The sequence below is a fragment of the Amblyomma maculatum genome, chromosome 5 (genome assembly GCF_055883805.1).
Source record: "Amblyomma maculatum isolate TAMU_Amacu chromosome 5, ASM5588380v1, whole genome shotgun sequence".
NCBI lineage: Eukaryota > Metazoa > Arthropoda > Arachnida > Ixodida > Ixodidae > Amblyomma > Amblyomma maculatum.
The window spans coordinates 69,552,988-69,625,076 of NC_139348.1; the positions used below are offsets into that span (position 1 = coordinate 69,552,988).

The 72,089-nt window shown below is 45.1% G+C and overlaps 1 protein-coding gene and 1 long non-coding RNA gene across 4 annotated transcripts; both read left to right on the top strand.

Moving 5' to 3' along the window:
- The first annotated feature begins 13,442 nt into the window (after positions 1-13,442).
- On the top strand, positions 13,443-20,806 carry LOC146188471 (uncharacterized). Its single transcript, XR_014707538.1, has 3 exons — positions 13,443-13,550; positions 15,135-15,338; positions 20,305-20,806. It is a non-coding gene; the product is annotated as an uncharacterized LOC146188471 (long non-coding RNA).
- Positions 20,807-35,148: 14,342 nt separating this feature from the next.
- Positions 35,149-54,448, top strand: LOC146188472 (uncharacterized). 3 transcript variants are annotated; one of them, XM_084603788.1, is made up of 9 exons: positions 35,149-35,268; positions 35,746-36,085; positions 38,255-38,354; positions 39,489-39,643; positions 41,566-41,628; positions 50,535-50,651; positions 50,741-50,852; positions 51,699-51,817; positions 54,080-54,448. In XM_084603788.1, exons 2-9 carry the CDS (start codon positions 35,756-35,758, stop codon positions 54,098-54,100), a joined length of 1,017 nt encoding a protein of 338 aa, XP_084459914.1. In that variant the 5' UTR covers positions 35,149-35,268; positions 35,746-35,755; the 3' UTR covers positions 54,101-54,448. The 3 variants fall into 3 exon arrangements, with proteins under 3 accessions (XP_084459914.1, XP_084459913.1, XP_084459916.1); XM_084603787.1 differs by lacking the exon at positions 54,080-54,448 and having other exon boundaries at positions 51,699-51,977; XM_084603790.1 differs by lacking the exons at positions 35,149-35,268; positions 35,746-36,085; positions 54,080-54,448 and adding an exon at positions 36,691-36,819 and having other exon boundaries at positions 51,699-51,983.
- Positions 54,449-72,089: the final 17,641 nt, after the last annotated feature.

Consider the following 72,089-nt stretch of genomic DNA (forward strand, 5'->3'; position numbering starts at 1 on the left):
TAAACCACCGTGATCTCTTTGTAACTGGCTCTCAAATTGTGGTCAGCATCATGCCGTTATCTTGCGGAAAAGATTGCATTAGACAGTGGAAGATCCTTATGAACGGCTGCTCGAGGTCCATTCAGATGGGGAAAAGGCTGCCATCAATTCCATTTTGTTGCGCGATGTAAACCATAGGAAGATGGGTCGCCAAGGCTTTGGAAAGCACGTGTCATTAAAAAAGAAAACGTGTAATTCAGCCGAGAGATGACAGAAGCCTTTCTAATCAAAAAGCTTATGAAACTATGTAAGCGCCCATTGTACTTCACTAAGAAAATACGTGCCAACCTGTCTGAATGTGTGGCATCATTTATTCAGTATTTATTCACATTGTTGCTTGTTTCAGGTGCTGTTACAGGAATGGGAAATCTGAACTCAAAATAAACATAAAGCAAAGAGGCCATCAACACTAACATTCAGTGGTATCATACATTTAAATAAAAAATGCATTCGTTTATAACTGGACTCACTTTTCTCTCAGTGGTATACTGTTATTGGGGGGGGGGGGGGGAGGGGGTCAAAAACGTTACACTGAAATAGTTCATGGAAATTTCAAACAGTCTAGGAGCACTCACAAACAGCCTGCTAGGGTTTGGTCGACACGCAGTCGAGAAGAACCGTAAAAGAAACATTGCTTTTGCACAAAATATCAAAATATATGATGATGTTCGCCATTATAAAACTTGCCAAACCAAAGTACATACAGATAATTGCGACGTCATTTTTGAAAGACAGCAACACTGCGTGGTGCACAGTAAGATATCATTTTCTATATTTACATTTATTCTGTTAGCGCAAATCATTCTATTTTTCGGTTCTTGAAATGAGATTCGCATATTGTTTCATTTTAGATACAATATGTGGTTTGCAGCGGGTTTATTTATTAGGCTATTTATACGCTAGACGGTTTAAATGATTGAGCCAGAGTCAATGGCCGCGAAATACCAGACTGCTATGTATATATACATATATCAGGTTTTGCATACATCTTTAAGCTGCTTTTAATCTGCATCGCAGCTTTCAACAAAAATATTTCTTCCATGTTTGATGACTCTTTGAAGGTCTAGTTTATTGCTAAATCTTCGTAAAATATTGAGTAATTTGCTCTTTTAAACGAAAACATGTAGTGTGCATCAAATCATTAGAAAAACCTTGTGGAGGGTACTTAAGAATGCTTATTTTCTGCGATGGCGAAAGCATGAATATGCGATCGTGAGTTCTTGCGTCGCCAACATAGAAGATGCCATACCGAAGTACGTATAGGGTATTGCCAGCTCCTTTTTGATGGACAGCAACACTGAGCGGTGCACAGTTAGATGTCATTCTTTACATTTAGTTTTATCAAGTTGGTGCGCCAATCATTCTATTTATATGTTCTGGTAATAAGATTGAAGTATTGTGGAAATTTAGATACAGTTTATAGGATGCAGTGGTTTTTATTAATTATTTATCGAATGTTTATTCGCCAAACGGTTTAAAAGATTGAGCCAGAGTCAATGGCCGCGAAATACCAGACTGCTATGAATATATACAGATATGAGGTTTTTCATCAATTATTAAGCTGCTTTTAATCTGCATTGCATCATCCAATAAAAATATTCTTTCCTGTTTGGCGACTGCTTGAAGGTCTTCTTTATAACTAAATGGTCGTAAAATATTGAGTAAATTGCACTTTTAAAAGCAAATATGCAGTTTGCATCAAACCATAAGAAACACCTTGCGGATGGTACTTAAGACTACTTATTTTTTTTCAAGGCGAAAGTATGAATATTCAATCATGAGTTCTTGCGTCGCCGGTGTAAATTGCTTTCGTTACCCAGCCTCGAACTTGGCTATCACTACAATCCTGTGAGCTCAGAGAAAACGAATGACACCACCTTACAGCCACTATACAAAAAACTCTAACATCACAGCTGTTCAATAGAAATGAAGGAAAGCTCTAGTCTTAATTAAAGGCTGATTTGTGCTCAGTTGGAATCCGTTTCGCGAACTAAACCTACAACTTCACCTAAAAGACGTTTGCTACGGGGAAATGAAATCCCATGATATCACTCGAAACGCTGTACAACGAATGGCGGCGTCACCAAATTGATACGAAAGTCCTTTTACGTGAAATTCTGACGTTGCAACTCAAGGTACAAATGCACAGATTCTGATCCGTATTCCAATAAGGACTTCAGCTTGCCCCGTAGGTGGATGCGAAATGGGAAGTGAATTGGTATGACACACCTTGAAGGCTGCAGAAAAGCCAGTTGCGTCACGTTCGATACGAAATCATGTGATAATTGTCAGTCACTTCACACTCCCACTTCTTGCATATGCCATTCATATCACACATTTCTCACTCATAAGGTGGTCCGGACTCCACATGGAAGTCATAGCCAACACTACACAATTAAAACTGAAACCGAACAAGGTGAGAATAGACGATCGATTGTAAATTATTTGCGGTCATCGGTGAAAACTGGTGGTGGTGTGTGTATACTAATGTCCTACACACCATCATCAGAAAAAGTATTCAACTAAGAATTATGCATCTATAAAAATTTAGAAGAAACGACTCTATTGTCTAAATCTTTCGACCGTCAGCAAAGCTCAAAATAACAATCTCATTAGAGGTTTAGCGGGTAACATTTGTGTAAAGAGCGCACGACTGTGCGCTGAAGTCCCGTCATGCACTTGTACTGTGCTGGAAAAGCTGATTTCTTGCTCATGCTCTTTGTTTTGTGTTACTGCAAAGCAATTCGCAGTGCTGCATTGCGCACATTTGTGTCTAAGGAGCGAATGCTCAGGTCTTGCGTTCATAGGACTTCAGGTGATGACGCCGATGACGAGAGAGTAGGTTTTATGGCGGCTCTCAGGTGTGCATTTTCAGGCAGGAAATAAACAAAGAACAGCTGTTAACGCGTCCCACTATATCAGCAGAGAGTATTAGAGCTTTATTGAGCAAGCCAGATATGATTCATTTTATCAAGTGAATCACCGAATTTCATCGTTAAGTATAATTGTTTTGTGACAATGAGAGGTACAGTATTGCATGCTGCCTTGAGTAGAGATAAAACCTCCAACATCGGTTGTGTGCTAAACTACATATACGAGTTCTTTTCTAGCACTGTTGTCACCGTCTGAGACACAAGAATACAAGGTTTTTTTTAAGTACGCGTGGAGCAAATAAGGTGGTGCGAAACTGTACAGTCTTCCAGATCTTTAATAATTACGCGGGAGCACCGTTATCGCTTCGAACAGGCGCCAAGGCGACCCAGAATGAAAATATGAGGAGGCAACGCGCGCACGCACCTCTCGTGCTATTTTAGTGACTATATTCTCCAATCGCAGCACACTTTATTGCCGAATTGTCAGAGCATTTTTCTTGTTCTCTGGCTGCGGTGTCATGCTTGTGGCTTTGGACTGAGCAAACACCCAACGTTCCAAAGACGAGGGTGTAGGTTCTGAATTCCTTTACGGTTGAACTCCAGCCTCGTGGAGTCCTCTAAACAACCGACCAAATCAGTTCCCAAATCTATTTTCGATCAATTTATTCTCGCCCCAATACACAAGTGCTACCATTTCTGAATGGCGTCACTTCGCGCAGGGGCGCTTTGTCTTGGATTCCAAATACGCACCATGATAATGTTTTTAATTACACAGTTTACGTAAAACCTATGCAGATTGCTTTGCAACTGTAAATTGTATTTCTTTCGACGCTAAACAGTAATTGCTCCCATTAATCTAAAGATAATTAGTCACTAATGAAAGTCCCCCTATATTAAGTGTTGTAACTACCAACTGAGATTTCTTTCTTGGCCGTCTAGGCTGTTCATCGCAACTGTGCACTCCTTTCGGCATTGCTAGTGCTACATGGTTTGCGGTAAAAACAGTTAGACATAGTCATTTTTTGCACACATTAATAATAACCGACGATGATTGGCGGAGACCACTTTGCCGTAACCTGGACAGCTTATTCTGGGTGACTCTAGCTCTAGTACCAGAAACTGTGGGCGTGCCCTTGCCTGCACAGCCCTTCTCCTCGTCCGCATCTTACAGTTCTCAGGCTAAAATTAGACACCTGTCAGTCAGATTTAAAGTCTCACGCAGCAACTCTCCGCTCCATGGAATCCCTACAGTGATCACCTTGCCACGATGCCTCTGTCATAAATATTGTTTTTTGTTCTCTAAATGAAAGTAGAGTCAGTAATGGAAATGCTTTTCTACGAAATATATCGCTTGCCTTAATCCCAAGCCCCGTGTTGACATGAATCACGCGTTCTTGTTGAGTTTAAATTGCCTATCAGCCAGGACTTTCTCCTTCAAATAACCAGTCTTCTCTGTTTTCCTACTCATGTTCTCCAAAAAAATGCTATTTTCGTATTGCATTCGACGGAAATAATTTCGGTGATGTGTTTCGTGTAAAAAATAAACGTTTTTGCACGTGATCTCTGTTTCTTGCTCCTGAGAAAAAAAGACACACACACACACACACACACACACACACACACACACACACACACACACACACACACACACACACATATATATATATATATATATATATATATATATATATATATATATATATATATATATATATATATATATATATATATATATATATATATATATATGTATAGTTTTGAAGGGAAATCTGAAAGGCAGCGCCAGCGGAAAAACTAGGTACCAGGTTGTATGAAACTTTTTAAACTATTTATAAATAGGAAAATCGTGTAACAGAACGAAAAGCATCCAGCCTTTAGCGAGCTTCATTGATTGTCGATTGAACTTTTTGAGTCCTCGGGCGAATAAATTCTTCCGGACAACTTGAATGCTGCCTTCTCCACGTGCACATTGTAGAGAAATGGTGTCAACTTGCAAATGTCCCGCTATATTGTAGAGATCAAGAGAGCAACAGTATAAAAGAGTAAACCTGATAACAATTAATAAACTTGATCAACTACCTTTGACCTTGTTCTCTTTCATTAATGTTGAAATTTACTACTCTTTATGGTAACTACACTAGAGCAGTTGCATTTTTTAAATGGACGCACTGGTTAAAAGAGAATTCGTAGCTTCATTATAGTTTCATCTCTTTTGTTTTGATATCCCAAAAGCCGATTCATGCATTCAAGTTCACTCCCTATCAAGATATAGATAAGGAGGTGTAATTATAGATCAATGTTTTTTTTTCGTTTTGCTTAGGACTGCAGCGGCAGACTGACATGAGTAGATTCGAATAGAACATACACAGTGAAACTACAATACCACAATTTTTATGATTATATATATTATGGAATAATGATTTGTACACTGCAGATATCGATCCCTTATAAAAACTGATACAATAGGAAAGGGGCAGTAGTGGTTTACAGTGAGGAGCAGTTGCACTCAGTTTCTCCGATCATAATGAAATAAAACAGCGCGAGGAACGGGACGAAACACGAAGGAAAGGAATCAAAGACACAGGCGCTGACTAACAACTGAAATTTTATTCCGAAGCGGGACACATATATAAGGTACAAAGAAGGGGGGGGGGGGTTGTGGCCAAATGCGATCCTGCACAATCACCGAAACAGTGTAGTCACCTCCAAGAGTCAAAACGATACAAAGGTGATAGGTGCAAGAGGCCGGGACGGAAAGTAAAACCGGTAAAAACAGATATACACATAGGCAAAAAGGCAAGTAAAAGCATTAAACTATAACGGTAGAAAAAAACACGGGACTAAAATCGTGGCACAAAGTGAATAACAAAAGTAGCGGAGAGGGGCATTCATGAAAAATATTAAACATTTACCCTCCCTCTGAGAAATTCCAATTCTTTTCGCGACGAATCAATGCCCCACTCCGCTACTTTCTTCTTTCTTTACACTTATTTCTTTAAACATCCTCTCGGTGCTCATGCAAAAACGACCAAGACTATCAACACAACGACAAAAACCCCAGAAGTAGACAGACATCTCCTACATTTATGGAAAGCCCGGAAAAGTCTATTAAAACGGTGCAAATTGCAAAAATTAAATAGAAAACTTAAAATGAAGATAGCACAGGTTACGGCTGAAGCACAATAGTATGCTATAAAGCTCGCCAAGCAAAACTGGGCAGATTTCTGCAATTCACTGAAAGGTACCCTAAGCACGGCTAAAGCATGGTCAATATTAAGAAGCATGATAGACACATCAAAAACCAAAACGGCCACAAGAAGAACCCTCCACACCATAGCCCATAAATACCCGGGCACAGATGCAGAGTTGATCACCGCCATGCACAAGAAATACATAGGAGACCCTACTCCGGCTTGCCAAACTTCATATGCGGGTCAACCAAACCCCTCCCTTGACTCCCCCATAACACTGGTGGAGGTCTACTTAGCCGCCCGTACATTTACAAGAAACACTGCCCCTGGAGGAGACAAAGTCACCTACGCTATGATTGGGAACTTAAGCACCGAACATCTGCAAGACCTAACGAAGTACATCAACGAAGAACTGTGGGAGAAGGGACAGGTTCCATCAGCTTGGAGACACGCGGATATCATCACCATACCAAAGGCTGGAAAGCCACCGGCTGTGGAGAGTCTCCGTCCTATCTCCTTTACTTCTTGCCTGGGAAAACTATGAAAATGTAGTCCACCTAAGGCTCCAAAATTACATCGACGAAAACAACATCTTTCCTTCCTGCATGCTGGGCTTCCGCAAGGGACTCTGCACGCAAGATGCTTTCCTCCGGATTAGGGAAGAGGTAATCAACACCATACCCCGAAAAGGCGAAAATTTCATTCTGGCACTAGATCTCAAAGGAGCATTCGACAACATTGGCCACCAAACCATATTGCAAGAATTAAACAATATCAACTGCGGAGAGAAAATTTTCAAATACGTGAAGGCTTTCCTCTCAGATCGCGCAGCCACCATAGGAATTGGAGAGATCCGATCACCAAAAGTACCCATGCCGAACAAAGGTACACCGCAGGGTTCAATAATCTCTCCAATGCTATTTAACATAGCAATGATAAATTTAGCAAAAAAACTGTTGCCCCGCACTGATATTGGCTTCACTTTATACGCGGACGACATCACCATCTGGGATACTCAGGGATCCTTGGCGCAAAAAGAAGCTCTGCAAGCCGCTATAGACCTAGTCGAGGAATTTGCCGGGGAGAGTGGTCTTCAATGCTCCCCAGAAAAATCCGAACTTATCAGGCTACACAGAAGAAATTACAAGTCCCCAGGAGAAATTCAGCTCTCTCTAGGAGACCAGATAATTCAAGAGAAGGACAAGATCACAGTTTTGGGGCTGTGGTTGCAAAGCAATTTGAGAGTGGATTATACAATCAAAACACTCAAAACCACAGTCAACCAAATTTCCAGAATGATTAGAAGGGTGACCTGCCACCGGAAAGGGATGAGGGAGGAGGACACCCTACGCCTTGTACAGGCCCTAGTCGTTAGCAGAATTACCTACGGGCTCCCATATCACGAAATTAGATTCACTGATAAAAGGGCCATTGAGACTATCATAAGAGGAGCCTATAAAACGGCCCTAAACCTCCCGCCAACAACATCAACGGAACGTCTTTGGGCACTCGGAGTGCACAACAACTTCGAGGAGCTCAAGGAGGCGGTTCTAGAGAGTCAGAAACAACGCCTAACAACAACGCAGGCGGGTAGGGAAATCCTGTCAAAACTAGGGCTATGGCAGGCACTAAGAACTTCTGAGATCAAATCACAAATTCCGACAACATCTATGTGAACCCGATACCCAGGCACATGCACCATGAGTTACAGAAGGGTCGAAGGAAAGGCAGAGTCAAATCATTGGAAAAACAATTGTCTAAAGACGCGGAAGTTGTCTACGTGGACATAGGGGCTTACGGCGAACCTGGCAAGTTCACAATAGCTGCAGTTGACCACAAGAAGAGGCCAATTATTCAGGCTTCGATCTATGCCAAGGATCCTGCGGAAGCGGAATCACTGGCGATAGCCATCACCATAAAAACACAAGACAACCAAAATAAGTCATCACACGTAGTGACGGACTCCCAACCAGCCTGCAGGGACTGCCTGGCCGGAAAACCTCACAGAAGAGCATGTGCAATATTACGTTCCATCTCGCAGACGCACACAATTACATGGACACCTGGACACGAAGGCCTAGAAGGAAATGAGGTAGCGAATGATCTAGCCCGAGCTCTTACAAACCGGGCGGATCCCAATTCCTACCTCACCCCTCTCCTAGGACCCTACGGCGACAGGCTGAAACACCTACGGTTAGAAAGAAGAATTTTCTGACCACCACACAAACACCTTCCATCCTCGGACGCTATAGACTGGAGAAAAATACAAACAAACACATTCCCTAATCTTCAAATATTAAATAAGATAAGCCCAACAAAATACACGAGTTGCTGTCCTTGGTGCGGTGCAAGCCCCACACTCTTTCACATCTCTTGGGAATGCCAGGACAAACCTGACCCAACGTTAATAGTACCATGCCCGACACACGAGCAGTGGGAGGCGGCCCTGACCAGCGACAACCTGGACCAGCAAGCCTGGATTATCCAGCTAGTCCGCAAGTCAGCTGCTGCCAGCGGAGCCCTGGAGTAGGGGCACCGACCACCCAGCTCCTGCGAATATTTACTGATTATATGCTCATTAAAAGTTTTCTCTCTCTCTCTCTCTCTCTCTCTCTCGGTGCTGCATTGGCGACGGTGGAAGAAGAAGGTTTAGAGCGGCAGTATTATAGCAGGTAAGAAAACAATAAAAAATAAATGCGCTGCATAAACTTCGAGAAAACATGCAAACATAAATACGGCCCCGGTGGCTGCAACTCCCGAGGCCTGGCCATAGGCGAAAATGCATCTTAATTTGTACAATGCAATATTGCGCATTGAAGTATATTTTCCGCAAACAGCTCGAAATCGATCACAAATAACTCGAGACATGTCTTAGCCGCGCTTAATACCAAAGCACTTTTGCCTGGGATTTATCCTAAAACTGTTGAAAAATAGTCTAGTTCAAGCTGAGTTCCAATGTACCATCAGCTATAATAAATAGCTACTAAAAAACACATCGAAATAATATTACTGCTTTTCACACTACGCCTCCCTACCCCCCTTCGGGTATAGCAACTCATTGATTCCACCCTAACAATCAGTACTTCTCGCCGCATAGACACAAGGTAGGGCCCAATACTCTTGATCACCGTCTCTACGTTGATCACTGTGGCATTTTTTGCGTGGCGTTTTTTTTACCTCTTAAAGTTCCTCAGCTATCGCTGTCCGCACGACGCCTTATCAATTTGCTTACGCTGCCCAAGATGGACCAGAGCGTTCTTGAAAAGTCTAGTCACCAGCTGCAGTTTCCGCAATGTTTGTAATTTTCAGCCGGCAATTTTGGCTCATTCCTCGAGATAACAGTTCACTTTTTTACTGTCTCTAAATTCTCCTGTTCGCATCATGGCGCAAGTAGTGGCCCAGGCAGCACAACAGCCCGGGCCAATATTGTCAGTGAGTTGGCAGAGATCAGCCCTATGTAGGCCCAGCGCTGCCATCTTATGGCTGGTATTGGTTGTGCCATTCTATAACACGTCCAACACTGGCCCTGAGGATTCCATTGGTAACCAATATTGTTCGTACCTATTTATAATGATAACAACATTGGCCCGTCATATCCGACGCCCCCACAATATCGGTGGTACCATTATACAAGGATGGCAACGATGGGCCTGGATATCCGGCGTATCACCGGTGTTGGCGCTGCCATGAGATAAGGATGGCTATAACGGACAGCATTAGCCGGCAGTCCACTGATGTTGGCCAATATTCGACATATGCTGGACAATAATGTCAGCTCTGTTACAATGTCCCGCCAATGTCAGATATACACTGGCATACCTTACATATCAACGGTATTGGCATTTCCCTTTCATAAGGATGGCTATATCGAACAGCGTTAGCCATTACTCCACTGACGTTGGCTATTATATGGCATATCCTGGACAATACTGTTAGTTCTGTTACCATGTCCCACCAGATGCATTGGCATACACTTTAGTCAACATTGTCTTGTCTATTTCACCTACTGGTCAATATTAGATGCAAATTAGCATGTGGCTGGAAATATTCCGTGGGAAACCGCATTAGCGTGCTTTTGCGGTTGGCAGGCTCATTTAATACTTGGAGTCGTCAACTGTGCTGTTATAATCGATGTTTTCAAGTTACCTTTGCAATTTTTAATGCTTCGGAAATCTTGTGTTTAAATAGTTATAGTTCCGCGGTGCTGGTTTCCGTCGTGTTTGCTTTAATTCCACCTAGCTGTTGTTGATGTTGCTTGGGATTACACCATGTTCTTTTACACTAGATCTTCATTGACTTAAGCTGGCACTGTAATCAATCCACATGTATACTGTGACAAATTTGGATGAGACCGACGATCGGTCAGCGGCATCAAATAAGTTCACCACCGTTTGCTGGTCCGGGCGGCGGCGGCGATAAATAGCTCCACGCCGACCGAAAGATCAGAAAGAATCAAAACGACATGTCATATATCGTGCATAGGCAATGGTTGCTATTTTTTGTATTCTATTCGGCAATGGTCTAGGTTCTCCCATGGCTGCTCCCGTGGCGATTCCTGCTGCTCTGGGTGAAGAGAATTCCAAAAGTTTTAGCAAATTTCTTTGCCCCCGAGTGTATCAGTTTTAACAACAGTGGCTTCAAACAGACGATTACCGCAGGACAGGCATGCAGTGCGATGCAATTAATGAGCGATAAGCGTCGGCCTATTAAGGCTCGTACGTGACTCAGATCGAGTATGGCGAGCGCGCTTCCATCGAAATACACTTTAACAATACACTTGGCCGTTCAAGCTATACGAATACGAAGCATCGCAGCACATACTTTCGCTTAAACGATTCAACAATGGTGATCTAAATTAAAGCTGGGTTATTGAGCGGTAAATTAAACGTCGGTCCGCATATGCATGAACGTTCCCACATATGGCAAATCGTATCGACGCTTCCTGCTTCGTTGTCGCTCTAAGAAGTGAAGTATTAGAAAAAAATGGAGAGAAAACACTGCACGTACAATCTCAGTATGAATAATATTAAGGTTATGCTGAAACAAATAACTGGGTTACAGTTTCACTTTTCTTCATCGCACTCGTTCGCACATTTGTTTTTTCTCAAGCGTCCGCTGTTGTTGACGACACACCGCGCACTTCTGTTCCAGTCCACTGAGGGCACTCACTCGCGCCGAAATATGGACGCTCTGTTCGCTGCTTGCTAGGGTGCATTGAAAACATCACAAACAAAGGAAGAAAAACATTGAGGCACGGCGCCAGCAACAGCGGCGCCGACTTGCCCGAGTGGATGCGCTCTGCAGGTGGGGTTGTCGGGTTACACGCTGCGCGATGCAATCCAAGACGCAGGCCCTGACGCTCCACGTGTGGTTCAAGGTGCACACGGCCGCCGCCCGGGCGGGAATTTACGACGCAGTGCGTCAGCCGCTATACTTTAAGGCTCTATTTCTTTCATATACCTATTTGACATACGTGCAGCTAGCGTAACTGACGTCTTGGGGTTTGCAAGAGTAGACCATTCCATACGTGTAAAATCAAAAATACGACTACAATGACCATGGCGCATTAATCACTGATGGAATATCGCACACATACGGTACTGGTAAATGCTCTATGATTATCTTGAAACACTCATTCGGCAAACGAGTACGCCAGCTATTTGCTAAACAAGCCGCGAATATTCAAATCACTGCAGTGGCAAAAATGATCGCAGAGCCAGCTATAGAGTCGCCCGCGGCATGGCGGCGGGCCGGCTTCCACATTTCACAAGAACTTGAAACGCGAAATATATCCGCGGGGGGCTTTACCACACTGAATTTCATAGGAACACAAAATAGCTTCGCGTAGCGGCCAGTATACAAGAGCGGCAGCTAAGCAGAACAGCTTTGATTCGACGCCATGCCAAGTGCATGGATAGCATAATTTTAGAATTTCTCGTTTGTTCTTTTTTTCGCACAAGTGCAAAAAAAAAGAAGTCTAACGTTTCTCCGCTTTTATTCACACCCCCAATTTCGCGATTCCGTCGTCGTTCACTGCAATACAATGCTTGCGCTACATATGGCAACAAGGAATAACTGTAGAGTTCAAAAACTAAATAAAGCAGTCGTTGTTTTACAATTAAGCTTAATTCGGTACCAAAGCTTATTTATTCTCTAACTACCTCCGTGGTGGAACAGTTACAGGCGTGCGCGGGGAAGGTAGTTTTTTTTTTTTTTACAAATATTGTGTATGGAGAGAAGATACCCACATGTAAACTGACTTGTTAGCATTTGAACGAAAAAAAAATGTGAAAGAAAAGACTGGAAACACAAATAAAATACGAAAAGGTACAATGGGTATATTAACAACTGGATTACAATGACACATCTTTGTTTCGCACACGCTCGTTCGCACAGTTTTCCAACGCCTGCTCTCCGTGCTGACGCACCGCTCAATCCCGTCCTCGCGCACTTCGCACTCCTGTCGTTCCCCGATCGCTCTCTCTCACCGCATGCGATGCGAGCAAGGTCCGAGGTTGTATGCGCGCGTCGAAATCCACGCAGGTGCGCCAAAGCGGTGGACGGGTCGACGCACCACTCAGGGTCCAAGGGGCGGACGGCCGCCGCCCAGGAGAAGGAATTGCGCAGTTATAAAAAGACAAACACTAACAGACTCGAGACTTCTTTCAAACATTTCCGGGCTCTCACAACAGGTTGCATAGAGAAATGTGCTTTTACCGCATTTTCTTGGCCAATAAAATATACGCAAGAAACTAAACTGAGAAAGAAACAAGCGCCTAATGAATCGGGCCAACAAACGACTAATCTAGCAGATAGAATGATGCTGACGGTGCGGATATATGAGAAAAAATGTAAGCATCGTATGCAACTACCTTATAAAGAGGTGGCAAGTCGTGGTACTGAGATGCTTAGCTCAATAATTTTCAACAAACTTGCTTCAAATCCTCATTTCAGGGTGATTGAAATATTCCACTCGATTGAGCACTATTGTATGAAAGCATTTTCGTTGGTATGCTAAAAGTGAGCAAACTATTCGTAGTAGAACACAGCATTCACAAAATACAACTTGAACAGGTTTGGGTGTTGTAAACAAAACAGCTAGGCGCCTCTCCAGGACGACGACGCGCTTCGCTGCTGGCACAGAGCCCTACATAGATGAGCAGCAACAGCAGCGCATCGTTCAAGGCTGATTCAAGTCCTGTCATCTAGGAAACGCTTGCTAAACGGAGGGTACAAAACCGAGACCATCGATCTGCTGAAAAAGCGATTACTAAAAAGCTCGAAGGATGACGCGACAATCGCTTAGCCGGCATGACGGCGGCAGTTGTATTTTGTTTCAAAGAGGGCGCTCTGTTCTTTCGTCCATCCAACGGCCGCTCGTTCGCTCGGCTCGACGTTCGGTGGCACCGCGCACGGAAAATGCTTCTTTCTTCAAGAAATATTCCATGTAAGTTCTCAAATTTTTTCATTCAGGTTTTATAAAGCGTTTGTGTATATTGGAGCAAACTATTAGCCTCTTAGATTGAGCATTTTTTAAATTACAAGCGTTGTCTTACATTTCATTGTTGCTGCAGGCTGCGTAAGCCATGTGCTAGGGAGATTTGTCTTCTTTTAGCATATTTCTTACGTTGTTAACTTTTCAAAAGTGGTTCTCAAGTATGCGCGACTTGATTCCGATCATTTTGCAGCTTATTTCAAGTTAAACCGTTGCTGTTTTACAGAGTACTGATTTCCTAAAGCAAACAACTGCGTCGCATCGTAGCCCTAAAAGCCAACTTCGGATATTCACGGCGTTACAGTGGCTGGAACGGCGTATAGCCGTCACTTGGCTCGGCCGCTCGGGTTCCCTCGAGTGACCTCGGGCGGAGTCGGTGGAGTCCGGGCAAAAGCATATATTTTCGTGTCTGGTGCGATAAAACGCTAACCGCATGAGTCGCGCGGCAGCACTATGCGCAGTGAGCTGAGGACCGCTAAAGCTTTGCCGCTCGGCGCTGTCGCCCAGGTTCTGGGTTTTTAGAAATCGCTCATGATGCTGGAACCAGCTCGCGAGGCAGCCAATCGCAAAAGGCTTTGGGGTACTCACCTTCGTTGTTTTTTTGTTTTTTTGCATGCAAAGTTTGTTTCCCTTGTCCGGTATGAGCGAAAATCCTGCAGACGCTCATTTCGTCTGATCCGTGCATATATGAGCGCATCGAGACGGTTTAGTAAAAGCTTGGTAGGGTAGTATTGCAAAAAAAAAGGCTAGTGTGGCTAGATATTGCTAATTTTCGAAAGTTGCAGAAAAACGCCACTGCTTTCAATCATGTCTGCATCGCAGTATAGTAGCACGCCGCTGCGCTGGGACCATTTTTTAGGGGTGGCGGGGGGGTGACAGTGCTCCCCCCTTTATTCCAGTGTTAAGAATGCCTGAAAACCTTTCTCTGACAATGACCTGTGCGTGGGGAACTGCATCCCAAGCAGCGTGGACTGTGGTAGATGCATGTACTGCACCTAACTATTATCCCTGAATCAGGTTCTGTCGCCACTGTGCATGAATTCTTGCCTCATAGGGAAGCCGACTTGTAGGTTTTGCAACTGGTCTGTTATAGCAGGTCCAGCAGGGCGGGAGCCTTCAGTGTGAGCGCTGGGTGGGCTCAGACAATTTCAGTTCCAGGCCGGGTTCGGGTTTGTAGCATGAGGCCCGGGTCGGGCTCAAAATTACTGCCCGTGCACACCTCTAGTCGCGTCGGTTGTGTAGCACACGTTTGGCGCCCGTGCATGCTTTTAATTTTGTTCGCACCATGACACTTTGCTCCAGCATCAAGACTGCATGAAACATCAATATGCATTTTCCGGTCGTTATGCTAACTGATCGCCCCACCGCCCTGGCACAGCTATGTTATACCATGTGTAACATAGGGTTGCAATTAGTACTTTTTTTGAGACAGCTTTCAATTGAAAATATAGATTAAGAAAACAGAGAAGAGCCATGGTATGCTTTTATCATGATTTAGAGGCATCGATTTAATGGACTTTCTTTCCTTGCATTTAGGGCTCTTTGCTCTATAACGCCCGCAGTCCAGCTGCTCCACTTGTATCATCGCACTGCTTTTGCACAAGCAATCATCTGCCATCAAAGGAGTGCTGCGTGAATGTGAGGGAGACAACATCATCATCATTTTGGTGCTGCATAACCTGTCAACAACTGTGGGAGCCTTGCCATGAAACATGCTGTGTGTAAGGAAGCATTGCCTCGGTAGGTATGACTCATTGCCTTTGTTTTGCTTTATATAAAGGCTTTAAAAAAGGCTCTGCTGGCTTTTCGCTATATGATTGCATGCTATATGACTTTTTCTAGCTTTTTAGCTCAAGACTTACTTGTTCAGAAGTCTTGCCCACAGTATGCAGAAAATAATATCCTTCATGTCCCTGGCAGTGCTTTAATAGCTGGTGCTATATTTCGTTGCTTTATTTCAACAGTATGTGACTATTTCAAGTTGAGGCATGATTGAGTGAACCTGTGGTGTAATAGCACAATAACAGACATAGCTTGTTGAACTGACGAAGTAGTTGTCATTTGCGTAACACGGGAGAGCAGGTGCTTTAAGTGATGGAATATTTAGCATACTCGATTATGCTTGCATTACAAGAATTCGCAGGAAGCCTGTATTGAGGTTTCAGAGAAGAAAGCCATTACGTATTCCTCAGGTTATTTGCCTTCCACTCTACCTTCATTACTGCTGCCTGCACTGTATGTATTTGTTCATACAGACATGCAGTTACTGACTGCTTGTACATTTCTGGTTGCCTACACTGGCTTCAGTCATGTAGATGTAATATTACTTTGATCTAAACCAGGCTATTTACTTTGCTCAAAGTGACAATTATAATTAATTCTCTCCCCAAGCCATTGAGATTTGCCATTAGCTCCCAACTCGCCTTATTCGCAGCTGCAATGAATTTATTCTGTAACCCTAGAGCAAGACATTTGCAGAAAGGAGATCATCATGCAATACTCGTGCAAATTTTGTAAATTTTAGAGGACATTCTGTTTGTTTTTGCATATGCTTCGGTGTTCGGAAAACAGAGCAGACTAGCTTACAGTGCAGGAGGGGTGGTCTGCAAGACAAAAGGAAATTATTAGTGCAGCTGCTCATTCAGGCGTGCATTCCTTGTGCATTTATTGCTCTTATATATGTGCACCTTTGCCTGCATGCTTGCCAGGGCTTTCCCCATAATGGGTGGCAGTGATCTTGCCGCCCACCTCTCAGGGGGACTGCCCTTTACCAACTACTTGCCCACAACCAACTCACCTCCTGGGCTTCAAATTTGTCATACTCAAGGACGATTTTCTGTGTTTGATGTTACCAGTGACGTCACTTAAGATACGCAGTGTGCATCATTGGTCCATTAGTTTCATTTCGGGATGTTGTCACCCCTTATATTCCCTACTCATATTTCTTCTTCTACATCCCCTTGCAACTGCCAAACGAAGTAAGACGTATAAAACTGCCAAACTCCCGCAGTCTCTAAATGCTAAGTCAACAACCAAAAAGCTTTTACATGTCTAAATAAAAGTAGAAATGATCCGCCGATTATTTTTTTGATTGTCATGTCTAGTCAGACGGTTTAGTGAACTGCCACATGACCAAGCAAATTGCAACTGTAAGTGCACTGAGGAGTCATGCGTTAGAGCAAGCATATGGATCTTGTGTTGCTTAGCTGCTTAACTCCAAATATCCTCCTTTGTCAGACAAGATATTTTTTTTAGAAAACTGGATGGGGAGCCAGAAGAAAGCAGATTGGATTCTTAGCAGCATTGCTACTTGTTACACGTGCGTTCCACCCCTGTATACATGAACTCGGCAGTATTGGGTCGAGTACATCTGTCGAGTGAAAAATCAGTTCTGGGGTTCATGTATACACAGTCGGGTCGAGTAAAATAGGCGGCGGAGCAGGTTGCGTTAACTCGCTTGCAGGGGGTAGGTTAATTCGCTTGACCCGCTTATCTAAAGGCATGTAGACGCTGTCCAGTCAGGGAGTCTAGTTATGGGGAACTCTGGGCTATGAAAAATCCTCTGGAGCGGCGACGAGCGTCACTCGAAATGAATGCTTTTTAGCGATAAAATGCTTTTTTTAGATAAAAAATAATCGAAGCTCTCGATAGTAAAAGGCAATGGGATCAAATACGAGTAAGAACTTGCACAATAACTTCGAATCTCGATGCAACGCTCTGCTACGATACTTACTCACTAGAAAGCGAGTTCATGCAGACATCAGCCGGGTCGAGAATGATGACCTTGCTTACTCAACGCTGATTCAACCCGGTGCTGTCGAGTCCATGTAAACAGGGCTATTGTACTTGTAATTTTAGGTGAACTCTCATTTCGTGTATTGCACATTAAATTTGAGCGATATTGGTGCTTTCTTGCGTATGTGCTGTTTTGTTCTGCAAATAGTACTATTTCTCCAGACACAATCTTATTTTTAATTTGAGTACAAAATATTGTCCATTTTTGAAAAAAAAAAAACAATTTGTGAGTCTGTTAAGAAATTTTGATTTTGAAATATATTCACAAAACAGCAACATTTTATAGATACTAAAATGTAAAATGTGTGCGAAACAACTTTTCAGCTCAGGATTAAACTGGGTTTTCAAGGAACTTATTGTGATAGGGTGAAAGTGAAAAATCACTGTCATGCTAGATGTATCGTTTTTTTATGATCCCATAGTCACATCAAGCATTGTATTTTATGGTGTGCTTAAGCAATGAAAATAATATTTGGCCTCAGATATTCAGGCAGATTACTATTCTCTATACCAACAACTACTATGAATTGGTTTTAAGAAATCAGATGCCCGAGCACCACACCTGTTACCTGGACATAAAATCACCCATGTATGCCTAACTGAATATAATCTTGCACGTGGAAGGTTGCCGATGGTATGGCCATATGATTAGCTGTGATGAAGGAAAATGCATACCTGGTAGGCTGCTAGCTGATAAGGAAGTACAATATCATTGTACTCAGATCTAGCATAACATTTTCCTGCCTATGCAAAGTAAATTTCTAGTACTTGCTCAATTGCTCATTGCAGGCTGCCTGTAATAATTTTAGCTGAACAAGCATGCACTGTATGATTACTAGAACTTCTTGTCGGGCTTGTTCGTGTTTATTTATTATAAACTGAAGGCGCCAAAACAATGCACGCACACAAGAAAAAAACGGGACAGAGTTCCACTCACAACTGATTTATTGTGCAGAACAGAGTACATATATATCTCACTGCAGGCACATGCCCAAGGAACACATTCAGCTACATCACATTCAGCATCATGTAGTTTAACATAAGCTATGTTCAAGAAATGCTTTCTCAGAGAAAGAGGCTGTGGTATGAGGCATGGGCTTCTTGAACATATCTTATCTTAAACTACATGATGCTGAATGGGTTCTTTGCGCATATGCCGGCAGTGAGATATATATGTACTTTATTCTGCACAATAAATCAGTTGTGAATGGCGCTCTCTCCCGTTCTTTTTTTCTTGTTTGTGTGCATGTTGTTCTGGTATCTTTAATTTATAATGAGCACTGTATGAAAACTATTCCTTGGTACATTACAATTAAGGCAATTGTTTATAGTAGAATGCAGCAAGCAATAAAGCTGTGAAAACTAAAAAGCTGGAACTTGAAATGGTACGGTTATCTTGAGAATATTATATGCGTACACAGCCTTGAGAATATCTGCAATCTACACATCTCCTTCAGTTAGCCGATTGAAGATAGCTTGATTGACTCTGTCAGGGCAATTATTTCTTTATTCTGGCCGCAGTAATGTATGCGTGCCTGTAACTGGTGTACTGCAGAAAGATATTCTTTAATGTGTTCTTTAATATCATCCAGTCTTGCATGCTTAGTAATCCATATTGTCTATTGCAGGAATGTTTAAGAATTTTTTAAAAATTGAAAGTTCTGGAGCCTGAACCGTCAGATTTTCAGGAACTGTAATTCTATATGAACACTAAGCATCTACCTGAAGTTATCGGTTTGCCAGAAGCAGGTTTTTACTTCCAAATATCTTTCTTTTGTATCTGGAATGGATATTATTTTGCATATAGGTTTATCATCCCTACGTTATAAGATGCTGCATGCCTTTGCAGGCCCAGAAACCTGTCGCAAAGTGCTCTAAAAGAAGAATGTGTGGCAATAGGCCTTCAATATATACAGTAAAACCCCTTTATAGTACAGCCACTGAGGCCAGCGAAAATATTTACTATATCATGGTCTTTACTGTATCAGTGGTCTGTGATGACATGGTCCTGAAAGTGCTGTCTAGTAGTTAAATAGGCACTTACTGAACACGTCTTGTTGCTTAATGAAAAAAACCTAAATACCTTCCATCTCGCTTTTATCATCTCTTTGTGTAATTTTTTCATTATAAAATTTCTCTACATCTTGTGGAAGTACCTTTGAAGCATGAAGACGTGATTACGAATGCAACCAAGTTCGATTTCATGTAAAAACTACAGCCTTGCATGAACATGGTGTCCCTTTTTGCTCTTTCTGTCTTTTAAAAGGCAATAAGTAATAAATTCGCATGGCACTCAAGTGCTGTAAGACCTTACTCGCTGCACCTCCACTTTCTGCCACCACTGCCTCATGATTTGTACTGCACATTGCAGTGTATGTTGACCCATTTCTTTCCCTTCCCTATTTCTTGCTGCACGTTTACTCCTTTACTTCCTGAATGGAACACGCTGCCTCCTCGCTATGTTTGTAGACAGCTTTACTTTTTTCTTCTTCGCGCTGCGCGCTTTCCCTCACGGCTCCAAGGCTTCTGTAAAGTAGGCTTCATCTGACTGCTGCTACGGCTAGTAGTAAAGCCACCTAAACGAACACTCGGGGTTATTGTTCTGTTTTCAAATCCAAAAGTCTTGGCTTCGCGACTCTAGGTAGCGCGCGGGAGTCGTCGCCAGGGTCAGAAGCACTTTAACCGATTTTTACCAAAAACATCTTTACTATAAAGGGGGAAAATGTACAGTTGCCTATGGAAGATGAACTGGGACTTCAGTTTCACTTTACTATATCAGAGGTTTTACTAAGCGGGGTTCTGTATTTTGTACTCGATCGTATAGAGCACCCAGACTTCAAATATGTGTTTGGATAAGTGTTGAGAAGGTGAGGTTAGATCTTATTGTGATATATGCTTGTCTTCTGTGCAGATGTGATTTGTAAGACCCACGGACCAATCTCCTCAACAAACTGTTCCTGAACGGTTGTTTCCTGCGGGGTGCCCAGCTTACTACCTGGGCCATGTGCTTACCCCGCCCCCTCAACCTCATCACTTGATCCATTGACCCTTCACTGCCAACTATCATGCTCAACACAGTCCACTGCCATTTTCCATCCATGGTGGACACTGCCCTGAAATGCACCCATGCTCAGCCTCCTATTCCTGCAACACCTCTCGCACTACAAGGCTATAGTGCATCAACCCTGCTCAACATGTCCAGCCCCTTCCATCATGACCAATGCACACTGCACCCAATCACCTCTACCTGCACTACCTGGTCATGTGCTGCTTAGTGCCCTGTTTCCAATTACACCTACTAGCCTCTCCCATATTAACCCTGTATCCAATGCCTCCTGCACTGCATTTTGGCCCTCTGATGTCCTTGTGGCATTTACATGTATATGAGCTCTCAATAAAATGTTTTCGGAAAATATTTTGCTTGCCTCATTTAATTGCATGCTTTTTATGGCTCCTTAGGGAGATGACATGCAAGGTGGTATTGGGAAATGACTGCATAAGAAAACCACAATTATCAGAGTGACAGTTGAACAAATGGCAGCAGTAAGGGCAAGGGTGAAATAACTGCATGGCTAAAGGTGGCTTAACAGTGGCAGGCCACGTGTGCCGATGAATACTTGTCGCATGCCAATAAATACCAATATATGATACTAGCGGCACGGCCGGTTCATTGCCAATGTCAGTTGGGCCAATGAATACTAGTGGCATGCCAATACGTGACACTAGGGGCACGGCCAGCTGATAGCCTATGTTGGCAGTGCCAAGACAGGTACAATGTTGGCATATAAGCCGGACCAATATATAAAAATGTAGTAATTTCTCAAAAAGCCAGTGTTACGCCAATGTTGGTACCAATTTTTGTCGACGTTGGGCCGGGATTGGTGCGATGTTGGTGTGCTGCCTGGGGGGGTGGCGAAGGCTGGGCCAGAAAGCGCTTAACGCTACCACAGCATAGCCACATAATGGGGGGCAAAAATCACAAATTAAGAAATTATAATACCACAGATTAAAAAGTATGAATCAACATAAGAAGAATAGATATTTTGATAACTGCATGTGAATGAAGTAAGGTATTTTAATAAAACATTCCTAAATTAAAAACAAAATGCAACACTCGTATTGCGCCTTTCTTGATGTTGCATAAGTCTTGGTGAACTTTGCAGGCCTTGTTACGTACTTGCGAACTTGCAAAGTAGGCAATCATGGTGGTAAGCAAGGCAACGAAGCTGACGAAGCAACGGAGCGGTTTCTTATCGCTGCCTCTGTGGTGTGGTGCCTTTGTGTGCTGCATAGCCGTTCTGAAAGTCGCTCAGTTATCATACATATATCTGGAATGGTGACGCAAAGGTGCAGAGGGTCATATGGATCATCAAGAGACGCTTGTTTGGGTAGGTTCCCTGGTGGGCACATGGGGACTGAAGACATTTGAAAGGCACAAATCCCATAGCAGAGTTTATTCAAGTTGAGACAGAAATGCGTGCACGTGTAGTTTAAGTGAGAACCAGGCATATAATAAAAAGCTGGTTATCAAACTTAAAAAACGAAGAGAAGCGGTTGCAAAATTATATCATTAGGAGTTCATGCACAGGCAACATCACTTGATTGTGATAATTGTGCATAGACACCAACTAGCCCAACTTGATACCTGATTGTGACATTGGAAACAGCGGACGGGGGGAAGGCCTTTGGCACATATTAATGGCTGTTAGTGTTCCTTGAGGTAAAAAGGTTAATAGTTTGAGAGCGCCTGGTCTAAAACTTGGCGACAAGAGGTTAGACTTTAAGCTATTTAGTGACTTAGTGATACTTTTGCAGCCTTTGTGGAAGTCTAAAGCTAGGGAGGAAGAGGACCAGAGTTCCTTTATGCTTCAAAATATTTGTACTGTACCTAGTCAGATGAGCCACAAGGCTTGCGTTGTCATCTGTGTCAGCGACGGAAAGCAAGTTTTTTTTTTATCCTGTGTTCAGCTTTGTGTCATTTGTTATTAAAGCACTCGTAAGATATACCGGGTAGAAAACCATCACGGTTTTCTGTACTGATGGCAGCTTTTTGTGAATTGCTGTGCTTGCAGGTAGACAATGGAAACGGACGTATTGTGGACAGGACACTCCTGGAGTGCCTGGAGGGCAGCTCTGGCCACACCAGTGCTGGCAAATTTTCCAGGGCGCTCTTGCGCCAGGTGTTCGCACCTGATGAACTCAAAGGAAAGTCGCTGTACGAGATTCGCAACAATGTACAAAAAGACCACCCGTGTAAAGAGCCCTGAACCCAGTGTGTCTGGAAGCTGTCATATGTAAGTTACTGTATGATTATGCCTCATACACAAATATGGTAAAAACGTGAATAAAGAGGGGGGGGGGGGTAATGCTGGCAACTAACTGTTGAAATATATTTGTAGATCTGCCTGTGCACCTAATTTGCAAAGTAGCCAATTAACTTGCATAAATGAGTGCTCTTTGGCATTGTTATGACCGACATCCTTGGCAATGTTGTGGTGGAGACCGCTGTGTTCATAGCTCAGTGTGTGGCTGCGGAACATTGAAGGAACACTGCGGTGGTTTTAAAATGTGCTAGTACTCTATATTTTTGAAGTAGGTTATTTGTTGATCATGTCTGTGAAATTTTGTTTTCGATTACACAAAAACACCTGCGCAATCGCCGACTGAAAACGCGCAATTCAGATCTCTCGCAACTGGTACAGAGAAAAGCTGAGAGAGAAGCCTCGCTCCTCTGTCAGTTGTGATGTCACTTTGCAGATTCGGAGCCATTCAGAGCCACCCGAGGGAGCTTCGGCGTGCGCTGTTGTCTTGCAGGCGTTTTGGGCGTACAAAACATGTCAACTTAGTGTTGTGTGCCTGATGCAACACTTCTCTGCATGAGTTCGGATGCACGAGCAGCTGAGGCTGCGACGAGGTTGTCTTTCTTCATTTCTTGCTATGTCAAACGCTTGCTGTGCTATGGGATGCTGCTGAGAAGAGATAAATTCACGTCGACTAAAGAAAACATTCTACTCGAAGCATTTTCCTGACTGTGACTACATACAGTTTGTTCCTAATGCAATGTCTATAGGGTTTTGTCAAAAAGGCACGGCTGAACCATGACGTAGTTCCTTCCATTTCCTCACACAATAGAGTTGTGCCAGTCACCATTTCCTAGAACCCCGTTTATTGAAGGAAGAAAGGGGAGACAAGGCATGCAATTCTGACTGTAGTTCCACTACTTTCTGAATATTCAGGTGTCATTCGTGTGTGAACCGTCATGTTTACGGTTGATTGCGATCTGTTCACAGAGTGCAATCGCGTGGTGGGATGGGCAAACAGCACTTGCATGTGGTTGCGATTACGTGTTTTGTTTGCTCAAAGGTGTGCGTAGCGGCTTCTTTGCTAAACATGGGACAATAAATAGCCGCACGCGCTTTTTGCTAAACATCAGATAAATCATCAGCCACACGTGCTGATGATCCTTTGCAAGCGAGAAGATGATTAAGAGCCCACTGTTGTGTCGCAGCTAGGTAGTGACAGCTTTACGAGATCGTTTCCAGCATGGCACGTGCTTGATATGTTTGTGGGACACCTACGGGAATGTTATTAGAAGATAAGGTCTGCACCACTGAGCTGAGTATGGGTGCATTTAGTCTGGAGCGCACTGAGCGACGTTTCCTTCAATGCGTCCAAGCTGCAATATATGAAGTTGTTCATATATTGCCTCGTGATTTTGCACCCGTTGCTTCCTCATTTTACGTAGTTCTGTCTTGTTTGGGAACGCAAATAAAATTAGAAAGGAAACCGATGAGGCTCTTGTAAGAAAACATTCAAGAACATGGTCTCCAGCACAAAAGCTCCGTCAATGCCTCGCGTGCATCGCAGAGCTCTGAAACAGCAGTCAGCTTAAAGTTTACTTGTCTGGTGGCAGCTGTGTACTGCTTCACCCTTTTTTCCCTTCACCAGTTTTTCACATCAATGACTTCTGGCGGGGCGGGAGGCCTGAGACGGAAATAGTCGCCTACTGCATTGTTTGCTTCCCTTCCTTCTCAGAAATAGGCGCGCCTAGGTTTTCTTGAGGGCCATGTAGATTCTGATAATAATTACACACTTCTTTTCAAAATGCCTTATTCTATACCACAGCAAGATTTCTTGCAAAGCCTGTGCTCCTCACAATCGAAGTGCTGCATCGTTTATGGGCTCATCTGGTACGGATACATGTGGTGAAAAAGCCGATCGTCATTCAAAGCTACTGCTGCGGCCCGCTGACAGATGTCCGTGGTGCCATGTAAAACCAACGCTATATCACATCATGTGGGCCTGTCAAAACGTTGATGTGGTCCCCAAAATTCGAAACCAGAGTGCGGAGCAATGGGAGACTCTGCAGTCCAGCGACAGCTGCGAAGACCAGCAAGGTCTGGTACAGCGAGCTCAACGGGCGGCAGTAGCCAGCGGAGCCATGGACTGAGGGCGACCGACCATTGTGCAAAAGTGGACGAAGTCGACCGAGACGATTTGTGATTCAACAAGCAGACATCTCTGAAGACGTTCCAAAAACCGCCAAGTAATATAGGGCTAAATGAAGTTTTCCTCCTTGGGTCATATGATTAGCGGAAACGCCGGAAAATGATGTTGCCCCCTTTTCTTGTGCCATAGTGGCAACACCCTGTTCCGGCGTTTCGGCCAATCTGATGACTCGAGGTCATGTGAGATAGCGACACTTCGATAAAGACGCAAACTCGGAATACGGGTCCAGGTGGTTTCCTGGCAGAACCGGCCTCGAGACATCCATGGCATTCCAAGATGGAGGCGGTCAAGGTATCCCACGTCATTAGAGCGCCTCATTTCTGAGGAATAGTGATACCTATATTCGTAAGAGATATAAATGTGTATTAAAGCATTTGATTTCGTCAAAACCTAAGCAGTCAGGTAGGTATTGCGAGGTGAGGCACATGTAAAAATACTGGAAGATATATATCGTGGCTGCACAGCAACCATAGTTCTGCATAAAGAAAATGATAAAATTGCAATTAAGTAGGCGTTAGGCAGGGAAGCACGATCTCCCCAGTGCCCTCTAAACTGAGCTAGACGTGTGTGAACCGTCAGCTGTAAAATTTGTTACCAAGCACTCTCCATGATTCTCGAATATGTCTATTTAGGACAGGTAGTAACAGCCGGTTCGGTCTATGACAGGGAAATAACAAGGAGAATAAGACTACGATGGAATGCATTAGCAGCTTACCGGTATCCCTCAAGAGGAAAGTATACAAGAGTTGCTCACCTATGGGGCTGAGCTTGGAAGTTAACGATAGAGTTCTACTTAAGTTGAGGACAACTCAGAGGGCTATGGAGCGCAATATGGTCGGTGTTACGTCAAGAGATAGGAAGCGTGCACAGTGGGTCAGAGAAATAACTCAGGTTGCTAACATTCGAAATTAAAAAGGAGAAATGGGCATAGGAATAACATGTAGTGGATAATAATAATAGTGATAATAATAATAATATTAATGTTTATTTTTTCAGCCCAAAAATAAAGGGGGCCGTGGGTAACAGCTGGAAAACAGCTTGAAAAGAGCGTACGGTCCCCTCTACAAGGCGATACAAAGGCACTCGTGAACACAAATAATGCAAATGTATTATTCATGGCTGGAAAAAATAATGAAAAAGCTTAAAGGTGTTAGCATTCATAACAAATAAAGTGACGTAGATCGCGAAAGGTAGTGCGACGTAACTCAATTCCATAATTATTTACCTTGTTCAGGATTAGGCAGAATATGGGAGAGTTTTTTCAAGCAATATTTGGCACGAGGAGTGACCACCTTCCAGTATTCAGAGTAATGCACAGTATAGGAACCTGATTTTATTTCCAGCTCGGCTAAGTTGTGGAAAAGAAAGCGATTTTCTTTCAATTCTCGCCTAAATGCTACACTTAGCCTATAACGATATAATTTCCAGACAGGTATTACGTCTGTTTGAAGGAACAGATCGTTAGTATGAGCATTATATGGGGCACCAAAATTTAGCCTGAGTATCATAATTTGGAGGACGAACACCTTTTAACGCAATACCTGAGGTGACAGAGAAAAAAAGAGAATCATAGGTAAGTTTTTTTACGCCAAACGATTGCAGTGTTTTACATCTCGAGAGCACCACAACAACACTTGACAATTTAGCGCAAACGGAATGGGCTGAATATCCTACAAAATATATTTTGAGAAATAGTGACCCCAAAAATTTTAGTACTGGCTACGATTTCAATTTTTTGCTGCCGTTCATATGATCTGCGCTTAGATCCACATGTTTTGATTTCGGTCTGAAAAGCATGGCTTTACTTTTATTGGTATTGACTCCTAACTGGTTCGCATGAGACCATTGCCGATGGATTTTAAGAGCAGAGTTTTCTACGCGGGCAAGGCACCCACAGCTGAGGCAGAAAAACATATGCTAGCAATATCGGCGTATAGTAGGCATTAGGCTTCAGTGCACGTAATTACAAGATAATTGATATATATACACACACACAAATATATATATATATATATATATATATATATATATATATATATATATATATATATATATATATATATATATATTCACGAAGACTGGGAGTTATGGGAATCGGCAACAAGGGCAGATACACACAGTCGAGACAGAGGTTTCCGGGAAACGGTACCACGAAGACACAAGCTCGAGTCCACAGTCCTAGCTAGCCGAAGCGCGCGAGTCTTCAACTTCTTCGTCTTTCAAGCGCTACCTCGAACCGTCAGGTGCCATTATCCCTCCCCCCCCCCCCCCTCGAAAAAAAACCCGCAAGCTCACAGAAAAAAAAACTGATCCGTATAGCAAATACGACTTTCAGCGGGTAAAATACGGCTTCATGCGAAGCACATGCACCAGGTCAGACGAGCCATGACGACTAGAACTCGGCACAGTTCCGTCTGGAATAACCTCGTACGTAACTTCTGAGAGGCGACGCGGCACTCTGTAGGGTCCGAAGTAACGATTGAGAAGTTTTTCTGACAGGCCTGGGCGCCGGACACGTGTCCACACCCAGACTTTGTCACCAGGCTGGAACGCGACATAGCGATGGCGGTCGTTATATCGGCGTGCATCTGTTGCTTGCTGTTTTGTAATGTGATTACGGGCGAGTTAGCGAGCTTCCTCAGCGTAGTTGGTGAACTCTTCTGCGTCAGCGGTAAGCAGCTGGTCGTCAGCCGCACATGGCATCATAGCGTCAAGCACGGTCTGTACATCGCGTCCGTATACTAGGCGAAACGGAGTGAATCGAGTTGTTTCTTGGACGGCCGTGTTGTATGCAAATGTGACATAAGGCAATATCTCGTCCCATGTTTTGTGCCGGACATCCACATAAATGGCGCGCATGTCCGCTATTGTTTTGTTTAGTCGCTAAGTAAGGCCATTACACTGAGGATGGTAAGCAGTAGTGTTTCGGTGATATGTCTCGCTTAGTTGGAAAACTTCTTCAAAAAGACGCCCTGTAAATGTTTTGCCACGATCAGTGATGACGTATGAAGGGGCGCCATGGCGGAGGACAATCTGCGTCATGAAAAATTGTGCCACTTCGGAGGATGTTGCACGTGGCACCGCCATAGTTTCCACGTAACGTGTCAGATAATCTGTAGCCACGATAATCCACTTATTGCCAGCTGACGATAGAGGAAAAGGGCCAAGAAAGTCCATACCAATTTGGTCGAATGGTACTAGCGGTGGGGGAATAGGCTGCAGGAAACCCGCTGGCTTCAATGGCGGTGTCTTGCGTCGCTGGCACTGCAACCTCTAACATATCGATGAACGGTGGCGGTAAGTTTGGGCCAGTAGTAAGCCTGGCGCACTCTGGTAAGAGTGCGTGCAAAGCCCAAGTGTCCAGCGGTGGGTTCATCATGGCAAGCATGAAGGATTTCATTGCGGAGATCTGCAAAGATGACTAGAAGATAGGCTCGGTCACTGTTGCCGGCGCTTTTCTTGTAGAGGATTCCGTCGCGCGTACAGAAGGATGACAAGTTCTTAGCAAACAGTCGAGATACTGTAGAATCGAAACCCTCCAGATGATCGATCACAGTTTCGAGGTCTGGATCAGCCCGTTTCCGGGACTTTAAATCAGAGGAACTGATAATGCCAAGAAAATGGGCGTCTTCATCCGTATTGTCATGGGCCAACTCCACGGGTGATCGAGACAGTGTGTCAGCATCTTCATATTTACGTCCGGATTTACAAACGATAGAGTAATCAAATTCCTGCATACGAAGGCTCCACCGTGCAAGACGTCCTGATGGATCTCGAAGACTAGCCAGCCAACACAAAACATGATGGTCTGTCACAACTTTAAATTTACGGCCGTAGAGGTAAGGTCGGAATTTCATTGTGGCCCAAACGACGGCTAAACACTCCTTTTCAGAAGTTGAATAGTTTGATTCTGCCCGAGAAAGGCTGCGGCTGGCATAAGCGATCACTTTTTCCTCGCCTTGCTGGTGCTGGACCAGAACAGCATCCAGACCGACGTTGCTGGCGTCGGTGTGAATATCGGTGGCAGCGTCCTCATCGAAGTGTGCAAGAACGGTAGGGTTGTGCAGCCGTTGGCGCAGCTCGGTGAATGCCTCCTGCTGCTCGGAAGACCAGACATACGGGACGTCATCACGTGTCAGGCGCGCCAAAGGTTCTGCAATCTTGGCAAAATCGGCAATGAAACGGCGATAGTACGCGCACAAGCCCAAGAAACGTCGGACTGCTTTCTTCGTGGTAGGGACGGCAAAATTGGCTACAGCGGCTGTTTTATCAAGATCAGGCCGGAGACCGTCAGCGCTAACCATATGACCGAGAAATTTCAGCTCCTGATATTCAAAGTGACATTTTTCCGGTTTGAGTGTCAAATCGACCGAGCGAAGAGCGTCCAATACCGTTCACAGCCGCTTAAGACGGTGGTCAAACGTTTCTGAAAACACGATGACGTCGTCCAAATAAACCAAACAGGTTTGCCATTTAAGACCAGCAAGTACGGTGTCGATATATATATTGAAAAGAAAAGGTCCGATAATGCTGCATTGAGGAACACCTTTACCGATGGTCGCTAATCGAAACCAAGCGGATTCGAAAGGAAGGAACGCGTTACAGGGGGCATCAGAAAAGCAGATGGGTGGATGATGTTAAGTAGTACACTGGGGTTAAGTAGACGCAGCTAGCTCAAGAAAGGGTTATTTGGAGGAAAAGGGGAGAATCCTTCGCCCTGCAGTTGATGCAGTCTGACTGATAATGATGATGATGATGAAAGAAAATTAAATTCCCCTCGAAACATACGTCGCGATGACATGTAGTATTTTGCGACACGAGTTAACGCTATTTGCTGTGACCTATGTTCACCACAGTTTACTTCGGGCGCCATGAAATTGTAGTCTCTAGAGTGCCTCGATATCAGCGGCGCTGCATCAAGAAAACCTACTAGCCTCACTCTGTCTTCTCACCGGCGTCTATATTTTACTTACGCACGCCAATAATAACATCACCGTTGCTTTGAAACTATTCCCAATTTGTTTATTAAAACGCCACACTCTAAGCAGGCGAAGATTCAATGCCGCTAATTGTCTAAATCCTATACTTTAAGGCGAATTTGAAAACTTATTACCTTTGAGTAAATAAATCATCTCCTGATATTTAACTTTATCAAGATGCATGAGCATTTCTGTCATATTTCAATATTTTCTAAAACAGCATTCTTCTATCTGCCATTGCACAAAAGGTAGAGCCAAATATATAACTCTGTGCATTTCTTAAAACCTTAACTAACAGTTTCGGTATATAAAATGTGGCATAGCCTATATAGTAACTTTAACGTCGACCATCCCCGCTTGCCATATGCCAACAGTGCCAAAGATCAAGTGACGCAACGAGCGTGCGTCATCGCTGCCCAATAGAGCTACTGACCTTCAAACCGGCACCGAAGAAGCCACTCTCCTGGCCTGTGCACCCGTTATAAAAATGAGGTTTAAATGTCAGTTGACGAATCGTTGAGGACTTGTTGAGATCACAGAAATTCAATGGAAATTCAATCACTGAATGGAATTTGTGTGCACAAAAGTCAACATAATTTTTGTTGATCACTTTTGTTGAATTTTCATTGTTTTCAGAGTGCGCAGTCGAAAGGGGAAATGTTCAAGTGTAACTTTTTTGCAATGATGTGTGCCACTTTTGTGACTGAATTATTCAGACAGAAGAAAACAATGTTATGTTACAAATGGTCTACTACTTTCACATAGTCTGCACGTTATTATTCAACCCCATATCAGTTCAGTTCAGGCGTTCAGTCGTGTCCGACTCTTCGTGACCCTATGGACCATGTCACGCCACGCTTTCCGGTCTCTCACTATCTTCTTAACATCACATAGCTTCATCTGCAATGCCTCGAGAATGCCATCTAACCATCGCGTTCGCTGCCTACCCCTTCTCCGGCGACCCTCAACCTTTCCCAACATCAAATCTTTCTCCAGCGACTCCTCTCTTCTCATCAGATGACCAAAGTAGCTGAGCTTTAACTTTAGAATTTGACCCTCCAATGAGCAGTCAGGGTTTATGGTCGACAATATCGACTGATTTGATCTTCTGGCAGTCCAAGGAACTCTTAAGAGTCTTTGCCAGCACCACAATTCAAACGCGTCAATTCTTCGGCGGTCAGCCTTTTTCACCCCATATGCACCTACCCAAAATTTTTATTGCAGAGACTATAAAATGCAGGTAGTTACTATTTTAACAGCTGTAACAATACAGAAAAGAATGGTAAAAGGACAATCTTGTATTAACACGATGCTTCCATGATTGCATTATAACAGCTATCAGAGGCTAGAGTTGGTTCAGGAAACATATAATTAGTGAGTAGTATATGACGTTTAACTTTTGTGCGCAAATTAAATGTATTGACATTGTGACAAAGCCTTCATTTTTTGTCATTCAATAATGTTTGTTGTATAGACATTTGCATTGGGTGAGAGATTGCGGGTGCACCTTCTTTCCAGACTCAGAAATAGGTCTTCCAGCTGGCCAATTCAACTGTGCCAACATGATGCGTACAATAGAGTGCGCTGAATACAGTATGGCAGCACATACGAAGCCCTTGTTGTAAATGTCTATACTAAGCTACCTTTTGCCTTGAGTAGCATCTAGTTTCAGTTGATCAAAATCATGATCAAATAGGCCAACTGAAATGCATAAATTCCTGACTGTACAGTTCCAGTAGTTCTGCTTTCTCCTGATGTCAAAGTATGGAATATCAAAATGGGAAGCTAATTTTCTGCATAGCTGTGCATATAAATGCCACAACAGACTTACCAGTAGCTGTAGTTCATACAGCTCAAGAACAAATTGACAGAGGTCTGTCAAAAGAGGCTCTAGTAATTGGACTCGACAAATTTGCGTGATGTCACAGTTAATCTGTAGTTATAAAGCCTTTCTACTTGCCAGGCCCTGTGATGCCAACAGATGCAAGGACATTATAGCAGTGCCTCTGTGGGAGGAATTGCTGCTGGGTGCTTGGCAGGACAAGGGGAAGGGTATCCAGGTAATGCGGGCTCTTTGCCTTTTCTTGTGCGCAACCGGATTGTATACAAGTGCGAGTCAAGTCCGGTTGTGCACAAGTTGCCGTGCCTGTATATATTTTCTTATGCCTTCTCCAACATCGTCATTCACAATAATCATTTTGTTCTCCCCTTTCTCTTCCGCAGTACAGATTAGCTGCAATACTTTAATTATTCCGGCACACTTTCAATAAATAATGTATCTATCAACCCGGGATACCATAACCAGTTGAAGCCTTTGGCGGTAGGCCTATTGTGAAGGGTATTTGCTACCTTGTTCTCAAGTTGAGCCTGTAGTATCATGCGTACTCTTCACACGTCAGCCACCGTCACAATAATATCACAGCAGATTAGGTACAACACTGAAATTACTGCCGCATGCAGCAGCATGTTGGCTAGAAGCATGAATCCAGTTTATGCCACTGAAGATAGCATTCTGACAAAAGACCGCAGCACAACATTGAAAATGGGTTTATTTCACAACGGCTAATTCTTGAAATATGACGCTCAAAATCGAGTATAGCTCATAACATTTACAGTACTTTAAAGCATTTATACAACACAACAAATCTAAATGCTCTTCATTTATATAATTAAAAACAATATCAATTGGGCTATTTATAAGCAGGGCATAATATTTCTAGAATAAATGCGCATGCATATTGTTCATTCACCCCCCCTCCCCCCTTATACATACATTTGGAAGAAATGCTTACATGATTCGGCAAGTTTCCTTCGTAGTCTTCTGTTAAGACGTTGACCCTTCCACCTGGCTAGAATGGAATGTTTGGCTTCGAGAAGTTTCGCTAGCCGACTGTCCATTCTCTCTACCTTAACGTCCGTGGTAATTGTCCGTTCCGAGGCTGCGATGTCTGCTTTGAGCTGCTCGGTCCAGCTCGTTATCGTGTGCTTTGTGGTTGCTCCTGATGAGTTGGATGGCTGCGTCCGTATTGCATGAAATTTGTCCCAATCGATAAGTTTGTACTCCCTTTGCCTCTTTCCCGGTATCTCTGCATCAAATCGGAGAATATAGTGGTCACTCCAAGGCCTATTCCCGAGTTGTGCCAGGCACATTTTTCTAGGCCCCGGACAAAAGTAAGGTCCGGTGTGGTGTCTCGACGTGTGGAAATGCCACATCTGGTTGGGGTCTCCGGGTTTGTGATCAGCGTGAAGTCGAGATTGGAGGCTGTCGTGAGAAAACGATTTCCCTTGCTAGAGGGATACGCGTAGCCCCAAGCCTGGTGTGGGGCGTTAAAATCTCCACCTATAATCAGCGGACTGTCTTTGGCGATGTCTGCAATCTTGGCCAGAATGCCTCTAAACCCTTGCCTCGTATCCTTAGGGCTGCTGTATAGATTAGTGAGGAAGATTCTTTGCTTGTTCCCTACGTGGTCGTTCGGTATGATCTCAATCGTGAGGTGTTCTAGATAGCAAGCTGTGTGGCGGATCTCATGCCGAATGTACGGGATCTTCTTTCTAATCAGTAGAGCGACGCCTCTACCCTGCTCGTTTCTGTGGGCTTCGGCGGTATATCCCGTAATGGCCAGTTCGGTTGTGAGTGTTTCTTGTAGCATGACGACGTGTGGTTTCCCGGTTTCTGATTTGACCATCTGCAGGAGAATCGCCTTTTTTGAAGCGATCCCTCCTCAGTTCCATTGCCAGACGCGGAGACTGCGTTTCTTATTAGGCACTGTCATGTTAGCCGTTGTAACCTCCTTCGCTTGAAGTGAGACCATCGCGAGGTGGGCCTTGCGCACAGATGTTTTGTGAACTCATCCTTTCCATTGCCGGTACTACCGTATAGTTTAGATACATTTCCATTTTCTGTACTCGTGAGCTAAATATGTCCATTTTGTCGTTCATTCGCACCATGCTCTCGTGCATTAGCCTCATATTCTCGCTCATGGCGTCCATAGCGTCCTTCGTGGTTCGCGGTTGCGTTAAAGCGCGCTTCTTAGAAGGCGGGCATTCTTCGATTTGTTCTTCATGTCTCTTCGTCTCAACGAGCTGGGGAATTTCGATAGCGGTTGATGGCTCAGGTGTGAGTGTTTGTTTACGGCTGTTCGCTTTACGCATTGCAGTTAATTCGAGTGTTAGCTTAGTATAAGCGGCTTTTAGCTCTCTTAGTTCCTGTTCTAACATAGCTATTCGCTCTTTATCAGGATTGCGGTACTCACTTTTCTTTGGAGGCGTGGTAGCGTCTCTGACCTTGTCCGCCGACGTGCCAACGCCTCCGTTGTCCTTTCCACCGAAGCGCACCTGAGAACGACTTCTGTTTGTCCTCGCATGTGTGCGGCTCTTCGATTGAGAGCGGGAGCGGCTGCCTGTCGGCCTCTTTGACCTCGATCGGCTGTTGTCACAACAGGTTTCCCGTCCAAAACAGCATAGAAATTCTGTCGTCACATCAGAACATTTTCTGTAGTTTTTTCCGACTGGGCAATACCGAGAAGCGTCACACAATGCTGCAAAAACACTTCGCACTGCCCTCATGCCGGAGGAGACGAAACCAAGAAAAGTGGCTGAAGGGGGGTATTAATCTTACCAAACGGCGACTGTGCAGCTACAAGCAATGACGTCGGAATCTTCGCAAAAGGAGCATTTTCTGACTTGCAAGATATACGCTTTCCCGGGCACTGAACAGTAGACAGCGATAAGAAACCGCTTCGTGGCTTCGTCAGCTTTGTTGCCTTGGTTACCACCATAATTGCCTACTTTGCAAGTTCGCAAAAGCCTAACACGATCTGCAAAGTCTACCAAGACCTATGCAACATCTAGGAGGGCGCAATACGAGTGTTGCAAATTTTTTCAAAAATTTAGGAATGGTTTAATAAAATACCTTACCTCATTCACACGCACTTATCAAAATATCTATTCTTCTTATGATGATTCATACTTTTTAATGTATGGTAATATAATTTTTTATTTGAGTTTTGGCCCCCCGTTCTGTGGCTATGCGGCGGTACCGCTAAACCGCTTTTGAGCTCAGCCTTCGCCACCACTCTACTTCCGCCATGATGGGAACAGGAGAATTTACAGACAGTAAATATTTAAACGTGAACTGTTATCTCGAGGGATGAGTCAAATTGCCGGGAGAAGATTACAAACATTGCGGAAGCTGCAGCTGGTGACTAGACTTTTCAAGAACGATCTGGTCCATCTCGAGCAGCGTAAGCAAACTGATAAGGCGGCGTGCGGACAGCGATAGCTGAATAACTTGAAGAGTAAAGAAAAACGCCACGCTAAAAATGTCTCAGTGATCAACGTGAAGCAGCGGTGATCAGGAGCAGTGGGCCCTACCTTGTGTCTTTGCGGTGAGCAGTACTAATTGTTAGGGCCCTATCAATGAGCTGCTTTAACCGAAGGGGGGTAGGGAGGTGTAGTCTCGAAAGCAGTAATATTATTTCAATGTGCCTTTAGTACCTATTTATAGCTCAAGTTATTATTGGAATTCAGCTTGAACTAGCCTATTTTATAACAGTTTTGAGATAAAGACCCGACTTTTCGGTTCTTTGGTATCAAACGCGCTAAGACATGTCTCGACTTATTCGTGATAGATTTTGAGCGCTTTGCTGAGAATATCCTGCAATGCTGCAATTATTGCATTGCACAAAATAAGATACATTTTCGCCTGTGCCCAGGCCTCAGGAGTTGCTGCCACAAGTGCCGTTTTTATATTTGCATATTTTCTTGAAGTGCTATGCTTTTCCAGCGCATTTATTTTTTATTCTTTACCTAACTGCTATAATACTGCCGCTCTAAATCTTTTTCTTCCACCTTCGCGATTGCAGCACAGAGAGGATGCGTAAAGAAAGAAGAGTACCACGTCAGCAGGGCGACCAGCCAGCTGACGAAGAGAAAGCAGATCAGAATTCGCCATCCATGGAGCACAGAGGCGGCGGCGACGGGCCCTCCCCAGCGGAGAGGCTCGAAGCTGGTGGCAGGCAGCCGGACACACGAGGACGAAACCTTACCGCACTCACTTCGGAGCGCTTTCCGATAGAAGAGGCTTGCGCTTCACCTGACAAGAAGCGTACACCACCCGCTTGCGCTACTGAGTCAACGACACCAGTTGCAGAAGCCCGCCGGACAGGAAACCCACATCGCAAGAGCGAGGAGCAGGGGAATCAGGTGAGTTGCAGATCAAAGGTTATCCGTTAATATTACTCTGAAGTCGCGCGCAGCCACAGTAAGGAAGCCATTATTTTGCCCAAACTATATATCTCCAACACCCGAACTACACCTGTCGTCCATGGTCGGCATAATTTACTGCGAACCTATCATAATTATTGGAGTAATGACTAAAGCTCCTTAATGAACACTAATTACCGCAGTTCGGTCACCATTGCCAATAATGAGTTAGAAATTAGGGGCAAGTCAAAGCCATATTAGGTTATATGAGAAATACCGGCGCTTTATTTCACAACCCTACGTAACGCATTAGGCGCGCTGAAGGCTCGGTGTAGGTGCGACGTCTGCAGGTGACGTATTGCAGTGGCTGAGGCGCTAATTTGGATCCGCGTTATGACTGCGCTGTTGTGGCACGCCATATAAAACGTAACGTATTTGCCAAATGTAACCGAGGGAATGCATAGGGCACGGGGCAGCGCTGCTATCGGCTTCGCTGGCCGCTGCTCTCCGGCGGCAAGTGTAAGCCTGCTGACGTAAGCATGCTCTCACGCTCTCTTTCTTGGGCTGATAAAACGTAAGCGAGTATCCATCATGTGCGGCGTCCAGTTCGGCGCGGTCGGAACGCTGTTATTACCGACGGCGCTCCGCATAGCATAACTGTCATAACGTGCTTAATGCTCCCTTGGAAGGCGCTGTGTAGCTGCGCTCTTCGCCAGAACGCCTTCGCGTTTGTTGTCAGTACAATGCTTGCTCCGTTGTTGCAACGGCTGGGCAAATAGTTGTTTTTCAGCTTGTTTGGAGTGTCGGGATTTTAAGATATGGAATGGATTTTGAAAACACGATACGATTTTCTGGCGCTTCCCATTTGTCTTTTGTGAAGACTACCGGCTTCTGACGATTTGCTAGGCTAGAGGAGAAAAAATTAAACTCCGGCTGTTTTAAGTGCCCCTCTTGCTACATTCTGTATTTCGCGCCATCTGGTAACGTTAAAGAAGTACGTAATGTTTTTCGCATTGAACGATGCATTTCTTTGATGAGCGAACTGGATAAAAGGATGCTATTCTCACACCTAGAACATACGCCAATTATTTTCAATATTTTCAAAATTATACTATGAAAAGGGGGAAAGTAGCTAGAGGGGATCAGGTAACTATAGATTTGTTGAATGACGGGGGGAGGGGGGGATATCGTGCTGGAAAAACTGGACACCCTGTATACGCAATGTATGGTGTCTTCGACGATACCGGAAAAATGGAAGAACGCAAACATTATCTTAATTCATAGGAAATGAGATGCACAAGACTTGAAATTAGTTTAATCTCTGGTTACGTATACGGTATCTACCAAAGTAATCGTCAATAGAATCAGGCATCTTTAGAGTGCAATCAAGCAATCCAAAAAATGCGCTATCTTTTAATCATCATTTATGTCATTGGTGCTTTCTGAAAGCAAAAAATTATTTGGTAATATTCCCTTGCATCAGTATGCAGATCTCGGCTCCCGATTTTTATACCAATATGTTTCGCGGTATTGTAAGTATATACTCCGCTCTTTCAAGGAGTATTCCTAGACCGATAATGCGTTTCACGATGTTTATATGTACTCTGCGCCGAATTACATCATAGGCGCTCTCTGAAAGTAGAAAACTGCTTTTAAATTTTTTGGTCCCATGTATGCCTATGGGTACTAATCCTTCTCTTCACCCCTAGGCGGCCTAACCTGGCGAGAGCAGTGCCACTGCATCTTGCTTACGTCATACATCGATGCTGGTGTATATACGTTTGAAGAAGAAATGGGAGATCCCCAGAATGGCTAGATTGTTGTATATAGTCGCGAATTACCATGGAGCTATTTTTTATCTTATATTCTTGAAACATTGAATCATTATGAGGGCAGTGTGTAATGGGCAACGAACAAAAACCGGTGTGTCATGCGGGTATCGGTGATCAGGGCCGGAACTTTGAGCAGCACGAATGTCCTCCTACAGCTGTTTGCAGCAGTGGTGTCCCTCCGACATTTCTCACATATGTACCATACTGTCATTTGGAAATTTGTGTTTCCTCAAGGCCTACTATTAGCTGCAATATTTCGGACCCTCTAAGCTACAACGATAACCAAAAGTGAATTATATCTCTCGAGCAGTCACTTATGATTTGTTCTTGCTCACAGAAGAAACACCAAACTCACGAGCAGAATGAGGCAGTCAGACCACCCAACTGCACTTCAAGAAAGCCAAAGAAAGCGGACAGACCATTGTACCACCCTCCTGGTGAGTCTTCGATCAGGAAATCTTTTTTTTATTTCGATCAATGAAAAACCAGTCACTCCACTGCATTTCGCAATGTCATCCATGAATGAGACGACAACTGAAGGCGAATAAAATTTTTCCAGTAGAAACCTTTGTGTACGAATTATTTCATATTACTTAGTACGCATATGGCTCGTTTAACCGAAAAGCTATCGACGTACAGTGATTGAGGGGAAGGTTTGAACGAGGAGTTGGATTTGTGTCGGCAAAATGTGAGGCAGGCATTCGGTCATTACGGGCACAAATTCAGACCCCCCCACGTCATCACCAATACAGGCATGGCTTCAGTGTTCTAATTTTTAATGCCGCTTTCTTGAGTGGAAATTGAGTGGCCGTGTCGATTCTTCCATGCGCAAGCTCCCCGAAGTACCACAGGATGCTGTCTTGTAAGACCCGTAAGGTGATCCTTAATTTTTAGATTTTTTCCTGGCAGAGAAACGCACTTATGTTGCTGACGAAAGCCTGCTTTAAACTTTTCACATAACTCGATTTTAACTTTACAGTTCTTTAACGCAAGATGGAGCCACTTGTGATTTTTTCCCGGTGTAGCCTTGGCTCCGTAACCCGCTCTCAGTAAACGAATCGTAAGCAATATGATACTGCTTCTAGAAACGGCCTGTCGGGGCGATGGCTGTAATTCGTATACAGTGCATTCTGTAGCTTACAAATGCTCCTTGTTTTGCTGAAAGCAGTATATTATTTTTTAGAGCAGGATAACATATCCACACAAACTCCCATGAATTTATTCACAGAATGGCTTCCGAATTATTCATCGCTGCTTGACAAAAATAGCATTTACGAAAATAGTTTAAAAATGGCAAGGTTGCTTGGATTCTGAAGGCACGGGGATAAAAGGCGCTGCATTTAAGGGAAGGGAGCGGGCTCTCTTTTCCTGAGCACCGTCTTTTAAGAGTTATAGCCTACGGACCAGAGCTCGCCTTCTTCTGCCTCTTCTTTCCTTGTTCTTTGCGCGGTGACAACATGCATTTCGAATGAAGTCACCCACTTGACCACTTGTCTGCCTTAATGCCTTGCGAATATTTGGCAGCGCAAGCGCTGCATTTCGTTTGCGCTACGTTTAACTGCATCTTGCAGCCGCATCTAAGATCATCAACAATGAGCCACTTCAGGTGAAGAACGACGAGCCAAAGCAGACCAGCGGCGCTAGGAACTGGAGAAGTGGACGCAACACTCCCCGCGGAGCTTATTGGAGGCCAAACTGCTCCAACCCCAGAAACGCCGACTTCAAGGTGAGAGGGGTGCAAAACCCATCGCCACGAAGGAAAAACTTCAAAGAAAACTTTGTACGATAGCTTGTAGCCTCGTTCGGCTGAAACACATCGCTGTCGAGATAACCCGGAATTACCAGGAACTTGTAAAAGATAAGCACAGGTTTTTTTTTATCAAATAAGAACCGAACTGTTATTTGTGCAACATTCATAGTCATGTCACAGCATTTCGATTCCACCTATCATACATCTGCTAGTCAAGTTGGAGGATAGTTGGCTATTGTGGTTAATCTAACCGATGACGTGGTGCACCTCTACTTGTACGTGATTACATTGTAAGTGTAGGCGCCCGCCCGGAAGCGAGACAGATACTGCTGCATCTCTTCAGAAAAGCACGTAAGCTATCGCGTCAACTGTAAAGCTGGGCCTGTGCTCTCCCGATATATATATTTTTTTATATTTAGGCCGTTTTCAACGCTTTAGCCACAACGAAATGTGAACATTGCCTCTCGTTGAAGATGCTTGCGAGTCTCTTGCAATACCGCGCGGAATGACACGCTCAAGCCGCAGGGGACGTTCTTGAATTTAACGCATACATTGCGGCAAAATCAGCACAGCAGCTGCTGAGAGAGCTGAGTCGTATGCAAGGCGAATAAGGTATTCGTATTTTATTACAAAAGTATGATATTCTAGTTCTAGCTTTACTTGTCACACCAGGGTGTTCGTGCGTGTGTGTTTAAATATAATATATAAATATATGATTCGACCTGTACGCCTTGTTAAAGGAAATGTTTTTACTTACCCTGTTTCATCTTTTAACTCGCTCAACAACTATATAAGGGCAGGTAGGAGCGAAAAAAAATCGCCTTTGAAAATGTTTGCTTCACTAAAGCGTACATTTCGCTTTATACTGTTACATTTATTTAAACAGTCAAGTACCTCTTGCTGCCCTATGGGATATCCAGTGGGTGTACGGCAAGACCACAAATTGTCTTCCCTGCTCACCTTTATTAAGGTCCATTCTTATCTTGACAACACCCAATGCTGCCTTGACTAAGAAGATAATAGACGCTTTTAGGGACGTGAACATGCGGCTGTTGCACTAAACAGGAAGAAAATACAGATGCTTATTAAGGGCAATGAGAGAATAAGATTAGCGCATGTTTTTTGCCTGTCTTCTTTTCTTCAAAAGTGTTATTTTTACAAAATATTTTTGTTCTTCTGCAAGTTTATCCCTGTTTCTTCCTCGTAAGTTTCTATTCACCACACTTAGAATGATTTTACATTTTCTTTTTTTGTTATGTCCTCGATCGTTTTCGTTTTTTCAAACCAGACATAAGTCTCCAGAGAGTAGTGCGTGCATCAGCGATGCTGGCAACTTTGCTTTTTCTCTTGTATGAGATACGGAATATGCAGTCCCAGCATTCATTCTTTATCCAGCTAATAGAAAGCAATTAGCGCAAGCGAGGTTTTACTGAGTTTAACAGAACAGCATCTGTCATAAGTGAGCACTCTGCTTTCTAATTGTCTCCTTCCACTCATCGACACTGTGATGGCCAGTTGATCAGTGTGGTATGCAGTGAGCTTAACATTTAATACGAGGTGGAATACAGGGACGACAGGTGGAATTAGCAACTTCAGCTTAATTTGGACCATTCGGGTCTTTTCGCACGCATTCATAAAGCATCACAAGACGGAAAACTTCTATGTGGGATGCGATACCAGAACGTTCGTGGTTCGCTGCAGGGGGAAATCGATTACTGACCGTACGTCCGGCCATTTATGGCCATCACCACTAAACAACGGAAGTGGTTTATGAAAGACATGTTGGAATTTTGAACCAATTGAATTCAATAATGTGTCCTGATGCATCATTTATGAATGATACATGATGAATCGGCATCTGCTTTTTTACTTCTTGCGGACTTTTACGGAACCAACAGCAACAAAATGGACGACCTAATGGTACGGTGCCCGCTGGAAAACAACGGAACTTGGCAAACACGGTGAGCATCTTTCCATTTATTTCGTTCTGTAGTGAGAATGCACTCATACGGACATCAGAGAATACCAGGAATCTTGTCAAACATTGTTTTGCCTGACTCCTCATTGGTTTACCAGATTCTGACGTCATTGCTCAGGTGTGCTGGGGCGGGCCATTTAAACAGTGCATTCGCAAGGTATCATCGGTCGAACAGGTTGAACTTCAGATAATTTTCATGCGAGTGCAAAACATCGTAGCGTCTTTCTGATGAACTCGCCTGTGAAAATAAGACTCTCTCGCGCCGTTCAATGTACGCTGCGTCTCCATGACCTTTCATTTGTGCGCAAATGCCTGCGCACGTTGTACTCAGTTTAGCCGCGCTGTATCCCCTCCACGTGTTATTTCAGTGTACGTGATAGTTGAGGTTGTCATAGAATTTTATCGCTGAAGAATATTGCAATTTCCTATCAGCTTTCCGAGGCTCAAAGCGAACTTTGCAATCCGTTTGCTCGACAGGTATCTATGTCTATCCGCTTGCTGAAGCTTGCGAGTCCTTTTATACGCCTGTTTACGTTTCAGTCGAAAAGCAATATTCCCACCTTAATTTTTTATTTAGCCTTTAACAAAAAGAAATATCGTTTTTCGAGGTAGAAATACGCGCGATTTGCAGAGATGTGCAAAAATATTGCAAAGTGTCGTATGCAATGAAAAATTCGAATTGAGCCGCAATTACTATTTTAACACCCGGAAAACATGAAAGCATTTTTTATTTAGATTGTCCACAATACCTTTTTAATTATAAAGAGAAAGATATTTTAGAACTAAAACGACCGACTAAATGCTACCCTCTCAGTTTTGAAAAATGTTTCCTGGTTTCATGGTAAACATAAAAGAATGTAAAAGAATATCTGCTCAAATTTAGGGCATAAAGGCTGCTAACTTCTCCTGGAACTAATATATCAGTAGTAGGCCCCCACGTTGGTAGAAAAAGCAGCCAGTTTGTTTTTACACTAGTTTGTATATTAAGTGTCCATGGATGAAAGCCTTAAATATTAACCTAATTTTGATACTCTAAAATCTCGTGGGCAACACTCTGAATACATGTTTCAATATTCTTGGGAGTCTCTGTAGCTCCTGCATTGAAATAAAAAATAATGGGACTTTAAACGAGAGTTTTATTCATTAATTCAAACACATTGACGGAACTGTGATCACAACTTTGGGAAAGAGCTCCGGAGTATAGTAAGCGCACAAATCTTTTCTGGTATAACGTATGTCACACATTTCGGCTTGATCGGCAATCGATAGTAGGTATCAAGGCACGAACGCGTCCTGTTGCGCAGATGTTGAGAACTTCAGCGCCATTATTATGCGACATTCGCAAAGGAGAACAGTGAGGAGGGCTAAGGGCCAGCCGCCAAGCAGGCTGCAAAAAAAAAAAAAAAGAACAAGGACGTGACTACAATGTCATACAGTCGGTGTACGAATGTGTATACGAATTATACCGACAGCATATGGAGCGTATATAATTAATGCGCTACGCAATAAGAAATATGTGAACTACTTATGAACACAAAAAAATTATATGGATAACAATGAAAAGCATGAGAAGAAGATATAGAAAAGAGACGCATCCCTCGTGTGCTGTGCGATGTCAGTGCACGTTAAAGAACCCCAGGTGGTCGAAATTTCCGGAGTCGTCCACTACGGCGTCTCTCATAGCCTAAGTTGCTTTGGGACGTTAAACCCCACAAAACCAAAAAACCAGAGAGGCATCCATATATTTTCCATGTCATATAGACTCTATAATCCAAAAAGCACGCATGACTGGCTCATACAGAATTTTTACCAGGCTGGCGAAATTTATTTTGGCTTTTATCTGAGGGGTGTCGGCCGACCCAAGTATTCCACTGCTGTTTTTCACAGAAACTCACGTCTTCACCGCGCTCTTTACATGGTTATGAACGTTCTGGAAACAATTAAGGCAGTATCAATTAAACCGATGCGAAAAGCAATGTGAAAGTACATGTCTGTTCGACACTGAATATGTATTAACAAAGGGACCATTAATGGTGTTTGGACAACTTTATTGGACTCCGGCCTTATTGCCTGCATCTTTGCCTACACATGAGCCATATGCAAGCACTATTCTCGTCTTATTGACTCCTAGTTAGCTTTAATATTTCTTAATCATATTAGGCATCTATATCGTTTGTTGAAGCATGCTTCACGGTCTTAATTTTGCTGAGTGGTGCTTAGACACGGCAGGAGTAATTGGTAACTTTATTCTCCATGCACATGTTTATCCAATTCAACATTAATTGAAGGACCTCTCTGAAACTTACATTTTGGCGACTCCTGCTCACATCAAGAAGCATCTGTGGAATTTGTCATCATCAGACGTCTAACTTGGTACCTCCATTCGCCTTCTAACAGCATATACAGATATTAGAAAGCTAAAGCGTAGCCTAAATGTACATCGTTGTACCGGGCGCCTCCTACACATGCGTAACTGCGATACCTTGTCTCACCTCTGTCAAAGCGCGCGTTTAGGAGCAATCTGGTAAATGTATCTATGTTAGAATGTCTCTTTAATGCTAAACATATCGGTTAAATGAGTTAACTTCACACAGATGCTTGCGGACAGTTTTCGTTTCCATAACGCATCTATTTTAAGGTTACAGCCCCTTAACCTTTTAATTTTAAGAGAGCGTGTTTACTTTATACAAACGAAACAAATTGATGGGATGCCGAAGAGCTGAAACTATACAAATACAAAATACAATATATAGTTCAGCTCCCTCAAATTATTGGCAGCAAATCCACCCTTTTTGTTGGCAAAACTGCACAAGTCCGTGATAATGAAATATTTTGTCAGCATGGAGGGATGATAAACACAATTATTTCTTCATTCTAAAATCCCTTAAGCTCTGAAAGCGATGGAACATCCAGCTTTCTGGCTATGATTCATCGAAAATGATGACGTTGTTTGTTCAGGTGGGCACAACTTTTTCGACAGGCGAAAACTCCTTCCATCTAAGTTATCTGAAATATCTGCGCCGTGTTCCATATAGAAAAAAAAAAAACATGGTTTTATCAACGAGCCAAATAAGAACAGCGAATTTAATTGAAGCTTTTTATGCACAGATCATCTGGAAGTCTCAGTTTAGTTAACGTTTTCAGAACCAAAGCCGTCCAAATACATTCTGCGAAAAATACTGTGCCAGTTCGAAAAGGAGCCAGACCTTGCTGATGTACAGATCAACATTACCCAAAAAGCTCTTCCCAGCTTTCTTTCTCGGCTTCAGCCAGTAAGCAATGATGCATCGCTGCTATAAAGAACGTTAGAACATTCGTTTGTTTAGGTAAGTTCTCAGTTTCTTGTTAAATTTAATAATTTTAGCGGAAAATGAGGCAAGTAAAAATGATACTACTGGCCATTGATACGTTTGCAGCCTTTAAACATCTACCATTTCGCTTCTCATCGCCAATTTACAATGGTTCAGCGAAGTTAATATAATTATTTATCCCATGCACTCTATACCGAGTTTACACTCCAGTAATCAAAGTGAGAATAGAAGACTTTCACATTAAGGTTTAAACTAGAACACTATTACTATTCTTCATACTTGGTCGCGTTAAAGCACAGCAGTGTTTTGGTTTTAACTCAGTGAATATTCCAATTTTCTATTATTCAGAATATTACTGTTTTAGACATTATATTCAAAAATAGGCTTATGACAACCCAAGTTTTTTTTTTTTCATCAAAACAGAGTCATATTTAGATTTTCATATGAAAAAAGGGTGAAATTCAATACTTCATTGCCGATACCGCGAGCGTTCTTGCAGTTGCATAGCGCTTCATCAAGTTTTGTAATTGAGTATCTTTAGCACATATATCAAGCATATCAAGTATTAGATTTGTACCTCTACTGCTCGTGCTGGTGACAACATTTCGCTTATTTCTCAGTTTGCTGTTTTGTTGGGAGTAACACGCTCATTTCGAAAAGCAAATTTCATTTATAGCTCCTAAAACTAACTATTGTGGCCTGTGTAATTATACTTTCAGATGTTGAGTTGTACATAGCCTCTAGACTTTGACGAAGGAGGAGCGACAGCGCAAAATATTTGGGTAAAAAGTTTTCATTGTTTACTGATGTGTTTCACAAGGCCAGAAACGACGTCCTTAAATACAGTCGAATAGAAGAAAGGTCTAGTTGCATAAATGTAGGAGACTTTATACCGTTGGCTTCAAGCAGCCACGCGGCACACCAGTACGCTAATCCAGGAAAAGACCCCAGGGCCGTTTGTTGCTCGGCGTTTTATAGCTGGGACTGCAGCAACGAAAAGAGAAAAAGGGTGTTGGCTATTATTCGGGCCGCTTGCGTGATAACCACACCTGATACATCTTTTCCTCTCTGAAAAATTCAGTTTTGACAATGCACTGAGAAACTTGACGAAAATTGGCATCAGATGTCATCCTTTTAAGCTCTGTTCGTAGCTTGTTGATGTGCGTGGAAGGGCTGCAATGTTTGTTCCAGCAGCTGCACCTGATGGTGCGACCTGAGTGTTTGTAGCGTGTCCATCAAATGGCTGATCGTGACCGCTGGCGATTCTAGGACTTGAGGGTGTTGTCCTGGGGGTCGATGTCCACTTCGTCACCGTCGCCGTCGTTGACTATGTGGTAGTGCTGTTGTGTTCACAGCATATGTTGTCGATTACGCCTTAGAAGGCGGTCGTTGTCTGTTCTTACGATGTGCGACCGAAGTGCCACCTTCTGGAAAACAATCGCTTCGCGCGAACACTGGCGGTCGTTGCGAACCCGTACCTTGTCTCCTTGCTGGAATGGAGGCAATGACTTGCTCTTGGATGTCTTGCGGTGCTTCACTACAGGGCGCTTTGTCTTCAGCATTCAGGTAGAGTCGTGCGCAGCCGACAACCTTGCAACAATTCTCCTGGTGATTGGCCATCCTATAACAGAGCCGCTCTATAGGATAAAACACTCATCCAGGATACATCACGAGGCTCCGCAGCTTTCTTTTTTTCATAATGCGCTTCACTATTTGTAGTCCTTTCTGGGCCAAACCATTCAACCGTGAAAATTCAAGGCTTGAAGTAATATGGACGAAGTCGCACCTGCGTGCAAAATCTGCAAATTATTGGGAAGCGATTTGAGGCCCATTGTCGGTACACATTTGGGAGGAATTTCCGTCCCGTTGCGAACATAGCCAAGATCTCCGTAATAAGCTCACGCGCAGTGGTAACAGCGACCATCAGGTCTGGAAAGTTAGAATGCGCATGAAACACAGCTACGTATATATCACCAGCAAATAAAACAAATCGATTCCTATCCTGTGCCACGGCTCGCTAGGTATCGGCAACAAAATAAAAGGGTCGGATGGTTGCGTGTATGCACGTCCTGTTGTTGTATGGCCTTACTCTTATTTAGTCCGAGATGTCCTGCATGAAACGTTTGCATCACTTCTACTGGCAGTGTCTTCAGTGCGACGATTTTGCATTCTTTCAACAGTATTCCATCCACTACCGATAGCTCTGCTACAAATGGCTTTAACTCATCTTTAATCTTAGCTCTCTGCGCCATCTGTTGTAAGTCTTCGCTTAAGCATGGGTCCGCTAGTGCCTCACTTCGAAGGCGTCGCTTTGTTGTGTGCTTACTCTGATCGAGTCGAATTGCACGGCAAGTACATCGACGTATTGAATTAATTTCAGGTCTGCAGGAAGAGCAGCAGCACGGGAGAGCATGTCCAACAAAAGCAGGCCAGGAACAAACTGCACATCAGATTCGTATCAGTTAAGACTCATAAAAAAACGCTGTAATCTTGGCGGCATATGTTGTGGTGGTTATTTTATTACATAAGAAAAAAGAAGAAAAATATGTTTGCCACCGCCTGTATCTGCTAACTGATATCTGAAGCACCTGACATGGTGCGGCGGAATTAAAGGGATAGTAAGGAAGCGGTAGAGGAAACTAGATGTCAGCGATAAGGAGAGAGGGTAGAGTAAGTAAAAAAAGATATGAAATACATGCATTATGGCACAGTATACAGTAGTTTTCTTGAGACCCGCCCACAAATGTCTTACGTTACAGAGAACTCGGCCCATCGGGCGGGCCTCCGCAATAGCACGAAGTACAGAGGCGCAACGGTTCAGGCACCGAAGTACATACGTACAAGCCTCGCGGGTGCAGTGTCCATGTGAGTGATTACGACGAACGCACGCGGCACACTGTACAAAACACGGACGACCGACGTGAGGTGATCGGCCGTTATCGCCTGGAGTGGCATATCTCCGATGTTCTTTGTGATTGCCTACAAAGGCCTGTGATCCGTTTGAATGACAATCCTGCGGCTTTATACCAGCTGATAAGACTTTTCGTATGGAAACACAATGATGAGGATTTCTCGATTTGAGAGTACCGCGTTTCGCTATTGGTTAGCGCTCGCGAAGCGTACATGACTGGGCGTGAATCACTGCCATGTTTCTGTAAAAATGCTGCGTTTGTTTACCGCAAGCGCAAGGCTTGAACCAAAAGTTTTGTTTCCGTCTGTGCGTCAAAGACAAAGAACAAAGGAGATGTTAAAGCTTTGCAGATTTCTTTCCAATCACGCTGAAGAGCTGAAGTCCAGTCGAAAACGACGGTTTCTTTTACTAAGAGACGCAGCAGGGAAATTTATCGCTGAGTCAAGGCAGATACATCGGAAGTAGCTAACGACACCTAGCATTCTACGAACGGCAATTTTGTCTTCTGGAGCGGCGAAGCTCGAACGGTTCAAAGTAGATCTGCACTTCAGCGCTAAGCAGAATTTATAACCGCTAATGACGCCACCAAGAAACTTCATTTATTTTACACCGAAGACGCACTTTTGGCGCTTTAAGGTGAGTGCAGCTTCTTTTGCCCTTCCTATCACGGCGCGCAGGCGCTCATCATGCTGTTGATTGCTGTTACCCCAGATTAAGACATCGTCGACATAGACACGTACGCCTTCCTGCCAGGCCTTCAAAAATCTTTTTGAGCGTCTTCTGAAAGACATCACTGGCGGAAGAAACCCCAAAAAGGAGACGCAAGAATCTATAGGCCGAACGGAGTCACAAACATGCATATCTGTGACGTCGCTTCATAGAGCGTTATTTGATGGAAGCCAGAGTTCACGCCCAGACAGTTCGCACTCAATATCTGCACGTCCAGGATCGGAAAACGTTCCCAAATGATTTGCTTCTTCACTTCTGTACGGTCCATGCACACCCTCAGGCTTCCATGTTTTTACTTACTATGACCAACGGACTTACCCACTCGATAGGTTCGTCTGCTTTTTTGATGACGGGTGCCTTCTCCATGCGGTTGGGTTTTGCACGTAGTGATTCTCTTAAGAGACGGATAGCCTTCGGGCTGGCTGTACCCCTGGAAACGCCCCAGGCAGTAACATGTGTACAGTCGTTTCAAGCCGCCGATCCCACGTAAAAGATGCGGGGCATTGGTCTTCGGGGCACGAATCGCCACGCCCATCCTAATTAACGGCATCGACAGCTGTTGGGATGAGGCCAAAATGCAGGCATGTTTAAATAATTGCTTGTCGGCGTTTTTTCATGATAAAAAAAGTTTGTCTCCTGCTTCGCTCCTTTAACAGCTAGCAATGCTGTGGCGATGCCGACGTGCTTGATTACGGAGCTGTTGTAGGCAGTTAGGACCGCTGTACGTTGCGCAGAAACGTTCTACTGCTAACGCGCTGAAAAATGCTTAGTGGAGGAAGTTTGCCTGGCAGCCAGAATAAACTTTGAAATCGACTTGCAGTCCAGAAATGTGGCCTCGCACCATCCAGTCTAGCACGGCTTGCCTATTGACACCTCGTTTACTGACGTCCAGCTTCCAGTTATTCATGTATTTGATTGACTTGGCGATTTCTGCAGCATACCGAGAAGTGCTTCATTCTGTTGCGAGAGAGCAGCGTTTCCCTTAAACTGGACATTGTCGTGGCGCGTGTGTCCGGCTGCATTTCTTACAAAACACTACCTTCCTTTACCCGGCTCGTTTCTTGCGGCGTAGGCTGCTTGCAGATTTTCTTTGCGCCATAAAGCATTCTGCTGCGCTGCATCCTCCCCTGCCCTGCACATTTAATCTGATCTCTGCAATATGAGACTCTTTATCTCGGTGCCCTTTCTTACTGAGCATCGTACTATTAGTGCCGAAGACAATCTGGTGACGTACCATGGATTCTCCGAGACCACTGAAGTTACAGAGCTTAGCTTTTATATTTAAGTCTTATGCAAAACGGTTAAACACGTGCCTTTACGTGTATAAAAACACGTGCTTTTCGTTGATTTCGTTTTTCTTTTCATGGAAGTACGCGTCAAATTTATTGAGCAGTGTGTAGTAATAATCTTTGCGCTCACCTTCTGTGAAGCTGAAGTTGTTCAGACGTCGAGTGCTTTGTCGTCGGTCATGCTGAGAATGATCGCCACTTTGACCGCCGCTGTCTTTGGGCTTTCATTCGATATCCCTACCAAGAACAGTCGCAGTTTCTGATTGAAGACAAGCTAGTTTATTCTGACACTTCCTATCAGCTGAAGTGGTCACAGCGGTTTGACGAAGCCCATTCCTTCCGTTACTGGTTCGATCCTGCTGGACAGATCGGGCCACTTCTGACACCATGTACTGTTGGACTCAAGCAGACACGCGACACATCAGTAGGTTAGGCCAGGAAAAGCTCTGAGCCGTTACTCCGCTGCGTTTTAAAGCTGCGGCTGCAACGAAAGAAAGGGAAAAGGCGCGTGGGCTCGTTGTCAGGCCGATTGTGTGATAACCGCACCTGATACAGCTATCAAATTAAGTAAATTTTAGTCTGAATATAAGCTTTTGCCAGAAAGGCAAAAACGTTATCTTGCACTTCACTGCTTCTTCCTAACATGCAGCGCCCTCATTCACCCCAAGCCAAAGCCTCCACGCTAGAGGGAAAAGAGCCATCGAGTCCGTCGTCGGCCGGCCAGCCTTCAAAGAGCAACGTCACTAAAAAGGGCCAGGACGGCAAAGTAAGTAGTTACGGTTAGCCTGAATATAAGCTTCTGCCACACAGGCAAAAATGTTATCTTGCACTCTACTGCTTCTCCCCAACGTGCAGTGCCCTAAACCACGCCAAGTAAAGGCCCCCACAGTAGAAGGAAAAGAACCAACGAGTCATTTGGCTACAAACCGGCCGTCAAGGTGCAGCCTCATTGAAAAGGCCCAGGATGGTATGCATGTGCGGAACCGAATGTCTTGTTGAGTCTCTATATCCCAGCGAAGAGAAAATGACGCGACTACAGTCGCATCTTCAGTGGTTACCTGGGAGGGATAAACGCATCCCTATTAACGAGCCAGGTGCAGCCTTACCAGTGATCTGCTGACCACGTTGGAGGGCCGCTAAATGTAGTGTACGTCCGCAGGCGTTCTTCCGAGTTTTGGTGTTAGACCAAGCTCGGTAGAGGGCTTAGAAGAAGCGCAGAAATATATACATGAAAGCCTGCGCAGAGACTATGGAATACAATAGGGTAGCCGTAACGCTGAGAAATGGGAACCGTGCACAATGTGTCATAGAAATAGTTCGAGTCAATGCCATTCTAGCCTAAATCGATTATAAGGAATGGGCATGAGTAGGATATGATTGCGAAGATACTTGACTGACCATAAAGATGATTTGGATTTCAATGGAAAACAAGCAAATGGGAGCTACAAAATTCAAGTGAGTGGATGAGATGAAGTTGGCGGGGATCACATGGATGCAGCTTCAGAGGCAGTGGAATGATATGACCATTGCTTTTATGTGCGTGTATTCAGGCTGATGACGATGATTATGATGAATCAGCTAGCCCACGCGATAACGAAGACAGTGCTTAACAGATGCTCTTTTAGGCGCTGCTTATTGGATAAATCAGAACTAGGCTTCAATATCAGTGTCACTTCTAGAGGAGCCAAATTTAGTGGCTAGATCTGCTCTGACCACATAAATATGTTTGTTATGTGCGCATTTTTGTCTTTTACTTTGATTGGTTGCGCTACCTCTGCACTGACGGAATTCACGAGGCCGTCCCTTTGCGCAGACCCGGATTCCCTGCAAAAAGAGGAGTTGGAACTGCTTCTCCAAAGTATCCTACAAGCGTCAACGAATGAGACTGGTAAAGCGGAGTCCGGAGCCAACTTTTGTGCTGCGATCATCGCGGTAAGAGCCTTGCATGACAGCAATACTGGCCTAAGAAAATTTTTCGGGTACATTAAGCGATTATCAGAAGCTGTTGATGTGGCTGCCAAGAGCAATTATGAAAACGCTTCCTTTTTGAGAAATGCATAAGCAGATTTTGAAGCACAGCTCAGTGAGTTCCGTTGTCCCTTCCAGCCAGATTTCGGCGCTTTTGGAGGGGCAGCTCTATTGCTCCAGGTACAAATTCAGGGGCCGTTGGTTCCGTGTCGGTGAGCTTGGAAGTTGAGCCAAGATTGAACCGGGACTTAGCCTTTCTAGCGACAGGCCTTGCCCAGTGTTGTTTGATAACTTAAACGGGTGCATGACACCACGACTCCCCGCTTGACTATGTATAATAACCTTCTAAATAAGATGATTGATCACGTGACATGCAAGATGGCATCTGTTGAACAGGTTGTATTAACAAAAAAAAAGGAAATAAGAGCCATTTCTCGCCATGCTTGTTTTAAGCCCATTTAACCAAAGCTATTTTCTTTATAATTCTTGTGACGCCCATATATCTTTTGGTGTTGCAAGCTTGGATTGATTAGCTTCAAGATTAACAAGTTGCATTGCATTAGCTCAACAGCGCTCTTTTACCCGGGGCAAATTATACAGCAGCGCCTCCTGCTCCAACGCACTTTTGGCGGACACTGCAATTATTAGACTCCGTCTGGAGGTTTTTAAATATTTGAGCCGCTTTATACACTAATTATGCAACATTTTATTGCGATTTATATGAATACTAGTGAAGGTTATGCTACGTCTTGAACAACGCAGAGTACAGTGACCAGAAACATAAAGGTGTAACGTTAAGAGAAACGCAGCGTAAGGAGTGTGTCAAACAACTCATAACTCGAGTTGAAGACATTCCAGCGGAAATAAGGAATAAGTGGGTATGGGAAGGACATGTCTCGAGGAAATGGGATAACAGATGATCGCTAATTGTATAATTCGGGTTCTAAGGGAAATAAAGTGTAGCCGGGGGCGCCAAAAATTTAGTAGTGCGGATTAGGTTAAGAATTTCGCAAGAATAAAATGGATGCAACTAGCAGAGGACCAGGTTAATTGCAGGCATATTGGAGAGGGCTTCACCCTGAAATGAGTACAATTAGCTGATAATGGGGCTGATACACAACTGCGCACTGTAAAGTCGCAGCCGTTTCCGAAAGTGCTACCCCTAGCATCGAATTCGTTCGTCGCGGATCTTGGCCACGTTAACTGCCTATTGGTTAACGTACCGTCGCATCTGGCAAACACCTATGAGTTCTCGGATCCTGTCGTGGTAGAGAAAAGGACTAGGGTACCTTCAAACGATTATTTCGTAGTGCAGCATTGATTCAGGGCCACTCATCCTTAAGAGTTAAAATTCGCATTTGATGACCCCTCAGATGCTTTATATGGCAAGAATCGTAAGTGCAATGATAAAGTGGGGCTATTCTGATATCGAAGCTCCGGTATTATTGTGCAATTCTGCATATATTACGGCGATAATGCAATGGTCACGAGTATAGTGCTGTGGCTACTAAACACAAGAATAGAGCCTTCAGTGATGACCCGCTAAACTGCTCGGTAAATGATATGCTGTGGAAAATTTCTGTCGCGAAGGGAGATTTATTGCTGCGTTCAACCAGTGACACTTGTTTTCAGAGTCATTCTGAAACTGCAGGAAGATTGATTGGATTGACGCGCGGTGCCGAAAGAATTCGCCTCAAATAGAATTCGGCAGCCCAATTTGACTTAGTCCCAAGCAGTTAGCCTTCATTAACCACACCCGTTTCTCCGAATGCCGGCACATTTCGTAAAAGAAATAGCGCCGCTTACTTTTCAAATTTTTGTTTGTTGTTTTCCGACTGCCGCCAGTATGTCACTGATTCTAGTGCACAGATCAATTCTGTGTTCTTCGTTTGTTCATGCTTGTTGTGGAGATGCTGCTTTATCATTTGCCTTGTCAAGCAAGACGCGCCGAAATCTATCTCTAAGATAACTGGCTATTCGCTCAGGTTTCCACAAGGTTCCGATTAGGCTAGTCACAGTTTCCGGCTTTATCTAGATGTCTCCTCGTCGCCTTCAAATTGAGCGTTTCTCTTAGTGATGCAGTTAGTAATTCGTTGACCAGAAAGCACGTTTGCTGCTATCGCTGCCGCCAATATGTTCAGTTTTGAGGTCGCAAGTCAGCCTAATAAAGTTAATTTCAGTGCTAAAAGTGTGTCTACCTTTGGTATTAAGGCATTGTCACCGCAGCGTGATATCTGGTGGAGGTGATGAACCCCTGGAAACGGGACTATGCCGCTGAAGACGGAACTACCCGAGCAGGCACAGCCTCAACGTTTCGTCCAGACCCGTGACCCCCAAGCTTACGAGAACGGCCTGACGATGACGTGGAAGACTGGCTTGACATTTTCGAGTGTGCGGCATCATTCAACGCTTGGCACGACACAGCAACGTTGAGGCAATTTATTTCTCACTTAGGGATCTGCACGAGTCTGATTGAAAATCTGAAGATTCTTTGCATGATTGAGACACTTTTATACGGATGGTTTGAGGGCGTTTTCGGGTGTCGTTAGAAAAGGAGCTCTGTATCTCTTTCAATATAGGATTAAACTACCAAATGAGTCCATTCTTGTTTACGTTGAAGCGATGAAACGTCTCTTCGACAGTGCCGATCCCAACATAATCAAGAATAACTGCATGATGCGCGGTGTAAAGGAAAATCTTTTGCCGGTCCTGTATACGCCAGTCGCTAAATATGGCGGAAACCTGCCAGGAAGCAGCCAATATAGAGTAGAGCTTGAAAACAAGGACCTGTCGGTACAACCAGTCAATTCTAGTCTTCCACACAGGGCATTATGACGCCGCATTACTTGAGGAGATAACTGTAGGGAAGATACCTGCAATATATTCCACAAACAATTGCGACGAATAAAACGACGGCTGCAGCTGCGTCCACGGACCAATTCACAGCGATGAATTAAGCTGCTGTGTTACACAGTTCTGCGTTCCAGCGAGACCTTCCAAGGCCCCACAACGCTAGCAACCAGGTACTAAAGGACGCTCCTTGGCCCCTGGCCACCAAGCCAGAGAAACAATCATCAAGCCTCAGGAAGTGGGGCGCATGGAAAGGCTGCGAACAACCGCCCACTATGCTTCCACTGCGGTGTGGCAGGCCACCTCCTACGCCACTCTTCTACGCCACTGCCCGTATAGAGGCGCAGGCCAGCGCGGTTCCACATGGACTACCCAAGACCCTCTCTTAGGGAACGACCAGAAGAATTCGAGAAAATATTGCTCGGGGCAGAGTGAAACCGTTGCTATTCCTTTCCATCTCCATACAGCACCCGATTTGCGTCCCCGAGTCGTAATTACGTCCAAGGAAACTGAGGCGAGGTTGCTATATGCCGAACTAACGAAGATCCTCCACTGACGACGAGTGGTGATGTTGCAAGGTTTACATCGCCGCTACGCACGACAAAAGAATCCGCGACGACACAACCAGTGTCCAGGCTGACACCCAGCGAAGTCACAACGCTGTGCCTCGACCGCAACCTCAGTACCTGAAGAGACGAAACCTGACCAATGGCCCACGCGCAACGCTAGCACATGAACAAGTGAACTTGAAGTACACGTATATCGACAGCCTCACGGTTATTGCCTTAGTGGATACCGGAGCCGGATGTTCTTTCATCAATCGACCGTTCGCCACCCAGATAAAAAGAGTGACGAGCACTTGGGCTGGCCCGCTAATCCGTGCCGTTGGTGGTAACCTTATTACGTCTTGGGGCGCTGTGCAGCAAGGGGTGCAGTAAATGGCTCCTCTTTCTCTTTACGCTTTCACTCCCACCTTGCTTCCATCTCTCACGGCGCGGTTAAGGTGCCCCTTGAAACAAGTGTAACAGATAGGGCACCTTTCCCTTCCTGTGAACCAATTATTTTTACTGTCATTATTATTATTATATCATTATTATTACTATATTAATAATATTATTATCATTATAATTATTATTATTATTATTATGCGCCGGAAGCCGTATTACGCGCGCTAAAGACGCCAAATATTTTTTTCTGTGTTTATTTTCAAAAGCGGGAGGAAAAAGGAGAGAAGGTAACACCCAACTATGGACTAGTGGACTTGGTTCTGTGGCAGCAGTGAAAGAATGCGCAACCGGAAAGCGGTCGTTAAAGGAAGAATCAAGAAGGTGCCATGGTGGAGGTGATGAGTAGGACTGAACAAAGCAACACCCTTTGGTAAAAAACTAGCTGGTCTTTGGCATGTCGCAACAGAGCTAGTTTGTCGGTAAGCTGAGGCGAACCCAGCGAAGCACGTCAGGAGAACGGTGCGGTACAAAGAGTAGGTGCACGCAAAGCAATGGGGCTTCCAAAAAGATTGTTCTGCATTAGCGCATAGGTGAGGGCAGTTTGAGCAGGAGGGGTCGTAACGTTCCTGTTACTGAAAGAGGAATAATCGCGCTGAGAGAGAAGCGATTTCAGATGAATTTTCGCAGGACGGCGAGTGTGAGGGATGGAGAAGGAAGTACCTGCAGCAATTCGTGCACGTGAGAGTGGTGCTGTGTGGCTTGATACTTGTAGATAACGACTTTGTCACTGGAGGGTGGCCTTGATCAGAAGATTGGAGGGGCCCGGTGTAGAGAATCGCGAACCAACTTGTGTGCCCGCTAATTAATACCACCATACCCAGATGTCCATATAACGGTTACTATGGTGGGTCTCAGGGAGAGGAGGGAGCTAGAGAGTTCATCGTTGAGGTCGGTGGGCAGAGTTTGAGAATATATGGCACAAACTACAACCACCGACATTAGTGTGAATGAGATGGGGACATCAGCCATAGCGAGATGCTCAAGGGTGGTGTTCAAAAGCAGGCCATTGTATGCACCCGCCACGTGGGTCTTGTGAGAAAGGCAGCCTGGCTCGTAGATGGAGCCCGCCGCTGCTACGATATTGCCGTTTGGTGATATGGTGGCCTCTACACAAGTAGTGCACAAGGATTTAAGATTACACAACATAACGTTAGTGCAAGAAGGAGCCACAATGTGACCTCAGTGAAGATAAAGGTTGTGACGAGAGCCCAGGGTTGCACAAAACAGAAGGACGAGAGTGACAGCAAGGGAGGGCCGTGCGAAAAGAGAGGTGCGAAGAGAGCCCCGGAGAGGCAAATTAGACAGCATAACGTGTAAACGGCAAAAGGAGTGCATGACGGTGGCTATTCAAAATGGTCACACTCTGTAAGCAGTGGCTGATTTAAAAAATCATCAATGGTTAATTACCCCGTTTGATGAGTGATAACTCCTTGAGTGGAATTGCTAATACCACGTGTTCAGCTGAGGCATCTGCATGCCTTTAACTCACTGCGTTGTGGGAAATCAATGACCTTCGAGAGGTAAAAGCTATTAGCCATGGTTATTAGTCATGCTGTCATACACAAGATTACCTTTTGTCAGTGTACAAACCAAGACCCACCTTGTTCTTGACTCATTTCCAATGTCACCCAGATGAAACCAAATTGGTTCCTAGGCTTCTGCGTGTAGGAGTAGAGCTGTCGCTATAATATGAATGGTAGAGATCAGTCGCACACGCACTATTCACAGGACCCGCAGAGCCAAGACCTAAAAGGACAGCGAATCGCCGGCATTCAGTTATGCAGCCACGAAAACCAATCTACCATGATGATGCTGTCGACTTCTGTTTCCGTACCGCGATGGCATGCTACAGGGCACCCTCTAGTCATACAGCCATGAACGAAGAGGAATGGCGGAAAGCGGGTACTGTGGGTACGAATCGTACGCGGCGAGAACTGGAATGATCGGGAGGGCGTGCTGTGGTACAGTTTGCGTGACGTCTGATTCAAGGTGAGGAGGTTTGAGGCAAGCAACGAATATCATGTCCTCACGATCGTGGATGCACTGTAGAAAGTGCTTAAACGCACGCCGGAGCACTTGGAAGAGATCATCGCATGGTGGCCGTAAGGGTGGACGTACGGCGTCGTGGCGAGCAAAGACGTGAGTGCACCGCTGAAATTCGGGGGGACGTGGATACAACGAGAATACTGGCGCTGACGTGGTGGAACGACATGCTCGTAGCTCTACGTGTGCGGACGGAGTAGTCTGTGTCGTTAGCAGGCGTTGGTGGAAAAGGCTCGACGAACTCGTCAGGGACACAGAGTAGTGTTAAACGTGAGCTCTGCTGCACAGGTTGAAGAGTCACTTCAAAGTGCAGTGCGGAGAGCAAGCAGGGCGAAGGATGGGCGCTCAATCCATGGCCAAGGGAAAGCGGTCGCCTTAAGGGAAGCTTTCAACTGCCAGTGAAAGCGCTCAAAGATACCTTTGCAAATCGGGTGCGAAGAGGTCATCTCATTGTGATTGAAGCCGAATATGCCAGATAGGTTTAAAAATAATGTTGAGTCAAATTGACGACCGGAATTAGTGGCAAAGGCAAACCATAGCGACTTATCCAGAGTGTGATGAGGGCTCTCGCGATCAGTTCCTCTGTTACGTCCAGAAGGAACATCACTTCAGGTCTTCACGTGAAACTGTCAATGCAGGTTAAAAGGTAGCGGTGGTTCCCGCAGGGAGGAAGGGGCCGAAAATAAAGACGTGCAGATGGCTGAAGCAGGCATCCGGAGATGAGAAGGTTCCAAAAGGAATCGCAGTGTCTTGGTGCACTTAACTTTGCTTAAAGCTAAGTCACGTGCGCGACTAGCGGCGAACGTCGACGTTTATCCGAGGCCAGACGTAACGAGCCGTGACGTGGCGTTGAGTTGTGCGGATGGCAGAATGGGAGAAAGGATGAAGGACATCAAAGACAGTTCGGCGGTATGATGGAGGTACGTAGGAGCGAGGCCGACTGGTCAATTATCACTGACCAGAGGAAGGGCGCTGTCAGGGATCAAGACGTCCTGCAATACCAGAGAGATGTCGTGCGTGCGAAGCCGGTGCAGCTCGGCATCGGCTCGTTGAGCAGCAGTCATTGCCATGCGAAAGAGCATTGGCAACTATGCACGGCTTGCCGCTGACGTGACGAATGTCGCAGGTAAGTTCGGAAATGTAGGCGAGCTGCCCGATTTCGCGAGGAGCGTAGGAGGGACTGCTGGATGCCAGCGCGGTCATCAGACGTTTGTGGTCAGTAAGGATACTGTGACGCCAGGGAATGAAGACAAGAGAAGATGAGGTCGACGAAGAAGCGGCTCGTTCTAGGACTCGTAAGTGGGCACAGCTGGGTCTTCGACGTTCGCCCTGCATCAATTGAAACCTCGCTTGTAACATCTTGGTGAAAGGCGCTGGGCAGACGGTCACCAAAACCACGAAGACGGATTCTCAGCATGAATCGCGCCGAAGTCACCGCCTTGCTGGCCTGCCGCCATCTGAGCCTACAATTTCTGGCAACAGCGAAGCTCCGAGGTTCGTGCCTAGTAGCTCGTGACAGTGTCACCGGGAGCCGCATTCGTTCACTGGCTCATCCAGCGGAGACGTGGACGAGTGGCTCACTCACTACCAGCGGGAGAGCCGTTGCACTAAATGGGACTCTTCCGCCCAGATAGCTGATGTAGTCTTCGCGCTTAACGACACAGCCCTAACGAGGTACAACCACGAGGACACTTTCACCACCTGGGACCGTTTTGCGAAGGAGATAACGAAGGACTTTAGAGATTCTGACGCGAAGAAGCGAGCTGAACAAGCGCTCTCTCAAAAAGCTCAGCTTCCTGAGGAAACTTGCACCAAATACATCGAGGAAGTCTTGAAGCATTGTAAGCTTGTCGATGCTCGCATGACTGAAGATAGCAAAGTTGGCCGTCTGCCTAAAGATTTTGCCATAGTTATTTATGATTTTTTTGCCGGTAAATCAACCGTTGAGTCCGTGGCTTACGTGATTCAGCATTGCCGCACGTTCGAGATGCAGAAAATGCGTCGGATAGCAACCAAGTTCGGACGTTTGGCTGGCATTACGTCTGTGGCCGCTGTTGTCGCTGCTGACGTAATATCATCTGGCGATCTGCCCTCCACGATCCTTCAGATCATTCTCGACGAAGTGAGCCGGTCGCTAGAACTAGCTTGGAACTGCTCAGCGCTGCCCCAGCCGCATCCACCGTGTCCAACTCCTACAACCGCCCTTAATGCAGCGTACTTTGATGAGTACTGGGGACCGCAGCAGCTTCAGCAGATCAACATATTGAGAACACTTCCATGGCAACGGACCCGCTACTACCAGCCAACACACAACCAATATGACAACAGTCGACGCAACACTCTCAGTGGCGACTACTTGCCTGCGCCACCTTTTCGCAGACCTCCTGTGTGCTATCGCTGTGGCCAACCTGGCCACCTCTCTGGATCATGTTCTCGCCGTCAAACAGCGCGTTACGGCTACGGCTCCATGAACTACCCTGATAAACAGGGTTACAATCCTGGCTCTTCTCGTCGTTCGCGTGACCCACCTGATTCAGGGGCCCATGGCAAGCACGTGAAACCCGTACGTGAAAGTGCTGGAAGATACATATAGTGGCTGCACAGCAACCATAGTTCTGCATAAAGTAACAAAATTCCGATAAAGAAAGGTGTTAGGCAAGGAGACACAATCTCCCCAGTGCTATTCACAGCTTGCTATGGGAGCAGTTATGGATAAGGGTGGATGGAGAATACCTCAGCAATCTGCGATTTGCTGATGACATTGCCTTGCTAAGCAACTCTGGGGATGAACTGCAAATAATGATTGATGACCTAGACAAGAAAAGTAGAAAGGTAGGCTTGAAAATCAATATGCAGAAGACTAAGGTAATGTTCAACAGCCTCGGGAAGGAACAGCAGTTTGCATTAGGTAGTGAAGTACTGGAAGAAGTAGGCGGATATGTCTACTTAGGGCAGGTAGTAACCGCAGATCCGGACCATGAAAATGAAATAACAAGAAGAATAAGATTGGGATGGAGCGCATTTGGCAAGCACTCGCAGATTATGACTAGCAGCTTACCGGTGTCGCTCAAGAGGAAAGTATACAACAGTTGCATCTTGCTTGTACTCACCTATGGGGCTGAAACATGGAGGCTAACCAAGAGAGTTCTACTTGAGTTGAGGACAACCCGGAGGGCTATGGAACGAAAAATGGTAGGGGTTACATTAAGAGATAGGAAGCGTGCACAGTTGGTCAGAGAAGTAACTCAAGTTACCGACATTCTAGTGGACATAAAGAAGAAGAAATCGACATGGGCAGGACATGTAGTGCGAAGAGAGGATAACCGATGGTCGCTGAGGGTAACAAACTGGATTCCAAGGGAAGGAAAGCGTAGCAGGGGGCGGCAGAAAATTAGGTGGGCGGATGAGGTTAAGAAGTTTGGGGGGGTCAAGTGGATCCTACTAGCACAGAACCGGGTTCAGTAGAGAAATGTGGGAGAGGCCTTCGCCCTGCGGTGGGTATAGTCAGGCTGCTGCTGCTGCTGATGATGATGATGGCAAGCACCTTTGCGGGATTTGTCTCCGGCATCAAACAGAAGTATGCCACTACTTCCAGCTTCCCGCGTGCGTCGTTCTGCATCGCCCCGGTGCCGCTCACCGCCGCCGGAAAACTAGTCGGTGCGACCGGTGGAGGTAAGGTCACTGGACGTTCGCTGTTACAATGTGCTGATGTTACGAAGTAAAGTCCACGTTTTAGTTGATGGTGTTCCTGTGATGGCTTTAGTTGATACCGGTGCCACCATATCCGTAATTAGTGCTTCATTTAAGCGTCGCCTCGGAAGAAACGTTATTTAGGTGGCATAAAAGTGTTAGGTGGCATAAAAGTGTTTTGGTGTTAGTGGTGAACCATTGTTTGTTGTTCAGTGTTAGTTTCCTCGGGGTGAAGTGTTTCGTGCGGAAAAGGCGGTGCTCGTCCGATCAACGCACGACGTCATCATCGGGCTCAACGTTTTGAAGATGTGTGGCGCCGATGTCGACTGCCAAACTGGCGAGCTTAGCGTTGGCAAATGTGTTACCCCTGGTCTGATGGAAGGCTCGTGTAGTGATGTGAATGCGCTTTGTGTTTCTGAAGATGCCACTGTGTCTCCATCATCGGCTGTATGTGTACAGGTTTCCGGCCTCGACGCCACTCTCGGAATGTCTGGAGCGACTTCAAAAACGGTGCACCTCACCTGTATCAAGAATAATGTCTTGATTCCTTCTGTCATGGTGTCGGTTGCCAAAGGCCGCACTGCATTCTAGGCAGTGAATTGTTCACGGAACCTGCCGTTTTTTCTGGTTAGCAACTTGCATCCTACAGTAATGACCCGCCAATATCTGTTTACTTGATTATTGATGCCATATACAAATCAATGACTGATATTCAAGATGAATCGCGCTTGCTTCGTATGATTGACCCCTCGATCTCAACAAAGGGGCGCCGTGCACTGCTGGATATTCTAGGGCGACACTTCTCCTTGTTTAACTTTTCCCAACCAGGTGGCCCAATTGTAATTCCTCCTCCACATATTCTACACAGGATCGACACTGGCGCCTCGCATCCGATTCAACAAAAGCCCTATCGAGTGTCACCGTCTGAACGAATGGTGATAAATGAACAACTGAAGGAGATGGTAACGAAGGGTGTTATTCAACGAGTCGTCGAGTCCTTGGGTTGCCCCAGTGATGCTTTTCAGGAAGAATGGCACAAGCGTTTTTGCATTGACTATTGTCGTCTAAATGCAGTCACTCGGAAAGACGTACGTGTACCCCCTTGCCGTATAGATGACGCAATTGGCTGTCTTTTTTCTGCCTCCTACTTTTACACCATTGACCTTATATCGGGCTATTGCCAAACACCTCCCCACCCGGCGGACAGAGAGTAAACTGCATTTATCACACCCGATGACCGTTAGGCATTCAATGTGATGCCGTTCGGTCTTTGTAATGCACCCGCCACCTTTGAACAATTCATGGACGCGATACTCCGAGGTTTAAAATGGGAGGTGTGGATGTGTTACTTGGACAATGTTGTGATTTTCGGGAAGACATTCAGCGAGCGCAATGAACGTTTATTTCTTGCGCTGGAATGTATGCGCAAAGCTGGCCTCGTGGTGAACGCAAAGAAGTGTCAGTTTGGAGCACGACAAGCGCTAGTACTTTGGCATCTCCTCGATAAAGACGGCGTCATACCTGTTCCGCAAAAACAGCAGCAGTTGCTTTTTTCAAGCCACCCCAGTCCGCCAAAGAACTACGGAGTGTCCTCGTTTGTGTTTTCGTATTTTCGCCGTTTTATTCATTGTTTTGCTGATATTGCACACCCATTGACAAGCGTCCTTCATAAAGATGTAGCTTTCGAGTGGACACCTGAGTGCGATTCCGCCTTTCGCCACTTGAAATTTCTTCTCACGTCCCAACCTGTGCTCCGCCACTTCGATCCTTCAGCGCCAACAGAAGCGCATATTGACGGAAGCGGTGTTAGATTTGGCGCGGTTCTTGTCAGCGCTGCGACAGCAAGGAGCACGTCGTGGCGTACGCGAGTCGGTCCCTTAGTAAGCTAGAGCGCAGTCATACTGTCACGGAGCAGGAATGCCTCGCTGTCGTTTTCACCACACAACGCTTTCGATTGTATCTTTATGGACGCTCGTTTACCGTTGTCGCAGATCACTCTGCCCTCTGCTAGTTAGTTTATCTCAAGGACCCGTGTGGCCGCCTTGCACGATGGATCCTACGGTTCGAAGAGTATCCTTTTACAGTCACATACAAAACTGGCCGTAAGCACGCTGGCGCAGGCTGTCTTTCGCACCTTCGTCTTCCGATCACAGAGTTTGACGCCGATGATTTCGAGAACTGCGTCGCGTCTCGAAACGACTTTTCCTGACATTCCCACGTTTATAAAAGAACAACTAAGAGATCCAACCTTGAAACGTTTCCTCGCCGCGGCTCAAGATCGGTCAGGTGGACACCCATTTTGTGTGCGTGATCACCTGCTCTCGAAGAAAAACTTTTCCTCAACAGGTCCCCTTCTTCCGTCTTGTTGTTTCGAGGAGCCTATACGACCTTCTATTGCAGGCCATGCACGACGACCCTATTTCCGGTCATCTTAGAACTGCGAGAATGCTCCACCGCACCCAAGAGCGCTTCTATTGGTCACAAATACGAACAACTACTGAGTGGTACGTCGCTAGGTGCACCCAGTATCAGCGCTACAAACGCCCCACAAGTGCGGCAGCGGGGCAACTTCACCTCATCACACCACCCCGTGCACCATTTGAGAAAGTGGGCGTTGATCTCCTTGGCAGCTTTCCGCTATCCCATAATGGAAACCGTTGGATCATTGTTTGCTTGGGCTACCACACTCGATACTGTGAGGCGGCAGCCATACCCGCGGCCAACGCGTATCATGTCTCCTGCTTTATGTTGAAGGCGACAGTTGTTCCTCACGGACCATCACGAGGTATTGTCAGCGATCGTGGTCGCCAATTTACCGCCGACGTCGGGGAGGAGATGCTCTGTTTATGTGCCTCTCATCTTCGCCATTCATCGCCTTATACCAAAACCAATGGTCTAACTGCACGCACCAACCGTACGATAACTAACATGCTGCCCATGTACGTCGAGGAAGATAATAAAAACTGGCACAGTGTACTACCATTCATTACCTACGCTTTCAACACCGCCGGTCATAAGACTACTGGCTTTAGTCCATTCTTCCTGCTCTATGCTAGCCACCCACGATACGCTCTGGACACCATCCTCCCGTTTTCGGCCACTAGTGATGAAGATACGTCGGTAGCTAAGACAATATGCTTTGCCGTTTTCGGCCACTAGTGATGAAGATACGTCGGTAGCTAAGACAATATGCTTTGAAGAAGAAGCACGCCGGCTTGCCCGTCTTCCCATCTTAGTCAGAGAATAAAAACCAGCCAATAGACGAGGACGAAGAAAGACGATGTACACACGGAACATCGTCTTTCTTTGTCCTCGTCCCTTGGCTGGTTTTTATTCTGTATGCACCAACTGACCCAGATTTCAATCCTCCTTCCCATCTTAGCGTCCCAGGATCGCTCGAAAGCACAGTACGATGCCCACCACCGTCACTTCGTTTACCAGCCTGGAGATTTGGTCTTGCTGTGGGGGCCTGTCAGGAAGCGGGGTCTGTCACAAAATCTACTGTGCCACTACGAGGGACCATTCAACGTTCTTGCCCAACTTAGCGAGCTCAATTATCGTATCACTCGCCTCACAAAAAGCGGCCGTCGCTCTGCAAAAGCTGAAGTCGCTACGTCGTTCGTTTAAAGCCCTGTCAATCATGCCACGATGTTTAAGTCGCCCAGCGGGCTTCGGCTGCGTCAGGGGACGTGATGAAGTCGACGAAAAAGCAGCTCGTGCTGGGACTCTCATATGGACACAGCTTGGTCTTCGACGTGCTTTCTGCGTCAATTGAAACATCGCTTGTAACAATATGAAACGTGTGTCCCTCAAGAAGAAGACAGAAGTGCTTCAGGGCTGAATATAATGCTAGCAGCTCTCTGCCGAAGGTGCTGTAGCGGCGCTCATGGGACACAAGCTTGGAAAAGAAGTCGATTGGCTGACAAACGCTAGATACAAACTGCTGCAGTTTCCGATGCGTCAACCATGACGTCAGCAGCAGGACGCTCGAACGAAGGAATGGCACCAAACGGTGATGCCAGACTGCCAGGCATTATAGACGGAGCATAGCCGTCGAGATGGGGCCTATGGAAGAGTTCAGTCAATGGGTAACAACAGATGAGAATCTGGCTCTGATTGATAGACATACATGACCAAAACAACTTCAGTCAAGGAAACGTACATCTCTATAGGTATAACCTGGCTATAGTGAACTAGAATGTTATATTCCTGGCATAGCTGATAGCCACTGCCATTTTTTCACGCGAATTAAGTTATTGTTACCTCGGACGCCATGGCTACTGGGGCGTTCTCTCCGCCATCCACGAAATGACGTTAATACTAAGGCGAATGAAGGTTTGCTAACTAGCTTACTTGGAACATTTTGCTGTGTACAGTGGCGCATACGTCACGGGCTCCCAGAACACCAGTATAAGCAACGTTAACACAGTACACGTTGTATTAATTACATCTATTATAATTGTGGTATAATTGCCCTTATGTGCCAAGCTAAGTGATATCTCACAAGTATGGTTCTGCGCGTGATCCCTGTCAATACGAGAAATTTGGTCTGTTTAGTTTAGGTTTAAGAAGGTAAGTGTATTATTCAATGTTTTAGGTGCCTGACGCCCTATCGTGTCATTCATGTAATTTCGTTAGGCTGTTTGAAAGTACGTGAGCATCGTTAATGACTGCCCAGTTTTATAGCCCTCCGTTACCGCTATGTAATCGCTACTTCCTCGGCCTCTGCTACTGGGCTGTGTAGCATAGATGCACTGGTCTCTTCGCGCATTAGACGAATCGACCCCAGTGTCCACTGCAACTTTGGTATCTCCTCCTCTTGAGAACGAGCCTGAATACATGGTCGTGTATTCAAGAGTGTAAGTTTTTTTAATGAATTCGGCCCTTGCTTCTGTTCTTCTTTGGCGGAGGTTAGGGAGCATGTTCCTCGAGGTTGGAACTACCTTGAGGGGTTTGGGAAGCTCGGTAAATATCGTTGCAGTTCTCGCCGTTTCTCGCATCTTCTCACGGTATCCGTGTCTCTGTTAGCGCACTCTTCCAGTTATTGGCTGCAGCATCCTGAGTTTTTGCGACTCAAGCTGCACCTCACCCCGCCGGGGTGGCGCAGTGGTTATGGCGCTCGACTACCGTTCCCAAGAACGCGGGATCGAATCCCGGCCTCGGCGGCAGCTTTTCGATGGAGGCGAAAAGCAAAGCGCCCGTGTGCTGTGCGTTTTCAGTGGACGTTAAAGAACCCCAGGTGGTCGAAATTTCCGGAGTCCTCCACTACGGCGTCTCTCATAGCCTGAGTTGCTTTGGGACGTTAAACCCCACAAACCAAACCAATCAAGCTGCACCTCACGCAGCTCCTCAAAGATGTTTTACAAGCCAAGGGCAAATAGTTTTTTTGTAGATCGTCGGAGCGTTGTCATACACTCTGCGTAAGAGGGCATCCGCGTGTTGCATTTCTCTCTTAATGAGGGACTGGTAGGGTAGGCTGTAGATAATTCAGTTATCTATCAGGCTTCTCACTAGTTTTAGTATGTCCTCTTCTCGCAAACTATGCCGCCTGTTGGTAATGCGGATGATCATACGAGCAACTAGTAGCGTTGTAATTTTGAGCAGGGCAAAAGTGTGAGTACTGCTTTGGTTGGATTGAAACTACATGCTCAATATTCTTTTCATCGTATATTCCGGTATGGATATTCCTTCAATGTAGCTCTTGAGTTTCAGGTCCACACTAGCTGGGATGGTTCGGGTTCATTTGCCTCTCCAGGCTCGCAGCAGTTCCGAATTCTCGGTCGAGCATGCGAGCCCTCTTTCGGCGAGATTTTACAGTACACAATAGGCCGCTTCCTGTACCTTTCCTTTCTTCTGTCAGATGGAAACGGCGTTTGTCCAGACTGTTATGTCGTGTACATACATGGCGTGCCTGAATAGTTTTTATGCTAGGCCTATTATAAGCATTTTGAAAAGGATAGGTGAGATGACTGACCCTTGGTGTGTCCCTTTGTTTGCCGCGTGAATTTTATTCGATTGAAGGTCTCCCATGCCGATGGTTGCAACTCTATCAGAGAGGAAAGCTTTGACGCATCCGTGGATTCTGCGTACGCCGTCCAGGTCGTCAAGACTTGCAAGGATCGCTTCGGTGCTGGCGTTAGTGAGTGACCGCTTGATGTCCAGGGTCATTATGACATTTTCACTTATTTGAAATACGTGCGCAGCACGTAATTTTGTATTTGGAAGAGTGCGTCGAGGGTTTTGGTCTGAAGCTCAAGATTGTAGGGAACACACAGTCATCATCTTCCATCTATTTTGCAGTCTGCGCGTCGCCACCGGCTCCTAAAGCATGCCAAGGCATTATGTGAGCGAGAAGGTCCTGAGAGTTTTCAAGTTTGCAGCTTTTGATTACTTCGTCGTGAGTCCAATCTTCGGAAACCATCTCTGCCTCCAAGTGTTTGCCAAGAAAGCTTACGAGTTCTTGCTTGAGGTCCTCACGCAGGTTGCGAATCAGAGCTTTGTCGATTCTGTCCGCTTCTACTGCCGTGTTTTTGTTCTTACTACTTGTGTACGCGTAATCTTCCTCCACAGTTATGGGGCGGTAGAGTCTCGTTTTCGTCTCTGGGATACGTTTCTTGGTATCTAGGGGGTTTTGATAACGAAACATTTGCACGTGCTTTCTCTAGGAGGTCGATGTCCGAACCCGCGAAGGGTGGGATAAATTTGTGGATGGCTTTATTGTACTGTAATTTCACTGTTTCCTGATCGATTAATTTTCTTAGAAGATTCCAGGTTCTGGCTGTGCCTAGGGTTCATTTAAGTGTGTCGCTGAAGTTTTCCAATTTCGTTTAGCGAGTTGCATGGCGTACTCTTTAGCTTTTGCGTACATTTTGCTATCTTTAGGCATAATATTCTGTTGTGTTTTTGTTTCCGGCATCTTGTGGTTAGACTGCCGCACATCCCCAAATAAGAGAAGGTGCACGTCTACTTCGGGCGTTGTTGTTTGTGTCACTTTTTGTTTGCATTTTTATCGTGTTTCCCTCGGGATGCCGCTCCATTCTTCCAGTTATTAGATTCCGCCTTCAGGTTTCTTGCAAGCCTGCGAAACGCGTTCCAGTCTGTCAGTTTTGCTTATCTAATCTAGCGTCCTATCCTGACCGGTGCTATCCTTGTCCGAAAGATCGCTGATTAGGTTTCACATCATGTTTTCCCACTTTGTATCCCTGCTCTTCCTTACCAACGTGGGGTCGGGGCATATGTCCGTGCTCGCGCTATTCCTGATTCTCTTTGGAGTTGCGGGATCTCTGATTTGACTTCAGCCACAATGTTTTGCTACCTCCTCTAATGTTCTTCTCTTGATAATATGTTTTTGGTAACCCCAACTCGTGTCCTTGGTGTGGAAATCTCCTACAATAATGAATGCATTTTCTTTGGCCAGCTTGTGCGCTCTGTGGAATATTTCGAAGAATTTGATATTTATAATGGCGGGCTGGAGGCCTTCAGCATGAATGTACTCCCTCCCTGACGCTTTTTCAGAATTATTTTGACAAGCGCGTGATCGATGTCGTGAGCAATGGTGCTGTGCCTGATTGCGGTGATGGTTTTCCTGACTACGACGGCCGTTTCACTTGCGTTCCGACTCTCGTAAACTTGTGGTTTGGTTCCAGTCTCTTGTAGCGAAATTGCATGGGGGTGTAAGCTCTGTATTTATATATTGCTTTATGAAGCCGTGCGTTTTGCGGTACCCTCTATAGTTCCATTGTCAAATTTCTACGTGTTCTTGTTCTTGCTTACACGCCTTGGTCCTGTTTACGCGTTACTGTTGTCGCCTTATTCGACAGTGGACGCCGTTAACGCTGGACGGTTGTTTTATTTGTCTTCGTGTTCGAAAAGCTTTTTGATTTTGAGATCTGCCTCTCCAGTTGTGCTTTCATCTGTTACATTTACGACTGAATTTGCCACATCCCACCCTGCATCATGTGCTGCATTAGTGATTGCAGTCTCCACTGTTGAATGCTTGTTGTTAATGTTTTGGAAAGTCTTTAGTGATTACGATTTTCCGCTGTTGTGCCTTTACTTTTTGTTATTTCCTCAACATTGCGCGAGATCACCTTGTTTGAGTCCAGCGGCATTGCTGTTCATGTCTTTCGGTTCTTTGACGCGATTATCTTGGTTGATTGTGTTTTTTGTACTGTTTGTGTTACTACAGTTTTCTGCCGAGTGCGATATATGGTAGATGCCCAGCTTACCTTGCTGGCGCCTTTTTGGAGCAGGTTCTTTTCGCCCTTCTGTTGTTTTTTCCCCTACTGTGAATCGGTGGGGAACACAGGGGGGAAGGAAGTTGACCTCGACCGGCTCAATGTCTCTCTCTTTCAGCTGAGCCATCGTTTGCGTGTTCACCCGCGTTGGTCACTGCGCACTCTTTCTTTGCTTGGTTTTGGCCTTTTTTTTCAGTCTATACGGGTACTGTGTGGATCTAATGCGGTGTGCCACCGAGCATATTAGGCACATGAGCGCGCACACATGGTCTTGGTCCGGATTTTGAGCTCCGTACAGTCCGAACACAATATTGTCTGGTGTGAGGAACAACACATCAGAATGGTGTTCTTGCTGAAGCAGACGCAGTACACTAGCCTAGTGGGGTGGTAATGGTAGCGCGGTAGTTCACTTCCGTAATATATAAAGAATTTCGGCAAGATATGGCATCAAACGTGATCACTGCTGTCTTAGAGTTTCCAAGCATTCTTGTCTGGAGAATGATCACTCCTAAAGTCTGACTCGTAGGTGTGCTTTGAGCTATTCCGGAGGCGTACCTGAGTCAACACCGGACATTATGCCGCTAAGGACGTCTTCCGGAGCTGCCACGTAAGCGAATTCCTCGTAATCTTTTTCGGTTTGCGGCTAATTAGAGGCGGGTAATGTGCCGCACAAGCTGGCCCGTCTCCTAATGTGGGGTGCTAACAATATAATGAGCTGGAATGTGATACGAAGCCCTACAAGTAGGTCCTCGTCCTTGCATATCTTGCCGCACGCCGTGACAACGGTACGCAGTATTAGTTGCGCATTGAGTGATTTAATCTGAGCCCTTTCTGGAGCCTAAAAATGATTTGGATGTCCATTTTGGGGACTAGCAGCATTCTTCGCCTAGGCTTTCTCTGCTCTATCTGTCCAGGCTTATTGCAGTCGGTCGCACCACACGGTGATTTTCCATCGTGAGGTCCGAGCCGGCTGCCGTACTTCAGCTGACCTCATATTTGAAGTACTTTCTGGTGGTTGGGTTGAACAAGCTCCCAACTAGCAATACTGTTGTGCCAGACTGGCTCCAAGGAGGAATCAGACGGGATGCCGTCTTCGCTTCCCGAGTCGGCAGTTCCTACGTTGTTTTTTATCATCCCTTGGAAATCGTCGGTAGGGACGTTTAATGGTTGTAGCGACGCAACACTGACTTGGCTGTGCACCGCTATATGGTCCCTCATTGAAAAGCGTCCATGCTAGGCGGCGTCGTCGTCGATAGGTATAGCGTTCCATGCTCTCCCTATGTCGAGCCGAGCGTCGCGTCAGCGTTTAAGGGCTGGCACCCGCTTTGCAGCCTTGAAGTCCGGCATAAATGGAAAAATGGTCTTACCGACTTATCGTTGGCATCTAGGGGATCCAGCACTTGGTATCATTTTGTTCCAAATATGGCGACGATTAGTAGATCCGGTTGAATCGGTCAAAGTTTGCGGACCTGAAGTGACGTTCAACGGCCTACTTCGCCATGGGTGACCATCAGAAAGGGAAAAAATGTGTCCTACTGGAAGGGGCGAAGAAATTTAGACTACCTGAGCATTTTTGACCTGCACTGACATATCATAGCACAAGAACGCTTGTCGCTTTTGCCGCCGTCGAAAGGCAACAGAAAACAGCAGTACCAAACACACTTCACGGTAAACCCGTGAATGGGGCTTCATGGCAAACTAAGAAGGTGGCAAGGATCTCAAAATAGGCGCCCAATTGACTGGCTGGCTGAAAACTTTATTGAGCACAGATAAGGGAGGGGTGTGTGCAGGTGGGGTCCCTAGTCCGGGACGCGCATTGAAAAGCCATCTCCCGTAGGAGCACTAGAGCTTAAGGCGCTGTCAGTGAGTTAAGCGGCAATTGTTGCTGAAAGGTGTGTCTGAACGCAACCTAAAAGTAACATACACTCACCTAAAATGGCGATTCTTGATGAAAGATGTCTGTGAATGCAAGCTAAAGGTAACATACACCAACTGCAGGCAGGAAATGATTATGGTGAAGGTAATTGCTTAGTGTAATCGTTGTCATACCGATTGTTGCAGAACGATGTCTCTGAACGCAACCTAATGGTAACATACACTAACTGAAGACAGGAATTAAATACGGTGAAGGCAATTATTTAGCGTAACTGTTGTCATGCCGTCACCTCGTGGCTCTGTTCACGGCTGGTTTTTCTGCTATTGAGAACAAAAAAACATCACCTAATGGAACCTAAAGGGCAACACACCCCAGGAAAGTTGTTGGTATTATATTTCAACGTTGTGAATTAAAAGATACAAATACTGCAATACGGGATTCGAACAGATGTTTCAGTGGCATCAGTGAGATGAGTAGTGTTTATCCAATGCGCCACGGAAACTTTTTTCTTTATTTCCTGTTAACAATGATAT

Bases quoted from the DNA above. Each gene is read 5' to 3' on its own strand.
- LOC146188472 (XM_084603787.1), top strand. From the start codon at position 35,756: ATGCGTAAAGAAAGAAGAGTACCACGTCAGCAGGGCGACCAGCCAGCT. The intron at 36,086-38,254 runs GTGAGTTGCAGA...TCTTGCTCACAG, and splicing joins GCGAGGAGCAGGGGAATCAG to AAGAAACACCAAACTCACGA. The intron at 41,629-50,534 runs GTGAGCATCTTT...CCTAACATGCAG, and splicing joins AACGGAACTTGGCAAACACG to CGCCCTCATTCACCCCAAGC.